Below are 72,089 nucleotides of genomic sequence, written 5' to 3'. Positions count from 1 at the left end.
GGTAATAGATGTTTCCTTGTCTTACATTATATTACAACAAAATTAAAGAAATTTTGTACAAAAATTAATCAATTCAGTGAAAAGCATTACTACAACGATATTGATGACCCACAAAAAAATGTTATTTCACTCACTGAAAATTTAGCAAGAAAAAAAATGAAAAGGAAAAAAAGGTTCTGGGAAATGGATCAATGATATCTATGTTCTTCCAAACTTTTGAAAACATTTCTTGCTTACTTTGTGAATGAGAAGTCTTCTGACCTACAAATTAAGAAAATCAGTGTATTTTACTATGTTTCTATTCCAACTCCAAATTATTTCATGGAGCGGTTGAACAACCAACTTTGTTTTATATCTTTTAAAAAAATTCAACTTAGTCCCCAAATTATATGATTATTATTAAATAAGGAGATATATTCATAACTTATACTTTCACCCCTCAATTGGGGTTTTCTTCATCGTTTCACCATTCCGCAATTTTAAAGGGGTTTTTAGATATTGTTGCAAAATTATTGGGATGTAATTTTTGGAGTACGCTTCAAGATTTGAAAACAAAAATTAAGATACAAAAAATAAAAAATAATTAATGGAATCATGAAAAAAAATATAAATAGAAATTATATGAATCTAAACAAAGTTAAACTATGAATACCTTAGCTTTTAACAGTTAATGAATTTTAATTTGAAAAAGAAAAATAATGACAATAATAATCTATCTATCCAAGAAAATATGATAGTGTTCCAAGAAGAAGTTGCAAGAAAAAACTAATACATATAAGAAGATACTGGTAAATAACATTTTCCAACGATGATCAATGTGAAAAAAAAAATCAAGATGAAAGAAGATAAAAATATTAAATGGAAGAAAATGTTCGGATGTTCACAAGTCTTCGCCTCTGCAATACAAATATAAGTATAAATTATGAATCTAAACATATGTTAATATTAGACAAAGTTTAACTAATGAATAATATCAATATACTCCAAATAACTTCGATATTTTAATTTGTATTATTAGTTTGATCGAATAATATGCCAAAAAAATCCCGATTAAATTGACGCAAGACGTGCAACGCACGTCCACCTTCCTAGTTCTATTAAGTGCATAAAACTGGCTACTTTATGTGCTTACTTGTTATTGTTGAATGCAAGAACCGGAAGCCTTTGTGGTATTAACATAGGAATATAGTTAACCTTTTTAGGTAGCCATTATAGAGATTTGTGCTTCATGCTATGTTCTAGATTTAATTGCGTAGGAATACAGTAATTTAATGTAGAGTATTAGAATCGTAATACACACGGAAGCAGGTTACGGTTAATTTAGCGTCTCAAATTAGTAATCCGAGTTAATTAGTTGCATAATTAAGGGAATTGAGTGATCGAGAACTATTGGCAGAACCCCAACTGTGGCAACAACTGTGCCAACAGTTCGTGATTTGTAGGACTCCAAATGATTTGGTGTCCTATAGCAACTAGTTCAACCCCAACATGGTAGTTCAATAAGATAGAGTTTATCTAGGATTTGGAGTAATCTTATGTAATTTACGATACAAACTCTTCTCCTTTAAATAGAGATGTATCTTCTCATTCTTCAATATACAGAATACACAATCTTGTGCTCACGTTTAATTCAATAAAAATAGTTTATCTCTTTTTTATCTAGAATCACATAGAAGGAAGATAAAATCCTAGGTTCGTGTATAAGTGTCTTCTTGCTCTTATTGCGATTTAATTTACTTTAATTTAATTTATATTAATAATTTTAGTTTATATGGTTTATTTGCATTTTGTTATATAAATTGTAAGAAGTTATTGCGTTTTCTTAATTTGGTGTTTATTATACAAGTCTGTATAAGAAGTTTATAAGGTAAGTCTTGACATATTCGTCGTAGACACAATACCGTGAGACATTTACTCTCTAATGGAATAATTTTCACTGAATTTGTGAAATCTAAAGATAACCTAGCGGATCCATTTAATAAAGGTTTATCTAGCGAGAGAGTTAAATGTGCGTCGATGGAAATAAGTTTAAAGCCTAAATAACTAAGTTACCTTATACGGAAACCTAACTTGGCGACTGGAGATCCCACGGACCAAGTTCAATAGGACAACCAGTTATGTGTAACTTAAATGAATGGAGCACTTAGAAGTTTAACTCCATCTTATTCCTATGATGCAATAAGTGCAACCTATGATGTTTAAAAAGGTTAAGCTATTGCTTTTAATGACGTCTATATCTTGTAAATTACAAGTGGGGTATAGTAGGATACTCTTTATAGATGTTGTCACCTATGTTGGTGTGAGCTGGGTCGGCTCGTTGAGAATTCTTAAAGGCTGGAAATCTCTAAAGCACTCGCAGAACCCGAGGATGTTCAGGGCCAAAACGAACACAACCGAGAACTTGAACAAGTTCGTTTAGTATGGTGTTAAGTTTATTGTCTTGGTTTACACAAACAGCCGACGGTTCAAGATGAAATAATTCACCGATTGGCTAAGTGAATCCGATAAGTTTTAACTAGGGAAGGTTCAAGATGAAATATTTCACCTATCCCGATGTTGTACTATTCACTAAGGAATTTTGACAAATAGATCTTATGCGATAAGATTGGAAGAACAATTTTATTCATGTGGGGGATTGTTGGAATTTTCAGGATTTCCAATAATTAATATTGAGTAATATTAATTAAATTATGTAAAGATTAATTTTATTTATTTACTTGATCATAATCATGAAGTAAAGTGAATGAAAATTGTCTTGAGTAAATGGTTAAAGTTTAAAAGATGTGCGCTCGATGTGATCGAGTGATAGGACTAGTTTGGGTTTAGGTGTCCACAAACATTTACTTTTGGGGACATTTAGTAATTAGTCAAATTATTTAACTCAAAATCCAAATAATAAAATATTTGGCCCAAACCAAATTAACTAATTAATTAATTGGCCCATGACCAATTAAGTTTCCGACATCTTGAACGCGGTGAAAAATAATCGACACAACTTTCTGTTTCTTCTTCCAACCATTGCATCCCTCTGTGAATGGATCTCTACAACCTATAAATAAAGGCAGAATCTGGCTAATTCTGAACTGAATTTAATCGGCAATTACGAGATAGTTTTTCATATTCTTCTTTCCCTTCGTCAAAGTTTCTTTCGTTGTTCAAGTTCGCCGTGGGTCGAATATTCGTGCAAATATTTGACAACCGATCGTTGTACCTTGGGAGACTACCGGGAAGAGACTGTGCACCATTGATAGCCCGAAAATATTGTCTTAAGGGAATTGCTTTGGCAAGCCTCGATCGTTCTTTGTATTTTTCACAATTCCTCTTTTCGACAAACAAGTAAGTATTTTGCGTTTACGCAGATTGTTATTAATTATTCCAACAATCTTAAGACAATATTAATTTCTAATTTTAATAATCTGCGAAGAAAAAATATATGTTTCTATCTTGAAAGCCTTGCGTCTCCGTGTTACAATTTTGCAGGAATTTTTGAATTTTTGAGTTCTTGTTGAAATTGTTTATAATATTTTTTGTAAGCATATGTTATGTTTGTGATTACAGTTCTATATATTTCAATTAGAACAATTCATCGTTTTCAAAAAGTTAGTGGTAAGCAATATTTATTTCAAATTGGTGTTTAGTTGAATAAGTCCAAATTTGAATTTCGGATTATAAGTCCGTTATTAGTTTTAAATCAATTTTTGCCTTCTGTGATAAGTAGTTGTGATGTTTTATTACAACACTAGTATAATCTAGTTTAATGGCTCGTCGTCATCTCTTTCAAAGAATCTGATTTTGATAAACTTTATTTAAAGACTTTTTTTTTTTTTTGAAAGTAGAGAAATTTTATTAGGCAATATTGGCCAAATCATACGGAAGCGTAAGTCCTTCTAGTGTATCAATACATTGAAGATGAGCAAGAGCGTGGGCTAAAGAATTGCCCGAACGCTTAACAAACGAGAAAGAAAAGCTCGAGAAAACATTTGCTAAATAAATGCATTCATCGATAATTGCACCGAATGGTAACCTGTCACCTCCACCCGATCGAAGTGCCTGAATCACCTGCAAAGAATCACCCTCGAAAATAACTTCGTTCCATCCGTTCATAGATGCTAGTATGATGGCATGTAGAGCAGCCATAGCTTCACCTTCGACAGGAGTAATACTTCCATCAATTCGTACCACTTTCCATCCAACGCATATTCTTTCATGGTTCCGTGCCACCGCTGCAACCACTAACTTTGGTTCTCCACGTCGTATAGCGACATCAAAATTGATCTTCAACACCCCCATCTCCGGTGGCTTCCACTCCGTCGGGTAAACTAGTTGAAGACTAGGATTTGGCTTGATTTGATTGGATTTGAAGTTCACCAGATAATGGCTACACCAATTATGCAGTTCGTCGGCACCAATCACCTCCTCATTGTGAATCTCTCTGTTTCGCCTCTCCCACGCCTTCCATGCGATCACCGTGGCGCATAAAAAATTATTTTCATCCAGCGAGTGTTTCATATGTAGCCACTATAGGAGAAATGTAGGAGGAAGATGGGCTTGAAAGATGAGGGATCGAATCATGTTAGTTATAGTGCGGATCATTCGTTCTGCGTGTCCGTTTTGAGGGGAGGTGTGGGGACATGAAAAACGATTTAGGATGCCGTGTTTAGTGAAGTAGTTTTGAAAATCCGCATTTTTTAATTCACGACCATTATCACTTTGTAAGGCTTTCAGGGGATGTTGGAATTGAGTTTTGAGAAGTGTATGAAAATTGACAAAGGTTGTAAAAACATCAGATTTATTTCGAAGGGGAAAAGTCCATAAATAATGGGTAAAATCATCAACTAACACAAGATAATATTTGAAACCCGTAAAACTAGAAACAGGAGAAGTCCATAAATCAGCATGAATAATTTGAAATGGAGCAACAGTAGTAGATTTTTGAGAAAAAAATGGTAGACGAAAATGCTTGCCTAATTGACAGGCATTACAAAGAGACTCCCTAGGGTCTTTATTATGGGAAAGAAAAGTGCTAGAAAATAAACGAGACATGACGTGTTTGCCGGGATGGCCTAGACGCCGATGCCAAAGAGTGCGAGACGAAGGTGTTGCGACAGTGAGGAAAGCAGCAGGAGGTGAGGTGGGGGGAGGGACGCTAAACGGATATAGGTCACCGGAGCTATTGCACCTGAAAATCTCGACTCGACTCCGAAGATCCTTCACAGAAAAACCAAATGGATCAAATTCAACCGAACATGAGTTATCACGGGTGAACTGTCTAACAGATATAAGGTGTTTGACGATATTGGGTGTGACATAGACATTTGTGAGGCGGAAAGGAGTGGTGGGAAGAATTGTGTGGCCTATGTGGGTTATGGGGAGGGTGGAACCATTACCGACGACGACATGTTTGGGGAATTTACTGCCAGGATTAAAAACAAAATTGAAATTACCTGAGTGTGGTGCCATATGAGAGGTCGCCCCGCTGTCCATGAACCACTGTGACTCGGTAGGCTGCTGAAGTGTCACCGTATTCAAACGGTTTGCGAGATCCGCCACGCTGGCACTGTTGCAGGAACTGTTGCAACTGTTGATGGAACTGCTGGAGCTGTGGCACGGTTGCTGCTGCGGATGAGCCTGAGTAGGAGCCGAGTGACCGGTGTAGGGTTCAGGTGGCCCAGTAAAGTAGGCTTGAGCCGCTGGGTGGCCCGATGTATTTTGAGCGGATCCCAGAATTGACTGTTGTCGGTAAGGTGCGCGCCAAAGTTGAGATGCGCCATGAGCACTATGATAGCCGTAGTGCTGCATGGGGTGACGGTTAGTGCTGCGACCTCCGCGACGGTTGGATCAACCACCCCCGCGCTGATAGCGCGAAGAACTACCTCCGCGGGAACTGTTGCAGGAACTGTTGCAACTGTTGGATGGACAGTTCGCGTTGGAGGCGTAGAAAACAGCAGCGGTCTGCTCCGGTTCAGAAATTCTTGTTTCTTCCATCTGAAGGAGCGAACGAGTCTGTAGAAAGGTGGGAAGGGGATTTTGAAAGGAGATGAGATTGGCGACGGTCCCGTAATTTTTCGGAAGGCCGTGTAGGGTTTGTAGAACGAGTTGTTTGTCGGAGATTGGATTTCCGACATCGGCCAAGCTGTCCGCCGTGGTCTTGATTATTTGACAGTAATCGTGAATGGAGAGAGCGCCTTTCTTGAGGGACTTGAATTTTTCTTCAAGTTGAATGGCTCGATAGTCTTTGTTATCGGTGAAGAGAGAAGAGATGGCGTTCCATAGATCACTGGCGTTGGAGGTTTTTGAGAGAACCATGCTGGATAGATCGTCGGAGATGGTGCCGTAGATCCAAGATTGGAGGAGATAGTCGGCTCGCTGCCATTCGTCGGTGGAAATCGAATCCGGTCGGGGTTTGCCATGGAGAAGATCGGAGAGGCAGAAACGACCGACGGTAATCGTGAAAAAGTGGCTCCACTTTTGATAATTAGGATTTTTTAGATCTAGAGTAACGGGGATAAGGGATTTGATATTAGAGATGGCATGAGCAAGGTGAAAATGATTGAGAGGGGCGGTGGAGGGAGAAGAAGATGAAGATTCGCCGGCCATGGAGAAGAAGGGGTAGGGCACGGCTATGCAGAAAAAGAGAAAAAACGGCTAGGTTAACCTAGTGTCTGATGCCATATAGGAGAAATATATTTGGAGAAAAGAGAGAATGATATATCTTACGTATATTAATCATATATATAGTTACATGTAGGAAACCCTAACCTACTACACAAGGTAACCTAATATACAAGGAAACCTAATATACAAGGTAACCTAATAAATAAGAATAATAATAGGAATAATATATATATAATATAGATAGATACGTAGATACGCTAATAGCCACCATTGCCACGGAGATGAAAATGCCGCACTTGGGTTGATGCCAAAAGGTGATTTTTCCCAAACCTGGTTCATTCCTTTACATGTAGCGATAACATGTAATGCTGATTCGTTACTGGCTCCGTAACGACGACATGCAGGTGAGGTAATAATCCGGCGACGATGCAGCTCCGCATTGGTTGGTAGATTGTTTCCACAAAATCGCCACAGAAAAATCTTAATTTTAGGTGGTATAGGCAACCGCCAAATGCATTTCCAATCACGATTATTTGTTCCACTAATTGAACCATTATTTCCGATACCCATAGGACTAGATAAATTATGATTATTAAGAATCATATGATAGGCAGATCGCACCGTGAAGTTACCCTTCGACGAGTGGTGCCACACCCAAGAATCATTTGTATGAGGTCCGCCTAATGGAATTCCCAAGATCCTGACCACGTCCACTGCCCAAAATATGTTATGCACAAGTTGTAAATTCCACGAATTAGAGTCTGAATCCAGTAAGTCCGAAACTCGGTCTGGGAAAGCTGAGGATATTGGTCTAGCGGTAATAATTTTGAAATTTCCGCCATCTCTGAGCCATGGGTCAGCCCATAGAGATGTGTTTGCCCCGTTTTCTATCCGGCGCCGTAGCCCAGCTTGGAGATAAGGAATGGTTTTTCGGATACACCTCCACGTCGTTGATGGTCGGTAGCCAGTTCCAGCCAATAGAAGATTTCCGTGAGGGAAGTACCTGGCAGCCATTATCCGTGACATAAGCAGGTTTGGGAAGACTAAAATACGCCACGCTTGTTTCATGATCATTGCCGTGTTAAAAGCTCGTAAATCCCTAAACCCGAGACCACCTTGTTCTTTCGATTTGCATAATTCCTTCCACGAAACCCATGCCATGCATTTACTGTCTCCCTTTCCTCACCAAAAGCGTCGAATGACTCGCTCGATTTCCGAAATAAGTCCGTTGGGGAGAAAAAAACAGCTCATGATATAAGCTGGGATAGCTTGTAGAACTGATTTAATTAGCACTTTCTTGCCGGCTTGTGATAGTTGCTTTTCACCCCAACCCTTTACACGAGTTCAAACCCGATCACGTAGATATGAGAAGATCTTTTTTTTAGTCCGACCAATTAATGCGGGCATCCCCAGATATCTATCGTGGCCGTCGACTACCCGAAATTGAAGGATTTGTTGAATAGCTTCTCGTCGATCTAAGGGTGTTGCCGGACAAAAACACATTGTTGATTTGTCAATATTTATTTCCTGCCCCGAGACTCGTGCATATTTTATGAGGATAGTTCTAAGGGTTGTAGCACACTCCTCAGTTGCTTTGCCAAATATGAAAGTATCGTCTGCGAAACATAAACTGGAAATCGTAGGAGCACTAGGCGCAACCTGAATCCCATGAAAGTCTCCCCTTTCCGTTGCTCTGGTAATCATTGCAGTCAATGCCTCTGCACAACAAATGAAGAGGTAGGGGGAGAGAGGATCCCCTTGTCGTAATCCTCGAGTTGGGCGAACGGAGCCAAACTGTGAGCCATTAAATAAAAACGAAAATGAGACCGAAGAAACACAAAGCATGATAAGATCCACAAATTGAGGCGGTAATCCAAAACGAAGCAATATCTTTTTAAGAAAACCCCATTCGATACGATCATAAGCCTTACTTATGTCCAATTTAAGAGCCATATAATTATTATTCTTATTAGAGTTAAGCTTGATAAAATGATTAATTTCATTGGCTACCAGGATATTGTCGGAGATTAGGCGTTTCGGGACAAAAGCAGATTGGGTAGGAGATATTAGATCGTTAAGAATAAGTTTAAAACGATTGGCAATGACTTTGGCTCCAAATTTGTATACAACGTTACACAGGCTAATTGGTCTATAGTCGGTGATTCTTTCCGGCCTTTTTACCTTTGGAATTAGGACAATATATGTATAGTTCAAATCCGAGGGGAGTTTATGATGGTTAAGAAATTCAAGAACACATGAAAGGACATCAGACCCCAGAATATGCCAAAATTTAGTAAAAAAGATAACGGGGAGGCCATCGGGGCCGGGGGATTTGAGATGAGCCATTTGAGAAATGGCTCGAGTTACCTGCTCCGCGGTGAAGGGCATAGAAAGCAAGTGACCGGCCGCACTAGATATCATGTTCTCCACGTTCATCAATACCTCTTCCATCTCATCCTCGTTTGGCTTGGTAGAAGTGAAGAGCTGACTGAAATAATCGGATATGATCTGCTCAATCTCATGATGGGATTCCGTCCATTCCCCGTCCGCTCCTTTAAGTCGCTCCATTCTATTAATTCTGTGACGCGATGTAGCCTTAGCATGGAAGAATTTAGTATTCCGATCCCCTTCTTGGATCCATTGAATCTTGTTGCGATGCCTCCAATACAGATTGTTATCCTCATATGCTCTCTCCAGATCCAATTTCAGAACCCGAATCTGCTCTTTTGTTCTTTCTGATTGTGTGATTCCCTGAAGATAATGGATCCGCCGATTGAGTTGATTGATCCGTTTCCGCGGAGCCTGGACCGTGGCCTTGTTCCAGTGAATAAGTGATAAGTGTTCGTTTTGCACGATTTTTGCTTATCAAATCTTCGAGTTTTGGTCTTCGTTCGTCCGAGTTTCGGCTTTATTTGTATATATTATTGCGTTTCTTGTTTTATTTCCTTTTTTAGGTTTTGTTAGCTTTTGTTGCCAAGTCGAAGCCATTTGGAAGCGAAACCGATTTTTCAAGCCGAGAAAGTGGTCATTAAGACCCAGATCGCGATCCGACTTTCCTGGATCGCGATCTGGGGGCAAATTCCAGTGGCAGACAAGATTCAGACCCAGATCGCGATCCGCACTTCCTGGATCGCGATCTGGGAGGCGGTTCACGTTTTTTTTAAAGAAGCCAGATCGCGATCTGGCTTTATTGGATCGCGATCTGGCGCGATTTTCTAGGGCAGATATTTTAAATTGCAAAGCTTCTTGAGGAAGCTTTGCAATTTACTATAAATAGAAGCAAGCCCTCACTCTTCATTCTTCTTCGACTTTTTACGGTTTTCAACGGTTCTTCGCGGGAATCATCAACGGGGGTTCCGACTTGGGTTTTTCTTACGCAATTTCTTTACGTTTTGTTCTTCATTTCCTTTGTACATTCTTTTGATACTATGTTTGTTATGAACTAAGAACATTTTCTTCTGGGGTAATGAAGCCTTGTATATATTGATTTCGATCGTCATTTCTGCTATCTATTTGTCGTGTTTTGATTTCGTTTATGTTTTCCTGTATTAAATGCTTCTGATTGTGTTGATCAGCTCTCAGACTGATATTAAATAGGAATGAACTCGAGAGAGGATTTCTTGTTTGAAGTTAGGAGAACATAGCTCGGGGTGTGGAAACGGAGACGTGATGCACTTCGGGTAGCCCTTAAGGACTTGACCTAAATGCTCTCTTAATAGCAGGTTCTGAACGGAGACGTCGGACCTGTGGGTAGACTCTAGCTACACTGGAGACGGGGGTTAGAGTATATTAGCGTCTGGGTTAACGAATAGGAACGTGATTTTAGATAGCGGATTTGTCGATCGTTGTTAATTATACCTAGGTGGATTTGGCCCTAGAAGTCCCCTTTAAATCGAAGTCCCCCGCGTTGATTTGTCGTTACTTTATTTTACGTACATTCTATATTTGCATGTTTACGTTCTTGCATGCTTTTAAATTAGGGTTTCTCACCAATCCACTTATTTACGATCGGCTAGATAATATAACGATAATATAATTATACTACTCAGCATTTGAATCTACAAGGTCCCTGTGGATCGATATCCGGAACCACTGTTCTGCAAAATGCGATACCGTATACTTGCGGTAATTTATACGTGAGGAAAACGCGTATCAAGTTTTTGGCGCCGTTGCCGGGGACCAATTTGATTTTATCTTTGTTGATAGTGTTACCAATTATCTGAGTATTACTTTAGCCATTTACTTGTTTTATTTTCGATTTTTACCTTGATTTTAACCACTCACTTTGTTTATGCCCAGGCGTCGAAATTTGGAAATCATACCTTACGATCCCGAGATTGAAAGAACATTACGTAGACTAAGGGCCACGCGCAACCAACAAAGTGAACCAATGGCCGAAGATCAAGGAAATCCAGAGCACCTGGCCTTTGAGTACGATCAAGAGCCAGGACGAGATCACGAGCAGCCAAGACCGAACCTGCCACCCGAGCGAACAATGCGAGAATACCGAACTCCAGCTATGAATGAGAACTATTCGGGAATCAGGAAACCGACGATAGCCGCAAATAACTTCGAGCTGAAGACGGGGCTAATCAACATGGTCATGGCGAACCAATTCTCCGGAGCAGCCACTGCGGATCCGAATCTCCATCTTGCCAATTTCTTGGAGATTTGTGACACGATCAAAGTTAACGGCGTTTCTGATGATGCCATTCGGTTGAAGCTATTCTCATTTTCTGTCAGAGACAAAGCGAAGAGTTGGCTTCTGAGTCTTAATCCAGGATCACTCACCTGTTGGGAAGAATTATCACAAGCCTTTCTGGCACGATTCTTTCCACCCTCGAAGACCGCACAACTACGAAGAGATGTAGGCAACTTCAGACAGATGAGCCAAGAGCCGATGCACGAGTCTTGGGAGAGATTCAAGGACTTATTACGACAATGCCCTCAACACGGATTCAACCCGTGGGATCAAATGGAGTTATTCTACAATGGGCTCGATCAACCAGCCCGATCTCTAGTCGATGCTGCTTCAGGTGGATCATTACAAAACAAGACTCCCACAGACGCTCGAGACATTGTCGAGCGAATGTGTGAGAATGCGTACCATTGGCCGTCCGAACGGAGTGGTGTACAAAAGGTGGCCGGAGTCCATCAACTCGAACCTTTAGCCGCAGTTTCAGCACAATTAGCGATCCTATCAAATCAGGTCGCCCAAATTTCAGTTCGAGGGCCACAGACCGAACGAGTAGCAGCAGCAAGTACCTCACAAGCCACAAACGACGATTGGGAGCAGGCACACTTTATGAACCACCGATTCAACAATTTCCGAGGAACCAACAATCAGAACCAAAACCCTACTCATTACCACCCGGGAATTCGGAATCACGAGAACTTCTCCTATGCCAATCCGAAGAATGCTCTACAACCACCTCCCGATTTCAACCATCAAAGAGAGCAACGAGGGCCAACGTATGACGAGCGTCTTCACCGACAAGAACAGGAAATGGAGGGGCTGAAATCAACAATGAAGAACATGGAAAAGCAAATAGGGCAAATCGCCCAATCCATGTCCACAATGGCAAAGGGTGGATTCCCGAGCAATACCGAAGTCAATCCAAAAGAAAGCTGTCAAGCCATAACCACCCGAAGTGGTCTGCAAATGACCGATCCTCCTTATCCGACAGACGAATCACCAAGGCCAGCTGTACAACCGACCCCGGTCGAGCCGGAAATCACCGTTTCAGGGAGTAATACAAAAGAGGCTAGTAAGCCCAATAACATTTCTTTTCCTGATAATCCCCCTCTTATGGTAACTCCTATTCCTTTTCCAGAAAGACAGAAGAAGAAGAAGTTCAAGGATCAATTGAAGAAGTTCATTGAAAAGATCAAGCAGATTCGAATCAACATCCCTTTTGCAGAAGCCTTGGAGGTAATGCCAAACTACACCAAGTTCATGAGGGAAGTCCTATCCAAGAAAATTCGAATCGAAGAAGACACACCAGTGACACTCACGGCAACTTGCAGTGCCATTCTTCAGTCCAATCTGCCACCAAAAATGAAAGATCCAGGGAGTTACACTATTCCTTGCATTATTGGCAATTCTACTTTCGATAAAGCTTTATGTGATTTGGGGGCAAGTATTAATTTGATGCCTATGTCTGTGTTTCTAAAACTGGGCTTAGGAAATTTGAACCGCACTCGCATGACTTTACAACTAGCTGATCGTTCATTGAAATATCCCGATGGAATTGTAGAAGATGTGCTAGTTAAAGTAGATAAATTCATTTTGCCTGTTGATTTTGTGGTACTTGAAATGCCTGAAGATGATGAAGCACCAATCATTTTAGGTCGTCCATTCTTAGCCACTGGTAAGGCGATGATTGATATGGAATTAGGATCTTTAATGCTTAGGGTAAATGGGGAAGAAGTTGTTTTTAATTTGACAGATGCATTTAAACACTCTGAGCATGTTGAGCATTGCAGTAGAATAGACGTGATCGAGGACTGTGTTTCCTCCTTTTTTGATTTGTATGAATTGTGTGATTCTATTGAGCACTGCATTGTTAATTCTATTGATTTGCATTCTGCCTCCCCTGAAACTCCTATTGAAAATGATGTGCTTGATTGTGTGTTGTTTCTTGAGTGTGCCGAGACTTTGGGCGTAGACGAGGTAGGAATCGTCCCCGAGATACCAGTTAGTGTAAATACGGCCCCCGTACTAGAATTGAAGCAATTACCGGATTATCTTTGTTATGCTTTTCTTGGAGCAGACCAGACTTATCCGGTGATTATTTCTTCTAGTTTGAGCGAGGCCGAAACAAACACACTGCTGGAGGTCCTTAGAGAAAATAGGTCAGCTATAGGTTGGTCTATTGAGGATATTAAGGGAATTAGCCCGTCTATTGTTCAACACAAAATTCTAATGGAAGACGTCTATAAACCGAGAGTCCAACCTCAGAGGCGGTTAAACCCGTCAATGAAAGAGGTAGTCAAAAAAGAAGTCTTGAAATTGTTAGGCGCTGGTATGATTTATGCAATTTCTGACAGTCCGTGGGTCAGTCCGGTGCAGGTTGTGCCAAAAAGGGGTGGGATGACGGTTATTGTGAATGACAAAAATGAACTCATTCCGTCTAGAACAGTCACTGGGTGGCGTGTATGCTTCGATTACCGATTATTGAATGCAGCCACTAGAAAAGACCATTTCCCCCTTCCCTTTATCGATCAAATGCTAGACAGGCTAGGAGGTTTCGAGTATTACTGTTTTCTTGATGGTTATTCGGGGTACAATCAAATTTCAATCGCCCCGGAAGACCAAGAGAAAACTACTTTTACTTGCCCCTACGGTACTTTTGCATTTCGTAGGATGCCTTTCGGTTTGTGTAATGCGCCTGCTACCTTCCAACGATGTATGATGTCTATATTTCACGATATGGTAGAAGAGTTTCTTGAGGTGTTTATGGATGATTTTTCTGTGTTTGGATCGTCTTTCGATCATTGTGTGCACAATCTAGAACTTGTTTTGAAAAGATGTACAGAAACGAACCTTGTTTTAAATTGGGAAAAATGTCATTTTATGGTTCGTGAAGGTATTGTTCTAGGTCACAAGGTCTCGAAAAAGGGTCTTGAGGTGGATAGGGCAAAAATCGAAACGATTGAAAAATTGCCTCCACCAAAGGATGTCAAGGGAGTAAGAAGTTTTTTAGGGCATGCTGGGTTTTACCGTAGATTCATTAAAGATTTTTCGAAAATAGTAAAACCATTATGTCATTTGCTTGAGAAGGAAGCTGTCTTTGATTTTGATTCTGCTTGTTTGCAGGCTTTCACGTTTCTCAAGGAGAAGCTAACCCAATCACCGATTATGATTACTCCCAATTGGGAGGAACCATTCGAGATCATGTGCGATGCGAGCGACTATGCTGTAGGTGCTGTATTGGGACAAAGGAGGGACAAAATCTTCAAAGCCATCTACTATTCGAGTCGTACACTTGACCAGGCACAGAAGAACTATTCAACGACCGAAAAGGAAATGCTTGCAGTCGTTTATGCTGTTGACAAGTTCAGACCGTATATTTTGGGGTCTCAGGTGATCATTTACACCGACCACGCAGCTATTCGATACTTGTTCGCGAAGAAGGACGCCAAGCCCAGACTCATCAGATGGGTACTACTACTCCAGGAGTTCGACTTGGAAATCAGAGACAAAAAAGGGAGCGAGAATGTGGTAGCAGATCATCTTTCCAGACTCATACTAGAAGAAGTTCCAGCCGAAGGAAATATTCAGGAATCCTTCCCAGACGAGCAACTGCTCGCCATTAGTACTCACACTCCGTGGTATGCTGATGTGGCCAACTTCTTGGCCAGTGGAATCATTCCTGACGATCTATCGTATCACCAAAAGAAAAAATTCCTTCACGACAGTCGTTTCTATCTTTGGGACGAGCCATTGCTTTTCAGAACCGGCCCCGATCGAGTCATCCGAAGATGTGTTCCGGAAACAGAAGTACGTGAGATTCTCACACATTGCCACTCTTCACCCTGTGGCGGGCATCACGGGGAATCTCGCACTGCCGCCAAGGTTCTGCAGTCAGGCTTCTTTTGGCCAACCCTTTTCCGTGATAGTTACGAGTTCGTGAAACGGTGTGATCGGTGCCAACGAACAGGGAACCTATCCAACAAAAGCCAAATGCCTTTGAACAACATGCAAGAGGTGGAGCTTTTCGATGTTTGGGGCATAGACTTCATGGGACCATTCCCTTCTTCGAACGGAAAGTTATACATTTTGCTTGCCGTGGACTACATGTCCAAATGGGTCGAAGCGATTGCCACCACGGCCAACGATGCTCGTACGGTCCTCAAATTCTTCCACAAGAACATATTCTCAAGGTTTGGGACACCCAGGGCGATCATTAGCGATGAAGGATCTCACTTCTGCAACAAACTGCTCACTAATCTCACGAACAAGTTGGGAATCCGACACAAAATTGCGCTTGCCTATCATCCACAGACAAATGGCCTTGCTGAGTTGTCAAACCGAGAAATCAAACAGATTCTGGAGAAGACCGTGAGCACGAACCGAAAAGATTGGGCATTGAAGCTCGATGATGCACTTTGGGCCTATCGAACCGCATTCAAAACACCGATTGGGATGTCTCCGTACAAACTCGTGTATGGGAAAGCGTGCCACCTGCCAGTGGAATTGGAGCACCGAGCTTATTGGGCAGTCAAAAAGCTCAATTTCGATCAAACAGCTACCGGCGATCGTCGATTGCTTCAACTCAACGAAATGGAGGAGTTCAGAAATGATGCTTACGAAAATGCCAAGATTTACAAAGAAAAGACGAAAAAGTGGCATGACAAAAGAATTACGAAGCGAGAGTTCCGGGCAGGTGACCAAGTCCTGCTATTCAATTCTCGGCTACGACTATTTCCGGGAAAGCTCAAGTCCCGTTGGTCGGGACCATTCGTAGTCCTGAGCGCCACCCCACAAGGAGTTATCGAAATACGAGGACGAGACGGTCCGTCGTTCAAAGTGAATGGGCAACGAGTTAAGCATTATTACCCGAATGGTGCTCCCGAGGAAGTGGAGCGTGTCGCACTAATTTTCTCCCAATAAATCCAAAAGAAGTCGAGCCGTCGACTGTAAAACAGACGCTAAATGGGAGGCAACCCATTGTTGCTCATATTCTGTCATTTTCCTTTTTTTCTTGTTTTCGTTTTTATCTTTTTTTAGCTTTTTCGTGCATTTTTTATATTTTAGGGGTCAACATCTCTATCTCACCCCCTTTTAAATTTTCATTTTGGCAGATTTTAGGTGTCCCGGATCGCGATCCAGGTAAGTCGGATCGCGATCTGGGGTGTTATTCCAGTAGCAGCCAGTTTTGGGCCCAGATCGCGATCCAGGAAAGCCAGATCGCGATCTGGGACGTTTTTCCAGAAGCTGAAATTTTAAGGGCCAGATCGCGATCCAGGTAAGTCGGATCGCGATCTGGGGCCTTTTTCCAGAAGCTGCAAGGTGAGACCCAGATCGCGATCCGGGTATTGTGGATCGCGATCTGGGGACGAAAAAACAGTTCAAATTCACAAATCCCCTTTCATTTCCTTATTCCCCTTTTCTAAATTCCAAACCCTAACCCCTCCCCAACTTCAAAATCTTCAATTTCTTTCATAAAAAGCACATCAATCACACACTTGATCATCACAAAATCACGATTTGCACATTTATTCCAAGAATTTGTGGGTGAATCTTCAAGAAAAGGTAAATTTTCAATCTAATCCTCATTTTTTTTATTTTCTTCAATTCTTTCGAATTTCCCCAAAATTTCATGTTTTTTCCCCTTGTTTGTTAATTGTGTATGCTTGTACGTGAATTTGTACTTGGTGTTGGGATTCAAAACTTGAATTTGCGGGTGAACCAATGTTTAGATATAGGAATTGCCCTATTGTTCTTAATTTCGAAATAAAGGATAAAATAAAGATTTGAATGACTTGGGTTGATTGTTTAGCTACCTATTGTTGATTGTGGTGGTGGATTCTCACTTGGGTGTTGTGATTGATGTAGGAGGGATAGGTACCAAACAACCGGTGGAAATCAAAAGGATTACCAAGTTGGGCACGCCAAGTGTTCGACAAAATTCCCGAACCAACTTCCAAAGGCTTTCGACCCTCCATCTCGCACAAATTCGAACGAAATGACGTCGCCGGCCAAGAAAGTCTTAAAAACGGGCGAAACCACCAAAAAAGCCCAACCCAAGGAGAAGGCTCCGGCAAAGGGAAAAGCCGCACCGAAGAAAAAGGCGGCTTCTCGAGGCACGGGAAGCCAAGAGGGCACTTCAAGCGCACCACCACCATCTCAGGTGCCGGAAGAGCAACAAACCCCACGCACGGGAAACGTGCAACTTGAGATGGGATCCCGTGCTAATCAACACACCATCCTTGACCGCGTAGTCCTCGAACCGGGAGATGAGTTTTTGTACGTGAACGTCGAGGCAAAAAGGGAATTCATACGTCGCCACAGCCGACCGTTTGTTCCAGAAAGGGAATTAGATCTCGATGGCATGCCAAAAGATTCGATCTTCGAAAACTTTGATCGTCGACAATGGAAGTACTTGGCCAAACGACCGGAGGACTACAACGAGAATCTAGTGAGGCTCTTCTATGCCAATGCCGGTTTTCACCCGGGGTCGGTGGTCGTTCTTCGAAACCAAGAGGTGCGCTATGACGCTGCTACAATCAACAAGTTTTTCCACCTACCCGAAGTCCCGACCGAGCCGTTTCAACAACTGAAGATGGCAACGACCTATGAGGAGCTGATTCAGACTCTCTGCCCTAGGGGTTCGAAGTGGGAAAAAGGAGAGCACTGGTTTCGTCGGGGAGAACTTTCAAGAGAAGCGAAGGTTTGGATGTACTTCGTCAGTAGCAGGCTAATGCCCACAAAATCGACGGCCAAGACCTATGCCCCACGTCTTACACTGATGTACGCCATTATGAAGAGGACACCTGTGAATGTGGGCGCGATCATACACGCTGAGATCCGACGATGCTTAGGTGATACCTCTCTAGGTCTGATGTTCCCTTCCCTTATCACTACACTGTGTGATCGTGCAGGGGTCCCCACATACGCGGATGACCGGCTCACCAGGTCACCACAGCCTATCTTCCCTTACCACAAGCTCCAGCCAGCGAGTGGACCCCTAGGCGAGGGCGACTCAGACTTGCCAGATGCTGGTCCCTCAGGTGTTCATGCGGCTCGACCAGAACAAAGGGGCAGAAGAGGCAGACAAGAAGCAGAACCACAGCTCCCGGAGTATGTCGGCCAATGGATGGATGTTATGGAGGAAAATGTGGGATGGTTCAAGAAAATGATGAAGGCCATGGCTGCAGCGCTTCAGTGCAGGACCGATGACATTGTCGAGCCACGGCCGTTCCCACCACGGCCTCGATATGATGGAGCATCAACCTCCGCCGCCGACGAGCAAGCACAAGCGGCAGCCACTACACTGGTGGCACAGGCCTGGGAGGAGTACGAGCGGGGACGACCGGAAGAGGAGGGAGGAGCCCACGAGGACGATCACGACAACTAGGGGACGTTGTGTTTTCTATCCCTTTTATTTTTTATTCTGCTTTTGAGCATAGGGACTATGCTAGAATTTAAGTTTGAGGGTGGTGTGTGTTGAACCTGTTTGTTTTTAGTTCGTTTGTTTTGGGATGAGTCGTTGGATTGATATTTCGTTTACGATGTATCTTTGCTAGACTTTGTTTTTATTTTATTTTATTTATCTTATTTTGATTTGGTCTTCTACATGCATATCATATAATTTAGTTTCGTTTATGTATTTTGATTTCTGTTATTGTGTTATGTTTGTCACATGCATTTCATTTAGGATCGAGTGTAATTTGCATTTCCGGGTTCTTTTGAAGCAAAGCAATTAATGAATTAGTAGATGGGCTAGTTGATTTTAAAATTGAAATTGTGGATCACCGGCTAATTATAGATGAACCTTCCGACTGCGTTTTTGCAACTTGTGTGGATAGCCTTTCGAATCCTTTCCGATTAAGCTTGAGCGCATTTTTCTGAGGGGTATAATAGCCTGAGGTTTGGGGGGCAGGTTAGAATTGAATTATGTGTTCACGATTTCGAGTTGTTGGCTAGAAGTTCTATCAATGGTCTTTACGTTTTTATTCGATTGAAAAAAAAAAAAAAAAAAAAAAAAAAAAAAAAAAAAAGAGAAGTTGTGAGAAAAATCACAATATAGTGTTGTTGTCGTATCTTATTGAATAAAAAGACCTACTTATGCCCAACTCGAGTTTTTGAATTTCAGAATCAAAACTTACTTTTCACCCACATTTCTACTCAAAACCCTCGATGATTGTGTTTATTGTTTAATTACGGATTCTTGAGTCTATCTTTCATTTTGGTGTAGAAACAACTAATTGCGTCGGTAGGAAAGTCGAATACCTTAAAGCCGTGGGCCATTCTGAGATTTTAGGTTTTCTAGCTCGTTTTATCTTTCGAATTAATTGCAATGCTTTGACCAATCCGGCAACTTTGTGGGTGTGTTGTCTGAAAACCCTCACGAGACACAACTCGTCCTTTGGGGGTACCCAGGGGTTCAAAGGCTTGTTGCATACGCTAAATGCAATCGTGGTTCCCTACGTTAGTGGCCTAGTTTAGTTTGGTGTTTTTATTTTCATTTTTGTTGTAGTTTCGTTTTGATTTACTCGGGACGAGTAAAGATCTAAGTTTGAGGGTGTGATAAGTGTTCGTTTTGCACGATTTTTGCTTATCAAATCTTCGAGTTTTGGTCTTCGTTCGTCCGAGTTTCGGCTTTATTTGTATATATTATTGCGTTTCTTGTTTTATTTCCTTTTTTAGGTTTTGTTAGCTTTTGTTGCCAAGTCGAAGCCATTTGGAAGCGAAACCGATTTTTCAAGCCGAGAAAGTGGTCATTAAGACCCAGATCGCGATCCGACTTTCCTGGATCGCGATCTGGGGGCAAATTCCAGTGGCAGACAAGATTCAGACCCAGATCGCGATCCGCACTTCCTGGATCGCGATCTGGGAGGCGGTTCACGTTTTTTTTAAAGAAGCCAGATCGCGATCTGGCTTTATTGGATCGCGATCTGGCGCGATTTTCTAGGGCAGATATTTTAAATTGCAAAGCTTCTTGAGGAAGCTTTGCAATTTACTATAAATAGAAGCAAGCCCTCACTCTTCATTCTTCTTCGACTTTTTACGGTTTTCAACGGTTCTTCGCGGGAATCATCAACGGGGGTTCCGACTTGGGTTTTTCTTACGCAATTTCTTTACGTTTTGTTCTTCATTTCCTTTGTACATTCTTTTGATACTATGTTTGTTATGAACTAAGAACATTTTCTTCTGGGGTAATGAAGCCTTGTATATATTGATTTCGATCGTCATTTCTGCTATCTATTTGTCGTGTTTTGATTTCGTTTATGTTTTCCTGTATTAAATGCTTCTGATTGTGTTGATCAGCTCTCAGACTGATATTAAATAGGAATGAACTCGAGAGAGGATTTCTTGTTTGAAGTTAGGAGAACATAGCTCGGGGTGTGGAAACGGAGACGTGATGCACTTCGGGTAGCCCTTAAGGACTTGACCTAAATGCTCTCTTAATAGCAGGTTCTGAACGGAGACGTCGGACCTGTGGGTAGACTCTAGCTACACTGGAGACGGGGGTTAGAGTATATTAGCGTCTGGGTTAACGAATAGGAACGTGATTTTAGATAGCGGATTTGTCGATCGTTGTTAATTATACCTAGGTGGATTTGGCCCTAGAAGTCCCCTTTAAATCGAAGTCCCCCGCGTTGATTTGTCGTTACTTTATTTTACGTACATTCTATATTTGCATGTTTACGTTCTTGCATGCTTTTAAATTAGGGTTTCTCACCAATCCACTTATTTACGATCGGCTAGATAATATAACGATAATATAATTATACTACTCAGCATTTGAATCTACAAGGTCCCTGTGGATCGATATCCGGAACCACTGTTCTGCAAAATGCGATACCGTATACTTGCGGTAATTTATACGTGAGGAAAACGCGTATCAATAAGAGCGAGACGAAGACCTTTTTGCTTCTTCACAACAGCTTCGATTGGGTCCGAGATCCCTTCGTTTTGCCAGTTTTGTTGAACGATATCCTCACAATCGTCTCTACGTAGCCATATAGCCTCAAACCGAAATGGTCGCTTCTTTCTTCGTTTAGAATCTGTCTGAGGGGGGTCAAGGACGAGTCGAAGTGGAACGTGATCAGAACCTGAGTACGCCATATGATGTACCAAAGCTCTAGGGAACTTTAGTAACCAATCAGCACTAGCACATACTCTGTCGAGTCGACATCTAACCGTATATGGATGGTCCCGGTTGTTCGACCAGGTAAAACGAGGTCCTTCAAATTCCAGATCCGTCAAACCACAATCATCAAGTGCTTCCCGAAAGACCTCTATTTGTGACGGGAGCCGGGAGAGACCACCCTCTTTTTCGTTGTTGCTAAGAATTTCATTGTAGTCGCCGCCGACAATCCACGGCAAGTTACGATGGTTTCTAAGTTGACGAAGAATAGCCCACGATTCATGCCGACGAGAAATCTCAGGGAATCCATAGAACCCGGTCACTCGCCATTTGCTATTGTGGTTCTTGTCAAGAACCTCCGCATCAATATGGTTGTTCGAGTAACTAATGAGATCAACCTCCACTTCTTTTTGCCAAAATAATATTAAACCCCCAGAATTTCCCACCTTATCTATTCCAAAACCGTTCAAGTTCCAACGTCTTTTCAAATTTTCAAGAAGAGGACGTGTTGCTTTCGTTTCCGAAAGGAACACAAGCAGGGGCCTGCAGTCCCGGAGAATGTCTCCGAGAACGTGAATTGTCAAGGGTGCCCCGAGCCCTTGACAATTCCAGAATATGCAACTCATTGACTCCGGCGGGACTGCCTAGCAGTCTCCGCCATTGAACTCATATCTTCGTCATTAAGGCAAAGAAGTTGTCGTTTCCCCACGTTCTCTCTATCCTGTAAAACTTTATTTAAAGACTGAAAAACGAAGTTTTGTTTGTTGATTCACAAAACTTCTTTTAATTATGAGTATTTTATAAAAGGTAAATCAGTATATAATGTTTTAATAATCTGTTGAAAAATAAATTTCCAAAGTTCTCAATTTTTGAGTTAGGAATTTCGTTTCTAGTTTTAAACAATAGTACTTTCTATACTTTTGTTTAATTATATTGAACCATTTGTGTAGATGGCTTCAATCAATGAAATCACTCCTAAGGTTGTCGGCGCGGCCGAAAAACCAAACAAGTTCACGGGCACGGACTTTTCTACTTGGAAGAAAAAAATGTTCTTCTACCCTACTACCATGAATTTGGCCAAATTTCTCAACGAGGAGGCACCTAAGGCGAAGGAAGGAGAAACTCCCGAAAATAACAACGAAGTCTTCCTAGCCATTGATGCGTGGAGTCACTCTGATTTCCTATGCCGTAACTACATCTTGAATTGCTTGGACGAACCGTTGTACAAAGTTTATAGTCCCATAAAGACTGCCAAACTTTTGTGGGATAGTTTGTCCAAGAAATACAAGTCTGAAGATGCGGGATATAGGAAATTCATAGTAGACAAATTCCAATTTTATCGAATGGTCGATAGCAAAACTGTGAGTGAGCAAGTGAATGGACTCCAACTCATGATCTACGATATTCTCGCCGAGGGTCATGAGGTGAGTGAATCCTATCAAGTGGCTTCCATAATTGGAAAGCTTCCACCGAGTTGGACGGAGTTCAAACACTACCTAAGGCACAAGAAATCGGTTATCAAATGGACGATGGAGGAACTCATAGCAAGGCTCAAGACCGAGGACGATAATAAAATTACCAAAGGTGGTCAATACGTGGCTAAGGCACACGTAGTAGAGAGCTCGAAGCAGAGCAACAAGCGAAAGGGTCCTACATTTAACAAAGGACCAAACAACAAGAAAAATAAGAGGTTCACTGGAGCGTGCTTCGTTTGTGGAAAGAATGGACACCTTGCGAAGGATTGTTGCCACCGCAAAGAAAATAATAAAAATGAAGCGAATGTCACCATTGACTTAGCCGCCTCCGAGAACGACAACATGCACTTTTCGGCAGTTATAACGGAGGCCTACCTAATGAGCGATACGCGAGGATGGTGGATAGACACCGGGGCAACTCGTCACATTTGCTATGACAAGAGCATGTTTTCCTCCTACAAAAAGTTGGAGCAAGAACAAAAGCTTTTCATGGGAAATGATGCTTATTCGGTGGTTGAAGGACAAGAACAAATGATCCTAAAATTCACTTCCGGGAAGGAAGTTACCTTGAACGATGTGCTACACGTTCCGGATATTAGGAATAACTTAATCAGTGGTTCTATCCTAACCAAGAAAGGTTTCAAGTTGGCTTTTGAGTCGGACAAATTTGTGCTAACCAAAGGAGGGTTCTAAGTGGGAAAAGGGTACCTATGTGACGATCCCTTTAAGGCGAACGTAGCCGTTATCGGCAAGAACTAAGCTATTAAATTTATATTAATAATTTTAGTTTATATGGTTTATTTGCATTTTGTGATATAAGTTGTAAGAAGTTATTGCGTTTGCTTAATTTGGTGTTTATTATACAATTGTGTATAAAATTATTTACATATATATTTTTGTTACTCAGTTTTCACATTTGCATAAAGGATAATGTGTTCTTGGAAAATGTGTTCAAGAAAATATTTTTGAGTGTATATCTACGTGTAAAGCTTTCATTTCAATAGCTTTAACAGGGGTAAAATTCAAAATCATCCCTGAGGTTTGCACTCAACTTCAAATTCATCCCTGGGGTTCTATGGAACTTCAATTTCATCCTCCAAATCTTTTTAGCCGCCAAATGTGAAGGAAATTTTCAGAAATCCCCAAACTGCCCTTTATCCCTTAAACTAACTATTTGGCTCCATCTTCTCAAAAGAAAAAAAATATTTATTATTTTTCTCTTCAAAGATTATTTATGATTTGAATTTTTTAACATGAACTCTTATTGAAATTAAATATTTTTTTTTTCATTATATAAATTTGATCACTACACTTTATCATTCTACTATTAAAATAAATGGTAAAACAAGGTTTTAACGAGGCCTCTTTCTATTTAAAAAAAAATCATGTTCATCTTCAAATTATACACATTCAACTAGTTCATCTTACATAGTTCACATAAATTGCATAATCAATAACATAACTAAAGGAGTTTCAATAATCATTTTTTAATATTTATGTTTCATATACTATTTTGATTAGTGTTAATAAATATTTATTATTTATGGTATTTTGTGTGGCAATCTTTAAAAAAGACTGCCCCAAACCCCATAAATATTTAGTTCATCATTTTAAATCTCAGCCCGAAATAAATAATTCATGATTCCGTATTTGGGTGAGTGCATAATATTTTATGTTTGTGTTCACATTTATAAAAACTAAAATTTGCTCCAACTATTTTTTCCAGCAACTAGTTTTTCAAACAATTATATTTTTCCACCAAAGTTCACTATTTGTTGGGGGCAGTCTTGGTATTTCTTGTTTTTCCTTCAAATTTGGTGGTTAAATGAGGGTGCAAAGGATGAAATTGACGCTGAATAGAACCTCAGGGATGAATTTGAAGTTGAGAGCAAACCTCAGGGATGATTTTGAATTTTACCCCTTTAACAGTACAAAGGTTTACAAGATGAGAATTTCGTCTTAATTGTCATTTTGTGCACAAATTATTTAAAAACTCATGTAATCACTATGCCTTTCAACTTTGTGGTTTATTTGTGAAATATAGAAAGTTGGTTATATTATTGTGTTGCAAATATTTGATTAAATAAAACTGGGTTTTATTTGGAAAAATATAAATATGAAATTTGCGTTGAGGCAATGTTTGCGAAACAAATTGAATTAAGAAGAGCTTAAAATATCTAGAGCCAATTCACATCGACTTATGCGATTTTAAGTTAATAATAACTAGAAATAGAAAAAAAAATAATAACAATATTTCATCTATGATTGTATGAATACGAAGGTATCGGAAAAACTGTGGGGGAGCTCTCTTTATGTCAAAAATAATATCATTCCTTTATGAGTTAGGAAAACTTCAAGATTGATTATAAATATTTGAAACTGTGCACCGTTGACAGCCCAGAAATATTGTCTTAAGGGAATAATTGCTTTGGCAAGCCTCGATCGTTCTTTGTGTTTTTCACAATTCCTCTTTTCAACGAACAAGTAAGTATTTTTCGTTTACGCAGATTGTTATTAATTATTCCAACAGTAATTTGATTTGTTTTTTTTTTTAAATATGTTAATTGAAACCCAGAGTATTCCTTAATGGGCAGGTGATGGTAATGAATGAGCTGGTATTCAGTATGTTATGAGTGCAGGGGTTCTGGTTCAGATGCAATGCATTTGGTTCATAACGTCTTTGTGGTTTTATTACCAAGTAGAATTAAGGATTTGTTGAGAATTATTTGAATTCTACTAGTTTGATATGTAGTAAAGTTTACCTGAATTATCATAAGAAAAATCGAATAGATGAAAAAATTACTTGAATATTCGAACAATAGTCGTCCATTTGGTTTATTGTTGCTTCCTTGTTGATAAAATCATAAATATCCTTACAGTTTGCAAGATTGAAAAGAAGGAAATTTGTTAAACTCTGAGAGTTTTCGGAATTACGTTGGAAGTTACTTTACAATCTATCAAAATCTATTATGTATCTAACAAGCCCCCATAAATCTATAGTCTGTTGTGTATGTAACATGAAATAACTTTGAATAATTACAAAAAGAGGGCTCAAATAAGTTTCCCTCTTGTCCTCTCGTAAGCCAAATATGCAATCTTAGAAATATAATGGGCTATATGTATAAAGATTTGGCGGACTTTTTAAAATTTGAGTTCGGATAATATTTATCTAGAATATCAATTGGGCTAATCCTTAATTATGACAAATTTCGCTACTGCAATATTTTATCGCAGGATAATTCGACCCTCTAGATAAAGTTTAGGATATTATAATATAGTACTTGGTAGTTTAGGAACATATGAACGATATACGAAAAATTCACTATTTTATAAGACACGATGTTGTACACTTGTTGTTTTGCATGTAGTATTACTTCATGTTAGCTGGTATTGCATATCGTTCAATTGACTATTTAAGATGGTCGTACCGTACATACGGCCGATTTAATTTATTGATTCGACTCTAACGTAAGGTTTACTACCGGGCGAAATTTATATATACAAAATAGATTGTTTGTCGGGTAAAATCGATCCCTTGTTATATTAGATAAAGTACACTAAACGAGCATATAAACTCGTCTGATGTGTGTAAAATATATATTTGAATAAATTTATGATCATATATTTGTGAAGGAAACAAGATTATTTATATTTGTTTTTGCAGGCCTAACTACAATTTTGTGGTCAAATTTTATGTGCTACAAGTCGACAAATTATATTGTTATCAAAAACTTAATATTCCCTTGTTTAAGAAACAAAAACTAAGTTGACAAGAATGTAAGAAGAACCTTTAGCTATGTAAATCCAAATTAAATTAAAGCACACATAAATATAATTGGTCATCATTTTTATTTGTGTCGAGTCTAACTTATTAATTGGCATATTGGCTAAATTATTGAATTAAATTAGTGGGTTCAGCATATTTGATTGGTGCTTAAGATAATGACAAATGATTAATTTTAGTTAAACCCAAATGTGTTGGACCAAAATACGGACAAAAACCAATTTTGAGAATCTATACAAGAACATAAATGCTAGTTAGACGTGGTATCCAACAATTTAATCTCTACACTTTGTTTGTTTCTTTGTTTTTAGCGTGGATCGAAACATTCTATACGACAAAATATTTTAAATAACTACGCCAAACAGATCTTATTTATTAGGATTACATATATACAAATTGCACCCTATACAGGTACAAATGTCGCATATACTCCTTGTACTACAAAATATGAAAAAGTGGCCCCTGCTGCATGTTAAAGAATCCATCAATTTTTAAAGTTGATCGACCATTGCACTAGATGTTGGATAATTTTTTACCAAAATGCTCATCTAGTTGTGTATAAAAGTTATGCCTCTTTCTATCTCTCTTGTACTCAATTTACTCCCAATTTTTTTCATGTTTCTTACCTAAGTTAATTTTCCACAATCTAAAAATTTCAGGAAAAAAAAATATATCATGAAAATTATTTATACATTCCTTTTAAATTTAGGAAATTTTGCAATTTTGTTACTTTGGAAACACTACTACATGGAATGTTTTTCTAGAATTACGTGTCGATACAACCGGAATGCTACGTGATAAAGTAAAAAAATTGGTCAAGTAATAAAGTCGAAAAATGACTATTTATATCATATAAATGTAAGGGTAAAAGGTAACTACGCTACATAAACTAACAGTGTAAGAGATTTGAGGGTTGACGTTAAGTTGACAGCAGGGCCGTTTCTGAGGGGAGGCGAAGTCGCCTAGGGCCCCCGGATTTTTGTAAAAATTTAGGGCCCCCAATTTTTTTTATACTATTTATGTATTAGTATTCATTTATAAAAAAAATATATTATATATATATAATTATTGCGAACTCTAATTCATGAATAGATATTGATCAACAATTTTTACTTATTTCTATAATTCCTCTTATTATGGGGCCTCCAATTATTAAATTTATAGTGCATTAGCTATTTATTCTTAAAAGAAATTCAGGGGCACTGCCCACGAACCCCCGAAAATTTATAGTTTTGTCTCTAGCTATATACCTTACAAAAACGAGTTCACATAGATTGTAGAAGGGCCCCATTTTTCAATCATTTTCAAATCTCGCCTAGGGCCCCCAAAATTTTAGGAACGGGCCTGGTTGAGAGATCACTTGTCGCATTTTGTAGTACAGTAAGGTATATCAACACTGATGATAATACACGGATGCAATTTGTATTTAACCATGTTTCTTGGTTATTTATCTATTTTGTATATAGTTAGTTAAATCGATTAGATATTCTCTTTTTACAATAAGGACTGCCTATGAATAAACCGTTATATTGATTTATTATTCATTCTTATTTGTTATTTAGCATCAAAAATCATATTTGATTTCAGATCGAATTGAAATAAACTTAAATGAAGATGGATATCATACTAAATTTAAGAGTTTGTCGTTGTTAAATGGGTCTGGGCATAATTCATTTTCAAAAGCTAGCTTAATGAGAGAGGATGTCAATTTCAAATATAAGCATTCGGGTGTGGAACTAAGATACAACCTAACACTCATTTAGAAAAGGAAAAAAAGTAAAGAAATATATGTTCGAACTTATTTCTTTAATTGTTTTCGGCCTATTAAAAATCGATCTTCTAAACGGAAGAAAAAAAATGCTAGGAAATAATTGTGTCAATTGTACGTAATCCACACATCACATGTTCGTTTCACAATTAATCCATCCAAGTCCCGCAAGGGATGGCCTAACTATTAGAGTGAGTGAACCTGTGTCGATTGATTCAGGTTCGAATCCCCTTGCCAACGGTCGTTGAGTGGAGTTTATTACACATGGTTAGCCTAGTATGGTTTACGTTTTTCGTATGATTTGCAAGCTATTATACGCAAGTATAGGTTTACCTAATACACCATTAGGTGCGCCTTTGTCTTCAATTAGGAGCGCGCCTTTGTCATCAATTTCTATTTATTTTCAAGTCTCATTTTGGATGAATTTCAATAAATTATGCGTCGCTACATTTTTACATTATGATTGATGTATTTCATTCCACGTCTTCTATCTGACTTGAACGTTGGAGAGTGAATTACCGACCAATTCATACTTAATAAATATTTTATTACAAATATTATATTTATATATACATTCGTACATATATGATTAAAAATATGTATAAATGTATAGTTGAGGCATACCCAATAAATTTAATATCTAAAATATGGGGCAGGTGGAATAGACAATCTACCACAACAACTTAATATATGAGGCCTCAATTATCAATTTCAAGAGTGGGAATGCTGTCAATTTCAGTTGCAGCCTTGCACTCCAAGTGTTCAAACTTCAAATATACCACCCAATAAATTCCTACTATACATCACTTTCAACCAAAAAAGTCAAACAAAAATCAACTTCAACTTAAAAGTTGTTTTGCCAACTGTATAATGCTCCAACTATATTTGCTTATAATAAGGAAACAAACACACCCTCCACCATTCCGGAAATCAAGGGAAAAAATTAAATAAATTTTAGACAATAGAATTTAAAACTCAAGAAATAAGAATTATGTATGTACAAAACATATCACGTGTCTTCTTACACTAATTCTACTCTTCCCAAAGAAAAATTAGTGGGGGAGGTGGCCCCCCATATCATCCACCTTCAATGTGTGTGTACTATGTGATTAATTAACTATGCAAATCCAACCAACCAACCCCCAACTAAATTCCATCTACTATGTACAAGTGTCCAGCTCATTCGTCCAACTCCCCGAAGCGCGAAGAATATGCCGTTTGGATCGCAGGATTTGATTCGACTGACGACAAATCCAAGAACCCGGCTCTCGTTTTCAAGTTAATTGCGACCGGTTTCAAATCCATCCCATTCGGAGTTATTTGAAAATCAAGAATAAGATTTGATCAATCCCAAGTTGAATAAATTCCTTTTCACCATGCTACCGAGTGATAGCAGCATGGCCCCGCCACTACCCATCGTCGTGGGCCCCACCCTTTCGACCGTCTGATGATAGATCAACGGCAACTCCTTCACTTTCAAATCGCTCAACCCGATCTTTTGTCGAACGGACTCAATAAGTTTCGAATCCGCCGGATTCCCGACAGCATCCGTCACGTAGAACACGTTGAGTGCAGTGTCCTTTCTTGTGGATATCTCTGCCCTCGTCACGTTCAAGCCGTTCTCGCGGAAGGTTCTAGTAACATCCGCCAAGAGATTTTTTCTATCCGATGTACAAAGCTCAAGCCTCACACCCTATCATCACACAAGAATATTCTCAGTTAAATAGATAAATAAAATGAAATTAAAAAAAACGAAAACACCGAATAAAACCTAAACGGAACGTAATATTACCTCAGATGCCCTCCGCTCGATTGCAGCAAGTAGACATAGAATCACACGCTGCTTTTCAGCTTCCGAACTAATCGGTGATCCATCCATGTGTTTAATGAAGAATTCCTATTAAAAAAGAAAAAAAAAAGTCCATCATTAAAGCACATTTTTCACTTCTTACATCATATGAACAACAATAATAAATGAGTTTATTGCAATTAGTACCCCTATGTTATATCTATATACTAAAAACCCACCCCATATTATTTTATTGACAAAAAACCCCCTGGGATTTTTTTTTAGCAATTAGTACCCTTGTTTAGGGGGTTGTGTGCTAAAACAAATTCAACCACAGGGGCATTTTTGCCAATAAAATAACATAAGGTAGTTGTTTAGCAATTCGACATAACACAGTGCAATAGACCAGTATTTATTTATACATATATGTATAAATATATACCATGGTTGCTCTATCTCCTGACGTGTCGACGGTGGCATGAAAAACAACATACTGCATGTCGGTCAACGTGCAAACCACGTCAAACAAAAGCTTCGTCCGATCCTTCGACTGAATATTCACAACCGAATAGTCCCTCTGCAGATAGTTCTGCACCGAAATAACGGCCGATTCGCCACGCGTATTCATCACAGACTTCCTGTCGTAATCCCTGTCGGCGAACATCATCTGATGGAGCCTCCTCTCGGTGTGCGTAACCGTGAACGAGACGGAGGTTTTGGCGCTCCGAATGTCGTTGTCGCCTTTCAGGACGTTCCTCAGCATCGTCTCGATCGCGTCTAATTTATCCGAGTCGTCGATCGACGAACCTGAAATGTTGTCCTTGAGATAGATCAGGGCTGCGATTCGGCCGTTGTGTGTCCACACCTTAGCGTCGGAAATTGTGCAGTGCAGATTGGATAGCACTGCAAAGACTTCCGATAAAAGGCCGACTCGGTCAGTTCCAGTTAGTTCTAGAGCCGTTAGGCCCTCGAAGCTTTTGGATATTCCGTAATGCACCGTCTCGAGTGACTGCAATTGAATGATCGAAAACATGTTAATAATCCCACTCGAAAATAAATAAAATTTAATTAAAAATTAGGGTTTAATTGCAATCAGTACCCCTGGACCCCTGGTTATATCCAATTGCTAAGATTCAATTTTTTTTAGCACAAAGCCCCCTTAACAGGGGTATTATTGCTTACAAAACTAAATTATTGGGGGTTTTTTGTCAATTAAATAACACGGGGTGGGTTTTTTAGCAATTCGAAACAACATAAGGGGTACTAAGAGAAAAAAAATAATTACCTGCTCAATGTAACGGAAGACGCTCTCATCGGTTAATTTGTTTCCGTTTAAATCAGTCACGTGAAAAACTGCATATTCAAAATGGAAAAAACGTTAAAATTAACGGCAGCAAGTTTATATGCAGACTGTGAAAAACTCAATGCTAACGTGCACCAAATACGGCGGCGCGTGAATGACACTCACCATCCATGAACCACCGACCGTCGGAAGAAATGTAAGCCTTCTTGATTGACAGATTCAAATCCATCAGAACCTGAACAGCTTCGAGAAGGATCCCGTGTTTTCTTGCGCTATCGATCTGTCAAAATGAATTAATTAAAAATTAAAATTCAATTTTATTGATCGAGTCAAATTTAATTTGACAAAAGATATACCATGACTCGGGTAGCATTGGAACAACCGGCGTTGTCGATCATGACCCTGCAAGATGTCGACGGAGCAACAGTGAGAACAAGGGCATTTTCGGAACTTCCCAAAATACCAAGAAATTTTGGGGGTGAAAATTGAAATACCACGTTTTACAGGGGCCGGAAAAAAAATTCAATTCCAAGACAAAACTACAGTAGCAAACATAAATTTCGTAAAAGAGTCAGATTTTCCCCCAAAAAATTAAAAAGAAAAAAATCTTCAAAAATTTCGAAAAAAAATTGAGGGGTGTAAGTGAAAATTTATGAAAACCCAGTAATTTACAGAGAGAGAGAAATCCAAACAGGGCAAAAAAAAAACAGAGAAAATCACACACAAGAACACACAGTGAGAGTGAGAGAGAGAGAGAGAGAGAGAGAGAGAGAGAGAGAGAGAGAGAGAGAGAGGAAGGAATGACTGACCTAGGGGTAGACATTCGAATAAGAAGCTTTTCGTATTCATCCAACGTTGGCCACTCCATACTTCTTCTATTATCAGACACAGCAAATTTCAAACTCTGAAGATTTCCTCTTTCTCTCTCCTCTTTCTCTCTCTAAGTTCTCTTTCTCTTGTTGTTCGCTTTTGTAATTGTTCTCTCTTTCTCTCTCTAAAACATTTGACACAAGACTGCATGCTCTTAACCCTCCTGAAGTGCGAGTATTTATATATGCATTTTAATTAGTTAATTAATAAATAATACAATTTTTTTTTTTTTTGCTTTTAATTTGAATACTCCGTACAATATCGAGGCCCACGCCTCTAAAACAAAGGCATCCTCCCTGTCACATGGGGTATAATTGACCGTATTAGCTGCCCGGAGTGACCGGCATCTCGACAATAGTATCTTTATTTCACTTTGTTGCTCCTTATTTTCTCGATAACATTCTATTTCTTTTGGATTTTATAACATAAATTGCTTTTTGTAGCCTTATTTTCCAAGTAAAATGCATTTTAGTACTTTCAAGAATGATCTTATTCATCGTGTAAAAGTGGTTTAGTTGGTGGAATAATGACAGTTTAGTGTGTAACGATTTTAATTTGATTTTTCTTGTCATTGCGGAGCTTGCTCACCTCTTCGTGTTATTTACATGCTATTGTACAGGAGCGAGATTTATCTGGTGCACACATCTTATACTTTGTTAGCTGCAAAAAGTAATTGTTGAGGTCATTTGAATAAGGTTTTGAAATGATAATAAAATAGATCTACGAATTTAATTTCAAATTATGTACATAAATTATGACCAAATGATTTTGTTAAAATCATTTATCTTGGATTTTCCATACCATGTGAGAGGAAAATGAGCTTCCTAAAGCTCACGAAGGATCTTGGAATCCGATTGTCTTGAAGCTATTACTATCCATTCAGATTGGGAAGACCTGAACTGAACAGCCAAAGTTTATATTGAACGTATCCGATGATTCTGGGGTCTTCGGTCCAAGTGGAGGTTCAAATTTGTTTCGAGGAGCGCGAATAACTGTAGTGTGCTCATTTTTCGGGCACTTGGGCATCTCGTTCTTCGTGGGAAGGTCTTGTTCCCTGAATTTAATTCCTAGTTCTTGTTTTTGTGATGTTAGTTTTTCTACTATTGACGATTGTAATTTGTAACTTCTCTTTCTACGATTCAATTTACATACGAAAATGAAAATAAGTACTTGTGTGTGAACACACGATGATAATGATATACCCGATGTAATTAATTCGTAATTCGTTGTAGCAAGAAATAAATTGGGAGAAACAAAGGAGGCAACAAAAATTTCCATACCTAATTTTGAAATAGAGTTTTTAGTACAAAGGCATGTGAGGGTGGGTGAATCTACCTAAAGCTTGGTGGGGCCTACTAATAAGTAATAAATTATGGCGGTAATTAAGAGGGGTTTTTTGTGGGAAGTTGTTTAAATGGGAGAAATTTGCCGACCAAAATGATGACGTGTGCACGTGACAACACCGCCCGTATCGGCTTTTTCTCTTGTTTGCCTGCCCGTCGTTTTCGGCCGGATTTTCTTGTTGTTTTCTCGGATCGAACCACTTGCTTATAACGAACTCCTTTGTTTTTCTTTTACTACTTGGCTTCTTTTTATCAACAATACAAAAGAGCATCATTCTTTTTTTAAATGGAAAACATAATAACAATTTTGGGTTGGCTTAAGCTTAATTAGGATGTTAAATGTTTATATTAATATCACACTAAACTTCAAATATTGTTTTAAAAGCTAAAAAAAAAAAAGAATACACATAATTTTATATAATAAATGCTATTATTTCTATTTTTTTCGAACGGGATTATAGGATAAACTTCGAGGTGGTTGTTTAACCGGAATAATTAGGATAATAAGATAACTTTATTTGAGTGAGGGAAAAATACAGTTTTCCTCCCTAAAGTTTGCATTTGTTTCACATTTGATCTCCTATGTTTATAAAAAATACATTTGATCTCTCATGTTTCAACAATTTGATATTTTTTGTAATTTTCGCCAATTTGTTGTTAGTTCGTCAGTTAAGAGAGGGATGAACATGTGCTTGATTCCGTTAGTACTAACGAAAATAACCAAAAATGTTAAACTATTAAAATATGAGGGACTAAATCTGTTATTTGTTAATAAGGAGACCAAATGTGAAACTAAGATAAACTTGAAAGACGAAAAATGCAATTTTTTTATTTGAGTGATTTGGGATATATACTTGTTATGTGACCAAACGAGCGACTAAAAATATGCAGTAAATAATCAGTTTCTTGTAGGTACCAGACTCAGGTCTGCTATCCTAATGAGACCGATAAATCGCCATAATCTATGTTCGTTCATAAAAAAATTATCGAGATCCTATGGGCGAGAGATTTTTCGCCTTTTAGTGCAGTAAGCATCGTGCGGGTTGTGGATATATAATTAATTGCATAAATTAATATAACCTAATGCTTAGGTTTGTATCGACGTGCCATGATTATGTTACCTATTTCTGTTGGAAAATTGGATGAAACGCGTTGAAATAAAGTTTAACTAATTTTAAATTTCAAAACCCAATCTTAAAAGGTTAATAAACAGTTGGCTAATATATCATAAATCATAATAATATACAGTTAAGGCTATATCCTAGTGACCGTTTCCAAAGCTTTTAAAAATAGAGGTTATGAATATTTGTTATAATCTCAATAATCTATTTCAAAGTATATCTACTAATGCAGTTTATATTTATATATATGTTAAAATAAGTTTTTTTAAGTTAATATTTCGAAAAGAAAATAAAAATTCTGCAATAAGTTTTCGATCTTAAAATAACATTGGATATTTGTATCAGTGTTATTTGGGGCTACTCGATAAAACTTCCTCATTGAATGTAAGTATAGAAATAAATTCAAATTTAAATCTCATATTTCAGATAACCCCTTGAACTGCGGAATATTTAAATTACCCAAATTTAGTATCTTTTTGAATTTCTTTGTTTTTATATTTTTTTTTTTATTAATTTTCGTTTTATTTGTATGTTCGATTTTTTTAGTTTAAATAAGCTTTTTAATTTAGTTTTTTATGAGGGGTTTTCCTATAATCCCTTGTTAATTTATCTAAATTGATCAGTCTATAAAGACATTTTAGATATTTCACAAAATAATTAGTTAAAATTTAAAGTTCATAAAGCAACAAACTTATAAACAGCACCTTAATGAAGTACTTAGCAATATTTAAATGACGGATCATTCATTGTTTTTTTTTATAGTATAGTTTCAATAAATTAAAAAAAAATATTGTTAAAATTAAAGTTTTACTAACTTGTACACTAGCTAAAGAATCTAATATTATTTTAAACCCCGCAGGGCTTAATTAAACAAAGAATAAATAAATTAATAAAATAAAATAAAAGGGGTGGCAGAAATGCATGGCTGTGCGTGGAAATAGTCAACGGTCAACACTATTCGTCATGGCAAACAACTACAAGAGCACTAACCTGAAATCTGATATCATAAAAGAGTCGTGGAACCACACTACCTGTTATCAGGCTTATGTTTCTGTGTTTTTTTTTTAATTAATTAATTAATTTATTTATTTATTTATTTATATATTAATAAAAGAAAAAATGCGGCTAAATGAAGACACGAAAAACCACGATTCATTGAATTGTTTTGGCTTAAAACATGGGTCCCTTTTTTAGTTCTGACAATCACGTGTTTGTTCTTACAAGAAACACGCTCCCTTGTTGCATGCTTGTCTCCGCCGTGCCGCCACCACTCCACCACCGCATGCCGGCCGTAGTGCTTGTGTTTGCTCCATTTCACCAAACTTTATCTATCTACTAGTAAGTAATTAATTAGGAGTTGTGGCCCATTACCTCACGTAGATGAGTTTATTTGCAATGAGTTTTGAGACCAATCACCTTTTTTTTTTCTATGTCTAGAAATAATGAGATTAAACATTGGATAAAAAAACAAATTAATTAGGAGTATTTTCATCCCTTTGGATCAAAAAAAAAAATTCATTAAAATTAAGTCATAGAGAATAATTATGCACCTAACATTCAAATTCTAGAATGACATGTGGCAGTTACAAATAAAATTAATCATAAATATTCAATTGATAATTAATTTGATAACCATTGTTGGTTTAGATGAATTTTAAATAAATGCTATTAAATGTATGTGATAACTCAATTTTTAAGTTTACTATCGAATTAAGTTGCTTGTGCAAATTACATATGATAATATATATTATGTAGAAATTTGAATATTTACTTATATATTACAGCTGATCATTGTGGCTTATATTTGCTTTTAGTAACATATAGTATAAAAAATGATGATTTTCCCAAATAAAATAAAATTGGCTTATGTAAGAAGACTACATTAGAAATATATCTCATTGGTCAACTCTCGTTAGAAGAGTTTATACATAGTCTCTACTTTTAGAGTAGATGTTTAGGGTTCGAATCATGTCCCTTTCTCTTACTTTAGCAATTCGTATTAGGATTTGAGTTTTTCAACAAAATATATATATATATATATATATATATATATATATATATATATATATATATATATATATATATATATATATATAACTCATTCTTTAGCGGAAAAGTATGTAACGTCTACATGAATGAGGAATTAATTAATTAATTAAAGTGAAACGTAATTGACTGAGTAGGAGTAGAGTGATGAAGTGAAGTAGAGTTTAAATATTGATTCCAAAAGTCAATTAAGTTTTTTGTCAACCATATGTATATTTGAAGCTAATTCCACATAAATTACAATGATGCCGGTAGCAACGACGTGTCTGGGAATTTGTTACAGAGTGCGCTTAACTGTTCGAAAAGTTTGGTCGGAGCGCCCAAAAAAAATTAGAACCTTATTTTGCATAAATGATGACAAAAATCAAAAACTATGAAACAGAAAGAATAGGATTTTATTTTTCATTAATTTGAACTGTGGGTGGACGAAATAATAAAAATTAGGTGCACTAAATTATATATATATATATATATATATATATATATATATATATATATATATATATATATATATATATATATATAATGGCATAATGGCATAAATTGTAATAAAGAGGACTCCAGCCAAAATGTGGATTCGGGAAAATTAGATGTTACACATGGTTATTTACATTTAGTTAATTTGGATCGTAGATCTACACATAAGCACACATACACCCATGTTTTTGTGTGTTTATAAGTGGGTAGTTATTTAATCAAATCTACGGTTCAAATCTACTCTCTATAAATACCCAGGTGTATCGTCTAACTTCTCGTGGACTCGCTACTTACTATGGGTATGTTACTATCTTGTTACACGTCCACCCTTATGGTGTCAAATTCGACATAATATTCTACATTCCGTGGAATGTTCTATAGTTTGTATTCGTTTTGTGCAAAAATGCAGTTGCAGCAACAATTTGATATATATATATAAAAGTTAAAAAACACATCTAATGACCATCTTGCTTCAAAATATGGAGCTCGAATAGAGTAAAACGGGCCGGGTACAAATTTGAGAATATTCATATTATCTAGAAAATTCCACTAAATTTGACACCCCAAGAATGGACGAGTAAAAAAATTCATAATTGAGAGGGTGATTGACCATATCTCAGGGGTGACAATAATTTACCACGATCTATGAATCAAAAGACACTAATTAAAAAAGGAAAAACAGTGACAAGGAAACAAAATCTAATTAAAAAAATATTTAAAGAAATCTAACACTTTGACTAGATTAAAACTAGTAAAACAAATCTAATTAATTAGTGGAAGCCATTAGGCATGCATGATTTAAGTCTAGTAGTCCTACATTAAATGCGACTGTAATTAATGTCCAATTAATTACACCACGACCCTCGCAATACTTAGTTTCACGATTCTATCATGTCTCATGTTGGCACACTCTTTTTTAAATTCCCTACCAAAACTAAAGACGTGACACGCAGTTGTAACGGTACTCGCCACCACTTGGTCATTCATTAACTTCTCCGATCCACCGCAATCATTCCCACTGCGGCGGCCGCCGCCGGTTTTTGGCCGCCGTGACGGACTGACGGTTGACTTTGTAATGGGCGCGAATTTTGCGCGCGGCGGAGTAATTAATCTTCCCGCCAACTGGATACCCTCCAAAGTGGGGCCCGCGTATAACTTTGACGTGAATACTACGTCGTTTGACCCATCGCCATATTATTATTATTATTATTATCTAAACGACCCCTGGAGGGGGGTGAAAGGACACACAAAACAAGTATAATATAAAATTTGATTCCCTTTTTTTTCTTTCTTGTTATTATTATTTTTTGATAAATAAAATCTGACAAATCTAAGAATCTAAATGGGTAATTGGCACTTTGCACCCTTCAATTACATACCATTGGCACTTTGCACCCTTAAATTGAAAAAATGGCAGAATGCACCCTTTAATTATATTTTGCTTGACACTTTGCACCCTGATTCATTTTTTGGCTAGAAAAGTGACCTGCTACCTGTTGAAGATGGGTGGATTTGTCTTTCTTTATTTCTCACAAACTTAAATATATTTTATCTTCTCCATTTCACATATCCAAACCCGACCAAGAATAACTATAACGTTCATTGTTCTCTATCAAGAGCCTAAGGATACTTTACTCCAATTTTGAATAAATTTATATTTTATTTATTTTAAAATAAATACGTATTCAATTAAAAGCATGCAATCAAAATTAATGTTTGTTAATATAGTATATGCAAATAAAGGTCATGCAATCTGCAATTCCATAAATTTTTACCACTTAGATAGTATTTTAAACGGATAATAAAACTTAATTTTTCTTGTTCATATGGACTTAAAAGGAGAATTATGTATATATTATGGTTATTTGTGTGTAAAAAAAAGGTTTACTTTTATTGTTTTCATTACATCAATTGGTTAAAAAATCAAATGCCTAAAAAAATCAATTTTTATATGTAATTATGGAGTATATATTTAACTAAAAAGATAAGAAAAACTCTACAAATGAATATTATAATGTTTGGTTTATCTCTTTGGCACAAAGAGATGGTTGAATTAATTGTTGGATTTAATCTCGTAATCATCTAAGAAATCATAAAAGAAATGGAAGTTTGTGAACAATAAAAGAAAAGAAAAAAATATGCTGCCCCTATTCAAATCTCACATAACAGGTAGCAAGTCACTTTTCTAGCCAAAAAATGAATTAGGGTGCAAATTGGCAAGCAAAATGTAATTGGAGGGTGCATTCTGCCATTTTTCTAATTTTAGGGTGCAAAGTGCCAATGGCATGTAATTTAAGGGTGCAAAGTGCCAAATACCCGAATCTAAATCATACATGTATTAGTTAAGTACTGAGGATGTGTAAAACAAATCGTACTTCTTACATGATTTTGCTGCACCATGCCATCAATTAATTATTAATACATAGTGGTATATTTTAAAGAGTGAATAGGTTTTCCATTTTCCCAATGTTTTGAAAACTGAACCCGACATTGACCCGGAGAAGATACTCGGTTATGGCTGGCCCGGTTTAATCATTTCAAATATTATTGAAATTATAATCTAAAATAATATGTCTTCCAATTTATTTATTTTTAATTAGATATACTTTTTTTTTTCAATTGAGCAGTAAAATGACGTTGTTTTAGCCAATTTTTTTTAAAGTGCACATTTTTTTGGGGGAAAAACCTAATTTTCACTCGAATTGCGATATTATGGTTCAACCGGTCAAATCGGACCGAACAAGACAATGGTTGCAGTTTTACCGGTTCAACCAGCCAGTCCGATCTGGATTTCTAAACAATGGGTTTTCCATTTGTGCACATGAGATTTGAGAGATAATTTCGATTAATACCATATATAGTATAAGTGAAGTTAAATTTTATTGACACTCACATTACACCATTCTCACTAATTCAATGTTTTTCATAAGATAATGAAATTATGGCATTAGTCAACTTAACCCTAGCATTCATTGGTCAAGATGGTCTAATTAATTAGATTATTATGATAGATCATAAATAATGGAAATGCTACTACTAGTATGGTAAGTCTTGTAATGGGGCTACTACAATCCTTCATCAACTCCTTCAAATTCATTGTATGAGTTCAAAGATTAGTTTAGATTCAAAGTTCTGAATTTTGAATTTTCTTTGCCAATATAATTAACATACTTATTCAATTGATTGACACATGGACGATACCGAAGACTATTTTCGATTTAATTATTCTATGTGAAACTTGAATAATTACTTGAGTAACATTCAATTAGCTAGGGCTGAAATGGTTAAGCAAAACGAGATTTTTTCTATACTACACATGATGGAGGTTATACCGCGTGGATTTTACTGCTGAGCTACACACACTATATGTGTATGTGTTTGTTTGTGTACTTATATATGAATGGTAAAAATATACTCATAGTATTTCACCGGATGTAATATGGTATAAACAAGCCAACAAGTCTTGTGATCTAAAAATTGTTATTTTTTTAGTGTCTCAAATTATTAAAAAGTTTTATATATTTTTTCTTTAGTTAGAGCATTTGGTCTAGTGGTAGGATTATCACATTGAGTGCAAATTCTCAAAAAATGAGTACTCTAAATATATATATTTTTTCATCTTTATAGGCCTCTAAAGAATACAACTATACTATTATTTTAATTTTTATCTAAGACTTTTAAATTAAAAATATAATACTTTGTTAAACATTTTTATACATATTTATTTAGTAGGATTTTTTTTAACAAATGTAATTAATACATTTTTTTAATACTTTGTTAACCTTAAGCCTCTCGAACATTGGGATCGACCATGTATTCATCAATCATATAGTAAGTGTATGTAATTAATACATGTTTTTACGTATATCCCTGTATATATGTATTGTACAGAAAAATATGATTTTGATGTATTTTAACGACCTTTACAATTCGCGGTGGTAAACGAGCTGAGCTGACTAGGAAGCTCAATGAGAGCCGGACTCGAAAAAAAGCTCGAATTCGTACTCGAACTTTCTAACCACTCGAACTCGAGCATTTTCTTAGTTATTCGCGAACTCACAACCTGGCTCACAAGTCATTTTTTTTAATTATAATATAAATAATTTTTAATAAAAAAAAAAAAAAACCAAAATAAGCTTCGGCTCGAGCAAAAAGAAAATATTTGAACAGCTCGAGCCTACCATAACAGCCACAGCTAGATAAACCATTTTATTTTATACCGCACGGCTTTTCAGGTAGATATATATTAACACTTTATCTACGAGTAAAAAGAAAACCCACGCCACCATTTTTTCCCCCTTCGAAATTTTCTTTTCTGCCCTTTTTGACCATTCTAAAATGGCGCCAAGATTTAAAGTATTTGTGAGTGGGAGCAGATGTAAGTGGGACCCCCAAAACCACGTCGTTTTGTACTTTCCCTGACATGTTATAGACATGTTTTCAAATTTCCTCAAACGTGATTAGACATGTTTAGCGGGAAGGATTTTTCTTTGCAAATCTGTGTTGATTTAGACATGATTATGTTTCTTAATTACAAGATCTTGCATGAATTAGCATTTAGCCATACTAATTAACGTGGGCCCAATTAAGATTAAGGTGTGGGAATCAAATCAATTTTCTAGATAATTAATCTCTTCTTTTTATTTTCCTTCTATCATCTTACTTCCTTTTTTTTTCTTTTAAGTTAAGCTCCGTAATTGAAAAAATCCAATTAAAAATGGTCGGTTGTCATAAAATTAATTGGTGTCAGGAGATGCACTAACTCTAGTCTCTAGTCTGATCAATATATACAAATACCCACGACATTTGATGTAGGTCGCTCGTACACGAGTCTTCCTACCTGAACAATTGTTGCCAAACCCAGTCTAACATAATATTATATATAATTATCTATTCTTATATAATTAACAACTGTCGTTTTTTAGATTTTGCTTTTTCAGACTGTCATTTAAAATTTTAATGATACACTACTTTTTTAGCCGTTCATAATACACAATTAATTCTTTCGAAAATTTGCTCTTGTTATTAGGTGAATGAGAGAAAATTAATTCAAAGAATATTTAATCATATTATTCAATTTAAAACTTTACTTATGATCCACGCGATTATTAATTTATTAGTTTTCTTAATACTCGTGCATCAATAAAAAAACACCGGTTAAGAGAGATGATTTATTTTCTGCAGTAAGAGTAGTATAACAAGTATTAGTAGTTAATTACAAATGAAGTAAAGTGTTGAACTATTTGCATGGAAGAATGTATGTATTCTAACAACTTTGAAGTTTATAAAGCAAAAATAGTATTTTACGAAGGACATCGAGAGGGTAAAACGTAGTTCGTTACATCGATTGTCATAAATAGATTATTTAAAGTATTATTTATTAGTTAAATATCTCCTAGATCAATAAACCAATACTTCTCTTTGTTATATGTTGATTAGATATCTAATAAGGATGAGTTGGTGTAAATTTACTAACTTTTATTTTAAATAAAAATAAGCTTTGTTTTTTCATGGAAAAAGATATATATTCAAGGGTTTCATTTCAAGACAATCTTCAAAACTCGTCTTTAGTCCTCAAAGTCTCAGATACATGCTTGTATGAAACCAATTAGCAATGTTTTTAAAACCGAACCGGACAGTTAGCTGAGTCACGGTTGGCCGATTCAACCGCGGTCCAACCAGGTTCTTAAATTATTTATTTATATATATATATATATATATATATATATATATATATATATATATATATATATATATATATATATATATAATTAAAATTAACATTAACATTAACATCAACATAAAGACTATAATTAATTTTTTAAATCACTCAAAGTAAAATTAAATTACAAATAATTTAGATCAAATTTTACCCTTTAAAAAAAATTATTGACATTACGTAAAAATATTCTGTAGAAAAAAAAAGAAATTTCTTAAAATATATAAATATACAAATAAATTTCTGAGACGTATATTTTAAATGAAAAGTTTATGTGAATAAATTTTCAACCAAGCGAAATCATCATTGAATATTTGCATGCTAATATATCTTTATAAAAACTTATAAACTTTAAGAAAACATAAAAAAAATAAAACAATAACTAATACGTTGCCCCAAATCTAGAAGAAGATCGATTTCCGTCTATTAATTTGTTTGTTTTGAACTTTTTTTTTTTGACAAAAACCCGATTTTTTGGCCGGTTCCTGATTTTGTGGGTTCAATCAGGTTTTTTTTTTCTGATTCTTAGTGTGTGACCCGGGTTTTAGGCATTTCCATGTTTACGGCTTTACGAATAGAATCGGGACGGATGACCAGCCGATTCGCGGTTCAACCGCTCGAATCAGCAAGTCTGCTCCAGTTTTCAAAACATTGCTAATTAGTATAAAATGAAAATGGGAAATTTGGTTCCACTTGAGATGGAATAAAAGTACAACGCTTCCCAACCACAAATATGAAATAACCAACAAAGGTAGCTATCATAATAATTAATATAACTTCGTACAGAGAGATATATAGTTGAGGTACAATATTACATATTAAATGTGGAATATTTAGACTAAAAAAATATTGTAAAAGAAAAGAGACAACTCTACATCAGCCAGCTGGAATATTGAAATTGAAATAATAATAATTAAATACTGGTTCAACAACCAGCCCAATCTTTTTCATGTGTTTATTTCAATGTTGAAGATTTCCAATTAAATTTGGTGATCCCCACAAATCCTACTACATATATATTTTCACAACTACTATTGAAGGCTAGCTTTTTTTATAGTTAATGCTTCAATTGTAGGCGCATTTGTTTGAAGACTTTTTATTTTTCTAAATTATTATTTTGTCACTTTAAAATTTCAATATGTAATAGTTGCATGCACTTCTTAATTGTACCTTTTATCGGTGTTAATTGATCGAAACATAATTAGTTGAGAAATATATAATAATAAGGATATTTTGGTGAATTATTTTGCTATAATGCTTCCGAGTTCCTATTTATTAATTTTCTCCTTCCGTTTTTTTTTCTCCTTCTCTTCCATTTTGAATTCTACCGTAGCTTCTAAACTATTGCGGCATCCCCTACTTCTCTCCCGCTCGCTGCCGCTGTCATCGAACAACAAACCACCTTAGATGTGCAAAAACCATTGGATACAAGAATGTGCATCTATTCATGTATTTACCTCAATTTAAGCTACGATTTGACACGGAGTGCAGCTATTCATGTAGTCAGAGGCAGAAGCCTGATTTTTTGGTTGGTGAGACCGAGAATCTGAGACGGATAATGAAAAATCGGTGTTTCAAGGGCAGCGCCCCAGAGTTATTTTAGGGATATTTGTGAAAAAAAAAAACAACAAATAAGAAAAAAAATTATAGGCAATAATAAAATAAAATAAATTTTAATATAGTATTATAAAATATGATCACTAGAACTCCTCAAAATAAAAGATTGTGTAATGTACGCGGATTAATTGAATGAGTAGAAGTGTTTAAGGAAAACTTGGAATAGGATATAGAAGTTTGATATATTGAAAACTCAAAACATGGAGAAGTAGGGGTGGTAAACGAGCCGAGCCGGCTCGAAAAAAGCTCAAACTCGAGCTTCGGACGAGCTCGAGCTCGAGCCCAAAATTAGTTGTTCGACAGCTCGCGAGCTGCCTTTTATATATATATATATATATATATATATATATATATATATATATATATATATATATTATTCTTATTATTATTATTATTATTATTATTATTATTATTATTATTATTATTATTATTATTATTATTATTATTATTATTATTATTATTATTATTATTATTAACTAAATAGTAAATAGTCAATATATATCTAGTATTTAAATAGAAACAAACCTATATTACTTAAATAATTCATAATAATATAAAATACATAATAATAATAATAGAAAAAATAAAAAATATATAACCGAGTTCATTATTTATTTTATATATTTTTTTTATTTTCCTATGAATAATTTTTAATAAAAAATAAAATGATTTTAATAAAAAAATTAAATAATAATAAATAAAAAAATTAAATTAGCCTGATCTCGAGCTCGAGCTCGCCAAAATTGGCTCGAGCTCGAGCTCGAGCAAAAAAAAATTGGCTCGATGAGCTCGAGCTTGAGCTTGAGCTCGGCAACATGGACTCGCGCTCGAGCTCGAGCTGGCCAAAAGAGCTGAGCTCGGCTCGTTCCCACCCCTATGAAGAAGAATGTAATTTCACAAAGGAAAAATACTTTCTTGTTTTAATGTTAAATTACTTTTTATCGTGAATTTTAATAGAGCTTAGGAATTGAGATTGTAAAAAATATTTTATAAGATTAGTTAGAATATAAACTTACGATTAAAACGTAGAAATAATACTTTTATTTTTTTTGATATTGACCGATACATAAGCATTTGTAAATAAAAATAAAAAGCAAATCCGTAATAGTAGGGAAAAAAAAACATCAATATATAATGATAGTAATATGTTTTTGGGGGACCTGAGCTCGATTTGTTAACGAACCAAACTTGAACACATATTTTCATTTGGTAAGTTATGAATATGGGTGAGTTCGGTACGGTTGCCAAACTCTAGGCTTAATACCATCTATCATTTGTATGCTACCATTTGTATGCTGTGGTATTGATTTTTCTGTAACGTTGCCGTACCTAATATTTTGGTATACGAATGTTCAATATACCGTACCATTCGGTACAGTATAGACTGTACAGTTGGCACGTGGTATTCTACCGTACATTATTTATGTCGACTTACTAAAATGATCCATATTTCGGCATAAGAACACAAGAATTTGTATTGCCACAAAAATGAACAAAATCCTTTCTTTTGATTGACTTTCAATTTGTGAAAATATTAACTTTTCTTTAAGGAAAACTCAAAATCTTGATTATTATTTTTCAAATTCACACACACAAACCACACCATATACTTGTTTTTCTACATGCATGGCTTTGTGAGAAAAAACTTGGGTACAAAGAACTCAAAATTCTCACACTCACACACCAAACACTCATTGACACATGCGCAAACACTAACCTTATTCGGCATTCAGCACACACAAGCACCCACGATATTCGATTGTGGGCCACTCAATACACCCAGCTCGGACCTCCCCACGTGGACAACCGCTGCCAAACCCAGGCTAACGAAAACCGTAGTCAAATCAAGCATGAAAGTCAGCAATTTCGTCTGTAAAATAAATGAAGGTCGGCCATAACTATAGTAGTGTTAGAGAAGGCTGTAAAATTCAAAGAATTGGACACCCCCACCCCCAAGTTGGTGGGGGTGGGGGTGGGGGTAAACATTTATAAGAAACAGGGGAATTAGGTCACATGCAGCAAGTGAAACTGACAATTTTTGCTCCCTTGATATCAATAATTTCACGTGACATAATTTATTTTGTTATTCTCTAATTTAGTTTATTTTTCTTCATAATTCGTACAGAGGGTACGTAGGGCCACTTTTATTGGGCTAGAGGAAAATTGTCCTTGTGTACATTTAATTGATTCATCTGCCCTGGCTCCCTCTTTTTATATTAATTATTATGCAAGAAGTATAATACTTGAGACATGTACATACGAAATTCAATGTGTTAGTGTTATGTGTGCAGAAAAGGTGATAAAGATATGAAAACAAATAAAATAAAAAGATGGTGATCAAGAAAATAAAAGGTTACAAGGGTCTGAAAAGAAGAGAGTGATTTTTTATTTATATTTTTTTCCATCTAATATTTAGCATCTTGAAACCCAGTGTAGTCAATATCGTGATATGTATCAAGAAATTTCTATGGAAACGTTACAACTCGGCATATGTATGTATTGTAATCAAATCCGGTAAATATTGCTTGCTACCGCGATACGACGGGTTACGATATTTATTTTGGAGGTGATTTGACAATTTTTGGCACATTTAGGGATGATTTGTGCGTTTTTCAGCATAATTTGGGGTGATTTGTGCGATTTTTAGCACAATTTTGGTTGTGCGATTTTCAGCACATTTTGGGGTGATTTGTGTGATTTTCAGCATTCTTTTTTATAACAATTGTGGTTTTTTTTTTTTTCCAATTAAAGGAAAATAAAAAAAGAAAATGTTTGAGATAAACTTTATTATTATCCGAATCAAAACCAACAAATTTGTTCAACATCACATTAAACAAAAACTAAATTTATATTAGCAATGCAAAGATAATAAAACCGACAATAGCATTTCTAAAAACTCACTTTGTCCTAGTTTTTTTTTTTGACAATAAAAGGGAATTTTATTAAGCGATATTCGCTAAATGCAACGGGAGATCAATACTCTCCATAGAAACAGTACATGAAATTTGAGCAATACAGTGAGCTAACAAGTTTCCATGTCTCTTAACAAAATTAAACGAACAAGAATCAAAACTTTCACCAATATTGAGGCATTCCTCCACAAACGCTCCGAACGATGAGAATTCCCACTACCTGCTGTTGAGTGCATTTATCACTTGGAGGCAATCGCCTTCAAGTATAATATTTGTTAAGCCCATCGATTTGGCCATAGAGATCGTCTTCAACGCCGCCAATGCTTCTCCTTCCACAGGTTGAAGATTTCCCTGTATGCGTGTTACTTTCCAACCGAGACAAGAACCATAACTATCCCGAGCAACCATTCCCACCGAAAAGAAACTTTCCCCATTTGGAAATGCAGCATCAAAATTTAATTTAACCACATTACTAGGGGGTGGTTTCCAAACACTAGGGTGTATATCCCGCATCCTCGAATTTGGGCAAATTTGTGCAGATTTATAAGCTGCTAAAAAGTGGCGGCACCAACTGACCAAATCACATGACTTAATAACCTCTTCATCTTTCATAGCTCGATTCCTGTTGTCCCAAGCCTTCCATGCAACCACCATTGCAATATTGAAATTTTCCTCATCAAGTGATTGCTTTAATTTTCTAGTCCAGTTCCATATTGATGAATAGTTGTGGCTTTCCAATGTATCAAATGGGTGACTCCGCCACACCTTCTCCATACCCCTGCATTTTAGAATGACATGTAAGGGAGTTTCTTCTTCAATGTGACACGTGCTGCAAAGGGGCGATGAACTGATTTTTCGTCGAAATAATTCTGCATTGGTTGGAATGATATTAGATTTCAGTCGCCAAAGGAACATGCGAATTTTTGGTGGGATTGGGAGTTGCCAAATATATTTCCAGTTTTGTTGCTGTACTCCACTATACGAACCAGACTCATTTCTTCGACGACTTACCATAGTCATAGCGCAAGAAAGAATGTGGTGATAGCAAGATCTAACCGTGAAGTTACCGTGCTTAGAGAAATGCCATATCCACCTATCTTTTGCCATAACACTTCCCACCGGGACAGCCAATATACGTTCAACATCCACCGGCCAAAAGACTTCGTGTAAAATTTTTAAATCACATTCGCCTGATTCTGGTTCGATAATATCCGAGACTCTATTAGGGAACCCCGAGTGAATTGGACGTCTTGTGAAAACCACGAGTTTACCACCATCTCGTAACCAAGGATCCGACCAAATAGAAGTATCCGCCCCATTGCCAATTCTTCTACGGATGCCCATCTTCAAATACGGGATTACGGTCCAAATACTCCTCCATGTTGCAGATGGACGCGACCCCAGATCCGCCGATAATAAATAGCCATGTGGAAAGTATTTAGCGGAGATAATTTTTGAAAGAAGTAGATCCGGGTTAGTTAAAACTCGCCACGCTTGTTTTACAAGAAGTGCAATAATGAAAGTCCGCATATCTCTAAAACCAAGCCCACCTTGATCCTTAGATCGACACAACTCCTTCCACGATGTCCATGCCAATCCTCTGTTCGCTCCCGACCCCCACCAAAACCGTCGGATGGCCGATTCAATTTCTAGAAGAAGACCGTTTGGTAGCAAGAAACAACTCATAATATATGAAGGTATTGCCTGTAATACCGCCTTGATTAAAACTTCTTTCCCAGCCTTTGATAATTGTTTTTCCCCCCAACCGTTAATCTTGGACCAAACACGATCACGCAAGAAGGAGAAGATCTCTTTTTTGGTTTTGCCCATAGTAGCAGGCATGCCCAAGTATTTGTCATGCTGGTTAATAATTTAACGTCAAAACTTTAATTTAAATCTATTTTGAATGAATGGTTTAACTTTAAAATATTAAGTTTTACATGTTTGTTGTATTTTTATTTTTATTATATGATATATATTTTGTACTATTAATAGTTGGTCAAATATCTTACGAAACGATATGGTAAATGGCACGTTATAATATATGGAGGAAAACGATATACGATATTTTTCGATAGAATAACAAAGCTTGAACCATATACTTTCTAATGGGCCTGAGCTGAAGTCTTGGCCCAAAATGCCTTGAAACAAATAAATAAATTCATTTAGGTGCAATTCCACAAATAAAATATTTACATTTCACTTATAAATATCCCTAGCTCACTTTTTCTGCCGAAAGAGCACATGACTTGGATTATAATTTTGGAATTTAAAAAGAAAAATGCACAAGCTTATAAATTTTTTAGGTATTGATATTGTGGACCTGATGTGCAAATCAAGTCCCACGTCAATTTAATACGAGAAGGTTAACGATTTATAATGTGGGGATAACAATTGTATTTGTACGAGGATTTTTGAGAAAATCCAAGAGAAAAATCAATTGAGTTTGACCCATATTGGACAATATCATACCAATATCGAGTTTAATCTTGAAATTAATACCATTCGCCATAGATTCCAAAAGAAATGATCATAAACAACGATGATAGCAATCATTAATCCTCCTCCTAGTTTCCTTGTGAGAACCTTAATCGTAGGTACACCTTCTCTGTATTTTCACAATTCACTAAGTTTTCTGTAAGAGATGGAATTTCTCAATTGCCCCTACGATGAGAAGAGTAGTGGAGTTTATTTATTAGGCGAGAAAAGAGGGCCACAATTCTTTGTAACAACAGAAGATAAATTCCAACCATCGTGGACTTAATTGTAGATTACAAAATCAATTACCTATTAATCAAACTTAATTTCATAATTTGAATAGCCCGTAATTAATTAATTAATTAATTTATAAGAGGTTAGTGGATCAATAATTAAAATAAAACATAAACTAACATTCTCCCAATTGGTCTACTAAATCGATTTAGAAAAACAAAATTATATTTGACTAAGTGGGTTCTTCATATAAATATTTGACATATGATCCAAATTTTTAAAAGAAAATTAAGTTTTTTTTGAGAGAAAGGAATTGTATTAGGCTAGATAAGCCAAATGAGGAGGGAGAGAAAGACCCTCAGTCGTGGCGAGATCCATGGATACAGCAAGACCATGAGCTAGCTTATTACAAGAGCGAGGAACAAAGGAAAAACGACAGGAAAAAAAAGATAAAGCTAGAGTACAAATGTCTTCTAAATAAGCACCGTAAGGACATAACAAAAAGTCTTCACCTTGGAGTGCCGTAATAATTTGACGACAGTCCCCTTCGATAATAATTGACGGCCAACCTTTTGCATGGGCAAGCTGGATTGCGAAGAGAGCAGCGTGAGCTTCTCCCTCGACTGGTTGAACATGGCCTGGAAACGTTGCGACGCTCCACCAGAGTGTAGCTCCATCGAAATTTCGAGCCACCGTGGCGACCTTGTAGTGCGGCTGGGATGGTGGGAATGCAGCGTCGAAATTAACTTTCACTATTCCTTCTGGCGGCGGGGTCCACTGAACTTGTGGAGCAGGGTTCTTGGTGATAGTTGGCTCTAAGCATGCCGACCTGTACATGCTGAGATAATCCTCGCTCCAATTCCGTAGCTCCCATCCTCGGAGACCCATATCTCCATTTTCTTCCCTATGACGCGAGTCCCACGCTTTCCAGCATATTACCATGGCGAGGCAGAGCAAGTTCTTCGAAAGATGCTTCCTCATCTTATCGAGCCAGCCAAGGAAAGAGACCGGTTCAGTTGTTGTGTCAATATTGAATGGTTCGCTTTGCCAAACCTTTGGAAGATCTCTACAACCGATCAAGGCATGCACCGTAGTCTCTGTTCGGGTTCCACACAAGTTGCAGAACGGGTCTGAGGTAATATGACGACGAAAAAGCGCCCCCTTGGTCGGGATAATATCCCATGCAGCCCTCCAAACAAAAATCTTGATTTTTGGTGGTAAGGACAAATGCCAAATATACTTCCATAGGTCCTTAGTTCCATTATTCGACGAGGTCCCATTCGTTTGTGAGTCACTAGATGCAGCATGATTGTACATAATGTGAATTATAGCGATCATATAATTCATTCATCACATTCCCTTCTATGTATAACACCACTAATAACCTTTACTATTTTAGTCCATAATTGCTCCTTTAATCTTGTTTTATTAGGTCAAATCATGTTATATTAAATTCAAAATATAATATGTTCACACATAATTGGAAATAGTAAAACATAAATATTTGATTAAATAAATGAAGTGTCAATTATATAATCACTACTCATCAAATCATGGATTGTTCAAAAGACCCTTTCTAACACCATGTTTCTCATATGTCTTTAGAGACAAACTCTAGGTTAATGAATCAACAACCATAAGAGTTGTATTTAAATTTTCTATTGAGACTTGTTGTTCCTGAACTCTTTCTTTAATGACCAAGTAGTTAAGATCCTTGTGCTTGGATCCATTGGAATACTTCATTCTTAGAGAAGAAAATGGACGTGATGTTATCACAACGTGTCTTCAAAGGACTAGAAACAGAGTCAACAACCTTATAGATAAAATTTTGTGGCCATAGTGCATGACTCAGAGCCTAAAAACATTCAACAAACTCGGCCTTTATTGTGGAAGAAAAAATAATACTTTACTTTATATTCTTTCAAGAGATTCGCTCCACCAGGTAGTAGAAATATGAAGCCCGAATGTGGACTTTTTACTATCTAAACAACCCACAAGTTTGAGGCTGAATAACCAATAACCTCTAATTGATCCGATCTCCTATAAGTAAGCATTTAATCCTTTGTTCTTTAAAGATACCTCATAACCTTCTTTGCTGCTTTCCAGTGTTCCATTCCCAGATTACTTTGATATCTACCAAGTACACCCACTGCATAACTGATATCTGATCTAGTACAAGTATGTGCATACATCAGACTTCCATCTACTGATGCAAATGGAATCAATTCCATTTTCTCCCTTTCTGAATCATTCTTTGGACATTGTTTTTCATTTAACTTATCACATTTCGTGATATGTGCATTAATGGCCAACAAAACTGCGTATTAAATCTTCCAAAACTCGATTGATATATCATTTATGAGACAATTCTAACAATTCTCGAGATCGATCTGTAAAGATCTCTATCCCAATAACACAATTTGTCTCACCCATATCGACCATCTTAAAATTCTTGGAAAAATAATTCTTGGTTTCGAGCAGTAAACCAAGATTACTACATCGTGGTTAAATATCATCGACATACAAAACTATAAAGCTCAACTTTCTCCCAATGACTTTTAGATATATACATTGATCAAAAATATTTTTCTTAAATCCAAAGGAAGTAATGATGTCATTGAATTTTATATACCATTGTCTAGAATTTTGTTTAAATTCATAAATGTATCTCTTTAATTTACAGGCCAAATGTTATTTTCCTTGTTTGGCAAATCATTCAGGCTGGTCCATAGAAATATCTTCATCTAAATTCTCATCCAGAAAAACAGTTCTTACATCCATTTGGTGCAACTCGAAATTTTAATGAGCTACAAGGTCCATAAAAATTATTTCTTAGATACTGGAGATAAAGCCTCTCTATAATCAATGCTTTCATTTTGAGTGAAATATTTTCCGCTAATCTGGCTTTAAATCTTTCGATATTTCCCTTATAGTCACGTTTGGTCTTGAAAACTCATTTACTACCGACTTTCTTACTATTTTTAGGCAATTCGACAAGAACCTAGACACCGTTATTAGTCCATTGATTTCATCTCTTCGTTCATGCCATCAATCCATTTATTATCATCTTTACTTTCCATGGCTTAGGAATATATAATTGAATCATTTTGCATACCAATATCAAAATCAAATACTTGTAGACATAGTTCTCGGATATGGCATATTTTCTTTGCTTTTGAGATTCTCACAGCTACCGGTTGTGGTGGTTTTACAATATCGTCAATGATGAGATCTTAATGGCTTAGTGAATAGATTAAGCTATCTTGAGGGGAATAAGATGGTACAATATCCACCCTAATCTCCTCAAGCTCTACCTTTCTTGATTCAACAATCCAACAAAATTCACCATTCTCAAAAAAAAATGGCATTTCCAGTTTCAAGTTTTTCCGTACTATGGTTAGGACAATAAAATCTATACCCTTTCGACTTTAATGGAGAACGAATAAAATATCCAGAAATTGTTTGATGGTCCAATTTCTTTTCATGTGGATAGTAGATTCTAGTCTTTGCCGGACAATCCTAAACATATAAATCTAAAACTAAGTTTCCTAATGTTCCACAACTCATAAGAAGAGGGAGATAAGTAGAACACCCTCTTGGAGATAACAATACTACCATTGCATCTGAAGATAATACCAAAAACTGCTCTTAGACATGATTCACCATCACCGTTCATACTCGCGTAAAAATCAAAATTCTCATACAACTTAGCAATCAAGCCCCTGTAGAATTCGGGCCATATTTCTTCAATTATGTATACAATTTATGTACCAAATGTTGCCATCGGGCATGACATTAACATAGGACATTATGGTGGCTACGATAAAATAATGGAAGAATGAGTAAAAATGATTACTCGTGTACGAGGATATATAAAAGCATCAGATTCTTTATGTGTTCCTCCTGTCGTCGTACTTTGAGGACCCCTTAAAGCCGAAGAGGATTTCATTGTGTGCTTTCATCTGGAGTCTTTGTCGGATTATTCTTAGGTTGTCCCTTGGGCTTAACTTGTGATGGCTCATCTAAATGGGTTGTGTCTGGATGAAGGGTGTTACGCTTGTACTTCATGTCATTTTTCATTTTCACGTAATCCTCAATCTCCTCATTTTTCACCGAAAAAAATCGAAATTATTTTTCCATTATTTCGGTTCGGTTAGGGTGTAATTGGGGTTGTCTCTTTTCTTATTCAACATTTTTGAGGAATTTCACACACACACACACACGAGAGTATATACGTGCACCTTAGAAGGTGTGTACAACTAACAACTTTCTGCATCGCGGTCTTGCACTCTACTTCCAATTTTTTTCAATGCACCATGTGTCATAATGCATATCGAATCTTGAAAACACAGATCCAATTAAAATTTGGCTAAGAACAAAAATTCACCTTCAACTAATTGATTAGAGTCGAAACTTGCGAATCAAACATGGTTCGTGTAGTGTCAAGTCCTCCAGTCGACGATTTGAACCAACTTTTCGATGAGAATGATTACCCTTCACCCTATTCTAGTACAAAAACAATCAGACGTAGAACAAAAAAAAACATTAAATAAATATTATAGAAATTGATTCTAAGCATAATTGAAATAACGCGTACCTGTAATTATCATCAAAATGTTGTACATAACTAGTCCAACCTCGGAAAAACAATTCCCTATAAATTACCACGTCTCATTGAGGTACGCAGTCAACTTTGTATTTTTCGCGATCCTTTTTTATCATTTTTTTTGTAATTATGCTCATACCGTTCAATGTTATTTGTGTAAAAAATTTTTTTTTCTCGCTTTTAAAGATGCAAATGTGTTAATTAAATCATCGTGTTCAAGTTCTTCAATCTTATCTGTTTCTATTGATAAAAATTTAAAACCTGTTAATCTTAAAATGATTTTATTAATTTTAACTTAGAAAAATATTTTTCGGGCAGAATCTTTTAACATAGTCAATATTATTAATCAATTAACATATACAAGTACTTGGATAAGGGTGTGAATCTTTTACATAATCAAATATTTTTATTAGTGTATTTTTTGATAAGAGTGTGAATCTTTCAGATAACGAAGCATGTTTTAAATGTGTTCACGTGATAGAAAATTGAAAAACATTAGTACGAACCACCTCATTTGAGAAAATCATGTGAGGTAGCCAAAAAGAATGGAAAGAGGGAAAAAAAAAAGTCGCTGGCAGCCAAAAAATAAAACGGAAAGAGGAAAAAAAAAGGAGTGTGGCGTGGCGCACGTAAAAGCGTCAGGCGCATGTAGGCGTGGCACACATAATTTTGGTAGTGAACTTCTGAAAGTTGAGCATTTCAACAAAATATGACGTTAAAAATATAAATGTTCGCAATGAATTTTCCCAAAATTGTCTGAAAATTGGTAGTAAACTTCAATTTCAATTCTTTTTGGTATTTTCTGATTGGAATTGGAAGGTATATAAGATTACGATTTTCGATCTGATTTCAATTCATGAAAATAATTTTGAAAACTCCGATATTTTTCTAAAAATACACTTATAATATCAAAATTATTGTGTATTTGTGCACTTTAGGTTACTAAATATTGGAAATTTTCGAATTTGGTCTATTCTAATAAAACAAATTCAATTTTGGAACAATTTTTTAAATGTCAACTTCCAAAATTCCGATTTTTGACTTTTCCGGAATGGAATTGGAATTGTTTTTCACTTCCGAAAAAAAAAGATTCCATTTTTTTTCCGGAAACACTAATGCCTATGCGACATGTCCAATTTCCACCCCTAGTTGAAATAATCATTTATAGAAAAAGAAAAGAAATAGATAAAACTTTGGTAGTAAATAGTTCATTTATATATTTTAGGGTAAATTACGAAACTCCCGTCCTTAGACTGAATTACAAAAAAACATCCAACCTATCCATAATTCACCGACATTTGTTTCCATAACATAGATCAAAAGCAAGAAATAAAATTGCTACAATCTCTTCTTGTCCACTTCCACTTGTTTGTTATACATGTTTTTATACTTTTTCACCTCAGACGATTTAATTTTCGACGACCTTCATACTCGTGATATTAACGTCGAGTCTTCCTAAATTCGCCAATGCATCGGCATTCGTGTTTTTCTTCTTCCTGACGGGGATAATAAAACTAATGTCCAGCTGGGACATTGTATCTCTCACTTTTTCTAACGTCCTTCGTGTTGCCTGATCCTTATAACCTAAACGGTCGTTGATCACAGTAGCAGTATTAAGTGAGTCAATTTCTTACCACTACTTTCTGCTCTTCGGTGGGTGGACAAACTAATAAGCACCAATAACCACTAATTGATCCGATCTCCTATGGCTATAAGTAAGCATTTAATCCTTTGTTCCTTAAAGATACCTCATAACCTTCTTTGCTGCTTTCCAGTGTTCCATCCCGGATTACTTTGGCATCTACCAAGTACACCCACTGCATAACGATAAGTGTTCGTTTTGCACGATTTTTGCTTATCAAATCTTCGAGTTTTGGTCTTCGTTCGTCCGAGTTTTGGCTTATTTGTATATATTATTTCGTTTCTTGTTTTTTTTTCTATTTTTAGGTTTTTTTAGATATTTTTGCCGAGTCGAAGCTATTTGAAAGTGAAACCGTATTTTCAAGCCAATTTTGGGGCTAAGAAGACCCATATCGCGATCTGACATCTATGGATCGCGATCTGGGGGTTGTCACAGAACGAAAATGGATCAAAACCCAGATCGCGATCTGACATCCTAGATCGCGATCTGGGGGTGTTCACAGAAGACTTTTTACTCAAGACCCAGATCGCGATCCAGAACTCCGTATCGTGATCTGAGGGGTCTTACAGTGCTGAGTTGTTGAAGACCCAGATCACGATACACATTTCCGGATCGCGATCTGGCATGGCGGTGGGCAGTTCCCCGAGGCTGCCAGATCGCGATCCAGACAACCTAGATCGCGATTTGGGCACGCCTTTTGAAAAGATATTTTGTTTGCAAAGCTTCTTGAGGAAGCTTTGCATTTCACTATAAATAGAAAGGCCCTTTCATTCTTCATTATTCTTCGACTTTTTACGGTTTTCACAGTTCTTCGCGGGAATCATCAACGGGGGTTTCGACTTGGGTTTTTCTTACGCAATTTCTTTACGTTTTGTTCTTTATTTCTTTTGTACATTCTTTTGACTCTATGTTTGTTATGAACTAAGAACATTTTCTTCTAGGGTAATGAGGCCTTGTATATATTGATTTCGAACGTCATTTTTGTTATCTATTTGCCGTGTTTCGATTTCGTTTATGTTTTCCTGTATTAAATGCTTCTGATTGTTTGATCAGCTCTCGGATTGATATTAAATAGAAATGAACTCGAGAGAGGATTTCTTGTTTGAAGTTAGGAAAACATAGCTTGGGGTGTAGAAACGGAGACGTGATGCACTTCGGGTAGCCCTTAAGGACTTGACCTAAATGCTCTCTTAATAGCAGGTTCTGAACGGAGACATCGGATTTGTGGGTAGACTCTAACTACACTGGAGACGAGGGTTAGATTACATTAGCGTATGGGTTAACGAATAGGAATGTGGCGTTAGAAAATGGATATGTAGATCGTTGTTGATTATACATAGGTAGATTTAGCCTTAGAAGTCCCTTTTAAATCGAAGTCCCCCCGCGTTGAGTTGTCGCTACTTTATTTACGTACATTCTCTATTTGTATGTTTACGATCTTGCATGCTTATAAATTAGGGTTTATCACCATTCCAAATATTTACGATTGGCTAGATAATATAACGATAATATAATTACACTACTCAGCATGTGAATCTACAAGGTCCCTGTGGATCGATATCCGGAACCACTGTTCTGCAAAATGCGATACTGTATACTTGCGGTAATTTAAACGTGAGGAAAACGCGTATCATAACTGATATCTGATCTAGTACAAGTATGTGCATACATCAGACTTCCATCTACTGATGCAAATGGAATCAATTCCATTTTCTCCCTTTCTGAATCATTCTTTGGACATTGTTTTTCATTTAACTTATCACAATTCGTGATATGTGCATTAATGGCTGAACAAAACTGCGTATTAAATCTTCCAAAACTCTATTGATATATCATTTATGAGACAATCCTAACAATTCTCGAGATCGATCTGTAAAGATCCCTATCCCAATAAACATGGTTCGTGTAGTGTCAAGTCCTCCAGTCGATGATGTGAACCAACTTTTCGACGAGAATGATTATCCTTCACCCTATTCCAGTACAAAAATAATCAGTGTAGAACAAAAAGAAACATTAAATAAATATTATAGAAATTGATTCTAAGCATAATTGAAATAACGCGTACCTGTAATTATCACCAAAATGTCGTACATCACTAGTCCAACCTCGAAAAAAAAATTCCCTATACATTAACCACGTCTCATTGAGGTAGGCAATCAACTTTGTATTTTTCGCGATCCTTTTTATCATTTTTTTTAATAATTATGCTCATACTGTTCAATGGTCTCTAAATTCACTAAAGCCTCGCATTTTGTTCTCCGGAATATTGTACCGTTCTTCATGTTACCTCTGATAAATCTTGCCGCAAATTCCTAAACGTTTTTCTTTATGTGAAATAAACATAACATATATTAACGACCGTGGAAAGACATACGACAATTCTTTTAACAAGGCAAACTTCCAATCTATGAAGATTATATATTATTCTTCACCATCGAATAATTCTCTGAGACACTGTAAAGCCTGCACATTGAACTTTAAAGTTATAATTTTAAATTCGATTTTATCATACAATTGGTGATGGGAAGCTCTTTATATACCAAATTCATATTAAATAGAGTTCCGCACAAAATTCTGAATTTTGAAAAGGTGCAAATTTGAACTACAAATATTTTAAATTGTTGGAGCGAGAAAAACTTGAAATTCTAATTTACGAAGGTCATAGTGTCTCATAAGGTTAACATGCTCGTATATTTCCTTGAGGCCTAAGGGATACATACCATGATGCAAATTTGATTTCTGATTCTAAGAAATCAAAACCAACAAATGGTTATGTATTCGCTTTAGTAGGAGGTGTTGCTAGTTTTTTTAATATATTATTTCACTGTCCTTCATATATCTTTTGTTGTTGTGGATAAAATGTGTATCTTGGAAAATAGCAAGGTACATAATATGTTACCAAATGTTTATACACAATTACTACATAGTGCTAGTATGATATTTCAACTAAATATAAGTAACATAGATTTAACAAAAAAAATTTCTTGCCCATATGAGATAGGGGTATATTGACTGATTCCACATAAGGATTTTTTACCTTTCAACAATCCGAAACGTTTCTCGGAAAACAGAATGAACATCGATTCAACATAAAGTTAGTTTGCCTTAATAAAGGCATATTGTTTGACTATCAATAACTTGTCAACAAAAAGTTAATCAAAAATCTTACTGGTATATAATGATGCATGAGTTAATACAACCAAGGAGGGTCCCACTACTTGCAAGCTTCATTTCTATCGTTGTACTCCGTACTATGAAGAAGTAAATGTTTACTCTCCTATTTGGGGAGCAACATATTACGTGGCTTGCCACATCCAAACTATTTCCCGTCATGACCCATAAGAGCCTTCATTGAGAGAAAGAATCAGAGGTCCTTTGTAATTACATTCGTTGTCACTTCGAAGAGTGTGATGAAAGACTAATTTTGAATTTTCAAGCATGAGGGTACCAATAGGTGCTTCTATGTGAGGTGGTTTCACAAACATGAATGAATACTCTCCCTCATCAAAGTATGTAACATCACAATAATTCGGCTTTCTACGCTCGGGAAACAAACACCATCGACTAAAGAGTTCAATCACACCTTGAAGAAGATGAGGGATTACCTTGTCTATGATTGGTGAGTTGTCTCAAAAATTAGAACACCAAGTTCGATAAACTTTATTTTTTATTTTTCTTCTTTCATGCCTTTGTTACATACTACGAAGGTCTCGCCGGACATTATACCACTATGACTGGTAGTTCTTATTTCAATCACGATTTTTTTTTAACTTCAACCTCTCGGCGTAGGTGAATATATCTTCATATAAGTGCAACATTTCCATGTCTTGATCTGAGTTGGATGTGTCAGGCGTTGTTCGTGCTTAGAACATATTTCTATGTGTCCTGTTGGAGTATGAACTTCCATTGACTGAACATCTCTAAGACTCTTAAGAAGAGCTTCATTCTCCTGTTATATTTTTACTTCCTTCTTCCACATATGTTGTTTGGGAATGCTTTCTTTCGTTTAAGTTCCTTTAGTTTTCCATACATTTTCTAAATATTTATAGCTACATCACTATCACCGTCCCCCTCCAGCTCTACACCAACGCGGAAGAATTTATGTACAACCAAGACTTCGCTTTTATCGATCTGAAGTTTTAGCTGGATTTCTTGCTCTAATTCTAATAGATAATTTTCGTGAGCTCAAAAAACAAACATATCATTGAATAAAAATACACATATAGTCTATATCCATTTTGGAATTTGAGTTCATAACATTGGATAAAGCCGAAGTAGAAGCTGAGTGGCTTCATAATATGTAGGAGTGAGTTCGGGACGGGATTTTGGTATTTCGGAATCGGGATTTCAGGATTCACGATATGAATTTTAAATTCCAATTATGTCCCAAACTTTTTAATCCAAGTGTATCGCGATTCCTAAATATTTTGGAAATTCAGGATCCGGACCCGAAATTCCAAATTTTGCCTAAGAAATAAAATATTTTTTCGCATTCTCTAAAATAAAAATAGAACATAACCTCTAATATTTTTGAACAATAATAAAGTCATCACCATTAACACAAACATAAAAGCTGTTGGCATAGGTCAAACATAAGCACCACAACAAAATTTATGAATGCAAATCAGTTGCAAAACATTAAACTAATAACAAAATAATTGCTAACCTCTTAACTCCAATTCAAATTATAAAAAAAAACATGTAAATGGAAGATGCCACGTTGAAGCCTCAAATGCAACATCACCAAGAAAATGCTTGACTTCCAACATAGCCATGGCCCATGGGCCTTTGCCACTGCTCTCAATGATAACTTTTTATGACGCCTATTTGTCAAATATGTGGGCTATAGTATGATACTCTTAATAACACGAAAAAATGTGCGAATGAGCGGAATCAACTCGTTGAGAATTTTTATAAAGGTTGAAATTCTCCAATCGCATAACCTAATAATTTTTAGGTCAAATCAACACAATCGAGAACATGAAATAACCTTGTTTATTACGGTACATATTCATTTTATTGTCTTTATTTATGCAAACAAATGACAAATTTAAGATGAAATAATTCACTATTGACTTAGTAACTTTAACTACGGAAGGTTCAAGAAGAAATATTTTATCACTTTTGATGCCATACTATTCCTAAAAGAAATTTTGACAGTTAGGTCTCATGTAAAAGACATAAGAATTAGTATTGCCACAAAAATGAACAAAATCCTCTTCTTTTGATTGACTTTCAATTTGTTAAAAATATTAAGTTTTCTCTAAGGAACTCAAAATCTTGATTATTTTTTCAAATTCACACACACAAACAACACCCTATATATATTTGTTTTTCTACATGCATGGCTTTGTGGGAAGAAACTTGGGTAAAGAACTCAAAATTCTCACACTCACACACCAAACACTGCTTGACATAGGCGCAAACATTAATCTTATAGGGCATTCAACACACACAAGCGTCCACAACATTCGATTGTGGGCCGCTCAGTACTCCCAGACCGGACCTCCCATGTGGACAACCGCTGCCAAACCAGGCTAACGAAAACCGTAGTCAAATCAAGCACAAAAGTCAGCAATTTCGTCTGTAAAATAAATGAAGGTCGGGCATAACTATAGTAGTGCTAGAGAAGGCAGTAAAATTCAAAGAATTGGACACCCCCACCCCCAAGTTGGTGGGGGTGGGGGTGGGGGTATACATGTTAGGATAGTAGACTAAAAGTCTCGCTTTTAGCTACATAATTGTATTATTGAATTAATAAAATAGTATATTATCATTTTATGAGAATCTGCACTAGGGTATTCAATGTATTTAATTTATTGTTTATCAATTAATTAAAAGCACAAGTCTAATATTCTAATAGTATTCGAAATGGTGTGCTACGGCGCACATAAAGATCATTTCGAAATTTTCTTTAGAATATAAAGATAAACGTTCACAATCTAGATAGAAATGGACTAACCATTGATAAAAGATTGTAGCACAATATTTAAGTGATTTGTGTTGATCACAGTAAACAGAGAATAACTTTTGTAGTTATTGTTTTAACTTATTGTGCTAGCACACCCGACATGTGTTGAACCGGACAAAGTGAAATAATTGTTTCATCACTGTTCAAAATGAAACTGTATTATTTCTAGTTGACAGTAAATTACTTACTCTCTTAATCCCTAGATAATTAACGTACACATTTAATTGATGATTCTACTTTGATATCACAATGGTAGAAATTCCTATATTTAGTCAAATGGCCCCCGGTGCGTTGGGTAGAGAAATTAAGAATTAATAGGTGGAAATTAATTATCGAAAGAAATCCACATCTCTGAAATATGAGATTGATAATAACCCTTGAGTAGCTTATAAGATTTGTTTATGTCATGTCCTGGCGAGGTGGATTTCGTATCCGGCATACTCAAATAAGTTAAGCGGGTAAGACTCATGAAAAGAAACCATTTAATTTATTTAGCAGTGAATAAATTATATGGTGGTTATAACATATCTTAATGTGGGGAGAATCTAAGTAATGATTGACCGGAGCTCGAATGTAATATTTGAGAATACAGACGGGAGTTCAATAATTATTTGGTAGTGGAAAATAAATAACTATTTAATAATTAATTAAAGGAATTCTTTTACGAGTTTGGATTTAACTAATTATTAGTTTCCCGATTTATATTTTCTCCTATAGTCCCTATTGTAGCCCAATGGATTTTCTAATTAATCGAGAAAATAAAGTTCAACCAATATTATATATTGGAATTAATATAGCCGAAAATTAAGTCCCCAATTGCAATTTTCAACTATATAGAGTTATAGAAAGAGTGGGATTTGTTTCCATGTAATCCTCTCTATGTGTGACTATAATTCCTTGTGCTATATATAATAGAGATTAGGTTGACGAGAGACATAATTATTCCTACACGCCTATTCACGTTCCGAAGAGAAAATCATTTTCTCTTCTTCTTTTCTCTCTAAGTTTCTCGATTATAGATTTAGATTTCTTCAAGTACAAGTCCACCCTTGTAGAAGAAATATTAGTCCGGGATATACAATAGAAGACTATAGGTTTTTAGAGCAAACTATTATTCCCGAATTTTCTGAGCAATCATGTGAAACAATTTACCATAAATCAACCGTTCATCCGATAGGCTTGAAATTTCCACAGTAGCTTCCTAATCCATAGGAATATAATCCGTCCACAGGATTTCTTAATCAGACCAACCATCTCGGAGATATCGGTGAAGGAAGAGGACTGTAAATTTCTGGATAGCAGTTTTTCTAGGATTGAAGGCTTGGTGTGGATCCACGTTCGTGCGCAGATGATAGAAACGAATCTGCTCGCGAAAATTGTAAGTTGCTAGATTAGATTTATTCTGCTTTAAACGAATATAATCATAGCATGTTAATAAAATTAAAACCGGCTAATCTAGAACCTCTTGTGAATTTCCATTGACTCCTGGGCTTCACATCCCAACAATTGGTATCAGAGTGATGATGTTAATTGCTTAGATCACCTAGGGTAGTGTAGTAAACGAGCTAGGAGAGCAAAGCGGATCAGTAGCTTGACAATTTGATAATCATGAGGTCCCTGCGAAATGAACACACGTGAACTAAGCCGGGGGTTGATCCGGCGGAAACCCCTCTGACGCTCAAGTCAGATGTACGGATCGTGGAGATGGTGGAGAGAATACGCACTTTAGAATACTTGAATAATAGAACATACCTTAACAAATGAGTAAAAACCTCTATTATATGTCGTTGACTGGGATGGGTTTACTTTGTTTGGCCCAAGCCTTATTTTGAAGGTGTTTGGGCTTTCGTGTATTGGGCCCAATTATTAGATAAATTGGGGGCCCATTGAGTCGGCCCAATTAGGTATATCATTAAGCCCCCCAACTCTCGAGTGGAGATGGGAGACTTGTCGAGAGGATTCCGGGTCGTGTCGAGAGTTAAATGTGACGTGGTTTATCGGATCGTAATTCGTAATTCCGGGTCGTAATTTGTAATTAAACGGCTTCGGAGTCTTTTTTTTTTATTTGGCAACAAGATATATATTTAAGGGTTTTAAATATTATACCAGCGCCAAATAAACAGAATCCTGTTGCGGTGGAGAGAATTAATTTCCAACCCTTGTGAAAAATAAATATGGGTAAGTATTTTTAACTTTTGAGTCTTCTTCTGTGCTCTTCCTCCTTTATTTTTTGTGGTAGATTAGAATTTTTTATTTCTTGACTGTTTCTTCGGAGAAAAATATTTATCATGTCGGATCCGGGTAAGTCGAAATCTTCGCGAATTAAGATTCGAGATCCGGTTAAAGGGAACGAGATTCCGTTAGGTACTGTGGGTATGGAACGCGAGAAGGTAGTAGTATCGTGTGCGGAAATCGAGTCCGCGGTAGCTGGTGCACGAATTGAGAGGAAAATGGGGGTGGTAGGTGGCTTGGCTGCGGGCGTTGGCTCTAGCCACGCAGCTAACCGCCAAGTGTTGAGTGAGGGCACGCGCCTCGAGGGAGGCTTGGAGCCGAGCGAAGCCGTGGAGTTGGTGGCTTGCATCGGGACCGAGGAGAGGAGAGAGAGGAAAGGCAGCGCACGTGGACCAATGGTGAAGGGACGCGCGCGCACGTCGGGCATGGTGGCCGAGGTACGCGCGCGCGCATCTTTGTTGGATAGGGATGAACGCGCGCGCGCGTCGGGCGTGGGGGGACACGCACGCGCGATTGGTGCGTGCGAAGGGGATGCGCGCATAGGTGGGAGGCGATTGGGAGGACGCGCACGCGCGTCAGGCGCGCTTCCCAGTGACGATGCGCGCGCGTCAATCTGCAGGGGCGTTGGAGCGCGTCCAGGGGCGGATTGGCCGCGCGTCTGGCGCCCGTTTTCCGGTGCGTGGCGGCGAGTCACATTCCATGTTTCGGCGCTCGTCACGCGAGAGCATTGGTCGAGTGGATGAGGGTTTTGACTTAGTTGATGACGTGAATAGGAGGAGTTTCGATGGCGAGAAGCTATTGAATCATGGAGTGATGACGTAGGATCGAGTGTTAATGTTCTTGAGCATACGGATGGGGTTGAATCTAGTAGGCGTCGGTCTCGACGTCAAGTCGTGGATTTTGGAAGTGATAGCGATGAGTCAAATCGCTCGCATTCATTGAGTGAGCCCGCGGGATCAGATGGTGAAGTGGAAGCGATGGTTGAAGTGGAAGAGGAAGATGATATTCCGCTGGGTGATGTTTAGATGGATATGAGGAGGCAAAAAAAGATTAAACCAATCAATCTTGACTTAGTTGATTTTGATAGTGCATTGACTGAAAAGCATGTGCGGTCTATTCGTCGATTAGTTGGAGGGCCAAGGAATATCGAGTTGCTTTTTTCCTTAGAAGGGCGAGCGTTTTTATTCGCCACCTGCTGGGTTTCATACGGGTTACTTGGCGTATGTGACATGTACTTCTCATATCACTCCGCATTCGACTTTGTTGAAGATTTGTGATGAATTTAAGATAGGGTATAGTCAGCTATCTCCGACTGTGCTTCTTATGTTTGAGGCGTTTCACCATAGAGCGTCGCTAGTAGGTTTGCCTAGTAGTGTGAATTTGTTCAAGGCGTTGTTTACGTTGCATCGCCCGAATCAGCTGCCCTTCTTTTGCGTTTATCCGCGGGTTCCCTACAAGTTTTTGAAGAGTGTGAAGTTGTCCTTGGGGGATTGGAAGTCCCGTTTCTTTTATGTGACGGCTCCCTCTTTTGACGTCCCCCTAATTTGGAACCCTACGTGTGAGAGTTTCAAAATTACCAAGAATATGGCGAAGATGATTGAAGAATCTAGGTTGTGTGATGTGGAATTTGACCCGAGGCGTTTGATACCGGATGGTCAGCGTCGCATATCCTTTGTTGTCATCGATTTTTTTTTTATTTTTTTATTTTTTTCTTGTGATGTGTTGTTCTTCGGTTTTATTTATCTGTTGTCTCTTTTTTTGTAGATGATTGTATTGATTTTGCGGTGCTTCGAGCTAAGGCGAATGGGACTTCGAAGAAGGCATTGAAGAAGGTTCCTCGAATTTTGGAGGTTCTTCGGGTAGCCTGCCTCGAGAGGCAGTTCGTGTTGAGACTCCTTGAGTGAGTGATGATGATCGTAGCTGTGTTGGTGAAGTGGAGGTGCGTGAACCCGCGAAAGATCGTGGAAAGGTAAAGAGAGTGGACACCGAGTATGTGGCTGCGCCAAAACGTCCGCGAGTAGATCCGGAGGTGCCTTATGCATTCTATGGTGGGGTAGGGAAGCAGTTGTTTACCTTTGGGATAAATCGTAAGGGGAAAGAATCCTAGTGGGATTTGTAGGACCGTGGTTTGCCGATGATGAGTACCGAGGGTGTTCCACTACGATCGTGCTCGGATGTCCGGTAAGGGTTATTCTCACATGCTTGAGTTGGCTGGTGGGGACTTGTGCCGGGTGAGTGTTTGCTTTTAAAACAAGATTTTATTTTTATTTCCCTCTTTTCTTGTGTAACCAATTTTAATTGTATTCATTTAGTTTGTAGCTACTTGGAGGTACCTCATGGAGCAAGATGGGAAAGTGGAGTCGAGGAAAGAAGAGGAGCGGGCTCGAAGTCAAGCGCGTGAGAATGAATTTCGAAGCCAGTTGGAGATAGAACAGTCCGAAGTCGCTCAACGCACGGAGGAGCTTTCTCAGAGGACGGAGGAGCTTGGGGTTAGTCAAGGTGAGGCGAAGGCCTATAAGGATGATGTTGAGAAGTTGGACAAATGCTATGATCAGCTGAAAGCGAAATATGAGGCCGAGAAAGCAACGGGAAAGAGGTTCCTCGCTATGTCGAGTGGTGCTGCTTATAGGGAGTCCATCGTGGAGGAAACTAAACGTAGCTTCCGAGGTAGTGCAGATTCCCGTGCTATGATTGAGGAACGCGCTTTGGCTACAGTCTATAAGACATTAGTTCGGACCTGTCGCAAATATCTTTGCAAGGTGGGTGGTATCAGTGAGAGGGTCATTCGAGGGATGGAGCCCGGTATTCCCGATGAAGGAGAGGAGATGGAAGATGTCAATGAGACGGGCACTGAGCTTGTGGATGACATGGTTGCTGATGGTCCTACTACGGGTGCGTCTTCCGCTCGTAGTGGAGAAACTTAGAGTTATATGCTAGTTTGTTAGGATAGTAAACCTCTCTGGTGGGTGAAACACTTAGTTTATTTTTATCTTTGACGTAGATGGGTATGTCCACTACTATTTCGTTTGAATTTTCTTCATTGTTTGACATTTGAAGTTTGATATCTTAATATATTTATTTTAACATTGTCAAGAATTTTATGCGTTGCTTATATGTATCCACATTTAGCATTGTACGCGATGTACTTGAGGAAGGGATCAGTCTCCCAAGGTTTTTGTTAAGGGTCGTGCCCTTTGTTCGGACTGCGTGGGTTTTTTAAGTATGTTAGGTCCGTAGCCACGTTTTAAAAGTAGGACCCATTAAAACAAATAGAGAGACTCAGATAATCCAGCTGGCCAGGCTATATAGATTATCTTAATTTCTCTAAGTGTTCGTAGGGTTGTATTGATATGCACTTGTTGTGACAGTTAAATAGTATAGAGATAATAACATCGAGAGTAAAGAAAAAACTTGATTTATTCAATGGTGGAAAGTGAGAATTGTCACAAGCCTACGTGAGGCGAAGGGAAATAAATATTGCAAAAGAAAATGAGTCGAAATAATTAAAAACTATTCTACGTGATTATAATAATTTATTCTTCCTCCACGTCTTCCTTGTACTCGTCTGTGCTTGCTGTACTGGTTGTATGTCGATTGTCTTTGGGGTCTCTATGCCTGAAAAGTATAGTAGAAAATTTTAGGTACTTGCGCGGAAGACTTAGTAATTTCATAAGTTGGGGTGATGTGTTTTACAAGCTTACGTACCCAATATGGGGTCCCTTCCGAGATATGAAATCAACTCGTGAGTTGAGGTGATTTGTTGCATAATCACGCCTGTCAAATGTGATGTTATTATTATGTTAGCATAATTATCCAAGAAGGTGTGTGTGATATCACTTAGTAGAAGCGGTGTTACACTTGGTGAGATAGTGCGGAGCATCTTCTCTCCTTGGGCAAGTGATGGGCGGTAGACATCCCCTTGTAATTGATTCTCTACATGTAAGAAGGCGATGAAAGGTGGTTATGGAATGCTGATGTAGGTAATATTAATAGCCCCTCAGTTTGGGTGGAACGTTTGCGCACCTCGTTACAGAGTAGGAACTTCCCGAGCGTGTAGATATAGTCTTGCTAGACAAGTGACGTGGAAGGTCGTGAAGCCTGCAAGGATAGTTGTTTTTTAAATGACTTTTGTATGAGGAGGATATGGATGCAAACTTAAGCAAATTTGAATTAAGGTATACCTCAAGCGTAGAACCTTTTGAGGTTCCCTATATTCTAGGTTCTGAGTATAGGGTGTCCGTCAAGGTTTTCGAGACGATATGCTCCAGTGTTGACCACTTGCATGATTTTGTATGGTCCTTCCCATTTTGGGTCGAGTTTACCAATGGGGCGCGAGGCTTCAGCTTTCCGGAGGACTAAATCTCCCACTTGGAAGGATCAATGGTGGACCTTTGAGTTATAGGCCTTGGCCATTCGTGTTTTGTACATCTATTGTCGGATTCATGCAATCTCTTGTAGCTCGTCTACGAGGTCGAGGCTCTTTCGCATAGCTTCTTCGTTAGCTACGGGATCATAGTTGGTGACTCGCCAAGATGGTTCCCCGATTTCAATGGGTGCGATAGCCTCTGTGCCGAAAGACAAATTGAAAGGCGATTCTCCGGTTGCTGCTCGTGGGGTTGTTCGATAAGCCTATAGGACGCTGGACAATTCTTACACCCACTTCCCTTTGGCACTTCAAAGCCTTGTTTTAAGGTGTTGGAGTATAGTGCGATTCGTTACCTCCGTCTGGCCGTTAGCTTGTGGGTTGGCTACAGATGTGAAGAACTGTTTGATGTCTAAGCCGAGGCACCAATTCTTCACTTTGTCGCCACAAAATTGGGTTCCATTATCTGAAATAATGGAACGCGAAGCGACACACGATACTCTTCCATAAGAATTGGATGACTTCTTCTTCTCGGATTCGTGCTAAAGGTTCGGCCTCCACCCATTTGGTGAAGTAATCCACGGCTACAATGAGGAACTTGTGCCCTCCCGTGGCGGGCGGGAATGGTCCGACTAAGTCCATCATCCATTGGGCAAGAGGAATAAGGCTGTCAATCGGTTGCATTAATACCGCTGGTAGGTGAGGGATGTTAGCATGCTCTTGGCAAGGCTTACACCTCTGGACTAATTTCTTTGCGTCTTCATGCATCGTTGGCCAGTAGTAGCCCTGTCTCAATAATTTGAGAGCCAAGGTTCTACAGCTCAAATGATTACCGCAAATGCCTTTATGTACTTCTCGAAGTACTTAACTTGCTGTAGTTGGGTCGAGGCGTTTGAGATTTGGGAATGAGAACCCTCATTTTTAAAGTTCTTCTCCCACTATTACGAAGCGAGCGGCTCTCGTTTTTAACTTCCGTGCTTGGGTGATGTCAATTGAAAGTTCTTTCTTCTTGAGATACTTTATGATTGGAGTGAACCAACATGGTTCATCCTCCTCGTTGTAATGCACTTCATCGGTTGAAGTTATCTCCGGTTGAGGCAAGGTGAGGAGAGTAACTTTTCGACTCCCGATGCTTGCCATGGAGCTTCCAAGCCTAGCTAATTTGTCCGCATGGATGTTACTGGAGCGAGGTACTTGTCTTCTTTCGTAGCTCTCGAACTTGGATAACAGAGTGTGTGTGAGAGCTAAGTATTTGGCCACGGAGTCTTATTTGGCCTCGTAGGTTCGAGTACTTGGTTAACGACGAGTTGAGAGTCGCTTTGTATTAGGACCATACGTGCTCGAGCTGCTAGGGCGAGGCTGATTCCAGCAATCAAGGCTTCATATTCAGCCACATTGTTCGAGGCTGTAAATTCGAATCGTTGAGTATAATCGAATTCATCTCCGATGGGGTTCGTTAAAATGATACCCGCGCCACCTCCTGTGGCTGTGGAAGATCCATCAACGCTGACGGACCAAGCGGGGAGGGAGATGCTCTCTTCTACTGAGGCCATTTATACTAAGAAATCGGCCAATACTTGCGCCTTGATGGCAGGGCGGGGTTTGAATTCTACCCCGTATTCACTCAGTTCTATTGCCCATTTGGCTAACCGCCCGGATGTCTCAGGACTTCTTAATATCTGCTTCAGGGGTAATTGGTGAGAACCACTACTTGATGTGATTGGAAGTAAGGTCGGAGCTTCCGAGCTGCGTTGATGAGCGCGAGGGCGAGTTTCTCCATGTTGGTATAACGTTGTTCGGCTCCTTGAAGGGCGCAACCTATGTAGTATATGGGCTGGTGGCCTTTTTCTCCATTTCGGATGAGGACTGCGCTGATGGCATCAGCCGAGGTCGTTAAGTATAGGAGGAGGGTGTCTCCAGGCTGAGGTTTCGTGAGTAAGGGTGGAGACGCGAGATATGACTTCAACTCGACAAAGCTTTTTGACAAGCTTCATCCCATTCAAACTTTTTTCCTCCCCTTAAAATCTTGAAAAAGGGGAGAGCCCTGTCCGCCGATCTTGAAATGAATATGTTCAAAGATGCCAAGCAGCCGTTAAGCTGTTGGACTTTCTTGATTGATGTTGGTGGAGCCATGGAGGTGATGGCTTCGATCTTCGTGGGATTAGCTTCGATTCCTCGTTGTGAAATCATATATCCCAAATATTTACCTCCCCGAACCCTGAATGAACATTTGAGGGGGTTGAGTTTCATCTTGTATTTTCGCAAGATGGTGAAACATTGATCTAAATCGGCTAAGTGGTCCGAGACCTTGATACTTTTGACGATCATGTTGTCGACGTATACCTCCATATTCCTGCCGATTAGTTATGCGAACATTGCGTTCACTAGACGTTGGTAAGTAGCCCCCACATTTTTTAACCCGAAAGGCATGACTTGGTAGCAGTAGATGCCTTGATATGTGACGAAGCTGGCCCTATATTGATCTTCTGGGGCGAGCAAGATTTGATTGTATCCTTGATACGCGTCAAGGAAGCTGAGAAGCTAGCATCCCGAGGTCGAGTCGATGAGTTGGTCGATTCTAGGCAAAGGAAAGGGGTCCTTGGGGCAAGCTCTGTTGAGGTCGGGGAAGTCCACGTACAACCTCCACTTGTCCCCGGACTTGGGAACAAGTACTACGTTCGACAACCATTCAGGATACTGAACTGGTCGTATATGGTCTACCTCTAAAAGTTTTGACACTTCCTCTTTGATGTGTTTGTTGTGTTCGGGACCAAATGTCCGCTTCCTTTCTTTTATCGGCTTCAACCTTTTGTCGACGTTGAGCTGATGTAGAGCCACCTGAGGGGGAATGCCCGACAAATCTTGGGCTTTCCAAGCGAACACGTCTCATGTGTCGCAGAAAGTT

General features: G+C 37.5%; 3 protein-coding genes across 3 annotated transcripts; all 3 read right to left on the bottom strand.

Annotated features, from left to right (window-relative positions):
• Window positions 1–21,166: 21,166 nt before the first annotated feature.
• LOC148770687 (uncharacterized) lies at window positions 21,167–22,060 on the bottom strand. The gene has a single exon (XM_088818001.1). It carries the CDS (start codon window positions 22,058–22,060, stop codon window positions 21,167–21,169), a length of 894 nt encoding a protein of 297 aa, XP_088674127.1.
• Window positions 22,061–29,393: 7,333 nt separating this feature from the next.
• On the bottom strand, window positions 29,394–32,632 carry LOC105954504 (ACT domain-containing protein ACR8). Its single transcript, XM_012978176.2, has 7 exons — window positions 32,363–32,632; window positions 31,910–31,955; window positions 31,719–31,833; window positions 31,536–31,603; window positions 30,693–31,259; window positions 30,254–30,358; window positions 29,394–30,154 (listed from the first exon to the last, which is right to left on the bottom strand). The coding sequence occupies exons 1-7, from the start codon at window positions 32,419–32,421 to the stop codon at window positions 29,789–29,791; spliced, it is 1,326 nt and encodes a 441-aa protein (XP_012833630.2). The 5' UTR covers window positions 32,422–32,632; the 3' UTR covers window positions 29,394–29,788.
• An 18,056-nt stretch (window positions 32,633–50,688) lies between these two features.
• LOC148770686 (uncharacterized) lies at window positions 50,689–51,687 on the bottom strand. The gene has a single exon (XM_088818000.1). The coding sequence runs from the start codon at window positions 51,685–51,687 to the stop codon at window positions 50,689–50,691; it is 999 nt and encodes a 332-aa protein (XP_088674126.1).
• Between the last annotated feature and the right edge of the window lie 20,402 nt (window positions 51,688–72,089).

Source organism: Erythranthe guttata, chromosome 5 (genome assembly GCF_056151865.1).
Source record: "Erythranthe guttata isolate IM_541 chromosome 5, IM_541, whole genome shotgun sequence".
NCBI classification, from domain to species: Eukaryota; Viridiplantae; Streptophyta; class Magnoliopsida; order Lamiales; family Phrymaceae; genus Erythranthe; species Erythranthe guttata.
Note: the sequence above shows the minus strand (reverse complement) of the source record. Positions and strands in the feature narration are given on the sequence as shown.

Coding starts and splice junctions, on each gene's coding strand:
- LOC148770687 (XM_088818001.1), bottom strand. CDS start 22,060: ATGAGTTGCATATTCTGGAATTGTCAAGGGCTCGGGGCACCCTTGACA.
- LOC105954504 (XM_012978176.2), bottom strand. CDS start 32,421: ATGGAGTGGCCAACGTTGGATGAATACGAAAAGCTTCTTATTCGAATG. Junction 30,359..30,692: donor CAGGAGATAGAGCAACCATG/GTATATATTTAT, acceptor CTTTTTTAATAG/GAATTCTTCATTAAACACAT. Junction 30,155..30,253: donor TCGAGCGGAGGGCATCTGAG/GTAATATTACGT, acceptor GTGTGATGATAG/GGTGTGAGGCTTGAGCTTTG.
- LOC148770686 (XM_088818000.1), bottom strand. CDS start 51,687: ATGTACAATCATGCTGCATCTAGTGACTCACAAACGAATGGGACCTCG.